General features: G+C 46.5%; 4 protein-coding genes across 5 annotated transcripts; all 4 read left to right on the top strand.

Annotated features, from left to right (window-relative positions):
* Positions 1–20,431: 20,431 nt before the first annotated feature.
* IFNLR1 (interferon lambda receptor 1) lies at positions 20,432–25,912 on the top strand. Its single transcript, XM_051807291.1, has 7 exons — positions 20,432–20,715; positions 21,176–21,299; positions 21,539–21,720; positions 22,060–22,202; positions 22,690–22,846; positions 23,343–23,461; positions 23,657–25,912. Exons 1-7 carry the CDS (start codon positions 20,619–20,621, stop codon positions 24,584–24,586), a joined length of 1,752 nt encoding a protein of 583 aa, XP_051663251.1. The 5' UTR covers positions 20,432–20,618; the 3' UTR covers positions 24,587–25,912.
* Positions 25,913–28,194: 2,282 nt separating this feature from the next.
* On the top strand, positions 28,195–35,471 carry IL22RA1 (interleukin 22 receptor subunit alpha 1). Of its 2 annotated transcripts, XM_051807288.1 has the most exons (8): positions 28,216–28,350; positions 29,014–29,144; positions 30,689–30,821; positions 31,147–31,328; positions 32,530–32,714; positions 33,162–33,297; positions 33,500–33,621; positions 33,953–35,471. In XM_051807288.1, exons 2-8 carry the CDS (start codon positions 29,039–29,041, stop codon positions 34,928–34,930), a joined length of 1,842 nt encoding a protein of 613 aa, XP_051663248.1. In that variant the 5' UTR covers positions 28,216–28,350; positions 29,014–29,038; the 3' UTR covers positions 34,931–35,471. The 2 variants fall into 2 exon arrangements, with proteins under 2 accessions (XP_051663249.1, XP_051663248.1); XM_051807289.1 differs by lacking the exon at positions 29,014–29,144 and having other exon boundaries at positions 28,195–28,350; positions 33,953–35,466.
* Positions 35,472–39,305: 3,834 nt separating this feature from the next.
* MYOM3 (myomesin 3) lies at positions 39,306–65,784 on the top strand. The gene is made up of 37 exons (XM_051807264.1): positions 39,306–39,408; positions 41,527–41,661; positions 41,802–41,876; positions 42,511–42,670; positions 42,915–43,072; positions 44,056–44,151; positions 44,802–44,890; positions 47,282–47,326; positions 47,540–47,680; positions 48,245–48,406; positions 48,668–48,809; positions 48,902–49,101; positions 49,391–49,444; positions 49,753–49,880; positions 50,451–50,634; positions 51,343–51,517; positions 52,117–52,238; positions 52,878–53,065; positions 53,213–53,339; positions 53,879–54,057; positions 54,134–54,248; positions 54,533–54,689; positions 55,028–55,137; positions 55,630–55,674; positions 55,794–55,930; positions 57,385–57,529; positions 58,649–58,708; positions 59,444–59,511; positions 59,798–59,908; positions 60,637–60,724; positions 61,369–61,407; positions 61,857–61,962; positions 62,714–62,877; positions 63,212–63,248; positions 63,361–63,383; positions 63,474–63,529; positions 64,242–65,784. Exons 2-37 carry the CDS (start codon positions 41,555–41,557, stop codon positions 64,536–64,538), a joined length of 4,290 nt encoding a protein of 1,429 aa, XP_051663224.1. The 5' UTR covers positions 39,306–39,408; positions 41,527–41,554; the 3' UTR covers positions 64,539–65,784.
* A 110-nt stretch (positions 65,785–65,894) lies between these two features.
* On the top strand, positions 65,895–68,703 carry LOC127479857 (fatty acid-binding protein, liver). Its single transcript, XM_051807330.1, has 4 exons — positions 65,895–66,025; positions 67,108–67,280; positions 67,544–67,633; positions 68,593–68,703. Exons 1-4 carry the CDS (start codon positions 65,959–65,961, stop codon positions 68,641–68,643), a joined length of 381 nt encoding a protein of 126 aa, XP_051663290.1. The 5' UTR covers positions 65,895–65,958; the 3' UTR covers positions 68,644–68,703.
* Positions 68,704–69,079: the final 376 nt, after the last annotated feature.

Here is a 69,079-nt window from a genome sequence, read left to right as displayed (position 1 = left end):
AGCTGGGTCTGGGATGTGGAAAGGTGTGTAAGACAAAGAGAAAAGCGTTAAGGATGGCAAGATGGATGTGTAGGAGACGGAATTACAGACACAGAATTACAGACACTCCTAATAAGGGAGAGGAGAGTTTGAACTTCCTGTGAAAAATTAAAACCACAAACAGACCTGGGAGATTCTCAGGGCCACGGAGAAAGGAGTAGGGAGAGGAGAGGCGGGGTAAAACTGCGTCGAGTAGGAAACTGCCACAGAGAACTCTGAGCTTTCAAAGCCTTCCCTTTTATCTGGAGGGCTTTGGGGTAAGAATGGAGCAAGAGGGAGTAATAAGCATAGGTGCTAATTGCATGGAGCATCTCCACGGAGCTTTAGATTAAAGACTCCAGCACCTCGGGGGGTGAGGGAATCTGTTGATCTTGGAGACAGTATGTGGGGCAGGCAGCTGCACCCTTTGTTACCGACCTGCCTCCCTTCCCCATCTGATCATGTAAATGAGAGCTACAAATGCGGGAGTTTACAGCAACATCTGAGCTGGGATCTCCGGGGAGACGGCGATGGATTTATTTACATGTTCTGGGTTATCTCTGCAAACGATCTAACAGGGGCCCCTTCACTTCTGTAGAGTCCTGATGAAAGTAAAAACACTGTGCCCAGGGATTTCTGTTTGTGCTCGTGGCGCTGAGGATGGAAAGGTCGGATCCTCTGCCTGCTTCACACCTCCCTCAGCACCAGCACTCGGCTGCTCTGCTCCTAAAGCCCCGTCCCTGATGATGAATTTGTGTTTCCAGGGGAAGAACCAGGGCCAGATTTAGATTGATTTGCTTCAGCTTGGCTTTAGATCGTCCCCAGGTGCCAGCCCAGCGTGGCTCATGATCCCAACTGCCCTACAAAGCTGCAGCAGCTTCCCAGAGAGGGATGTCCCTGCCCTGGGATGGTGGGACATCCAAGCAGGGGAAAAGCACCCACAGCCCTCAGGTGCAGCAACTGTTGGGCTCTGCCTACCCTGAAAAGCTTTAGTACCTTCTCTTGCTGCAGGATGGTGATAGCCCAGGGCTGCTGAATTCACCATTGTTCCCCTGCTTCCATGTCTTCTACACCTGCACCCCTGGCAGGGTTTGTTTGGAAAAGCAGTAGGTTTACAGGACATTCCATGTGGTGAGGAAGCAGCTTGTGCTTCTCGTTTTTACTAGAGCAGCCACTCCTGGGCATCTTTGTAGATGATCCTGCTTTCTATAGTATTTTTGCTTTGAAACAGGAAGATTTCATATGCTTTTATGCAGCCCCAGAGAAGGGAAGGGAAGGGAAGGGAAGGGAAGGGAAGGGAAGGGAAGGGAAGGGAAGGGAAGGGAAGGGAAGGGAAGGGAAGGGAAGGGAAGGGAAGGGAAGGGAAGGGAAGGGAAGGGAAGGGAAGGGAAGGGAAGGGAAGGGAAGGGAAGGGAAGGGAAAAGGGAAAGGTTCTCATCCTTATTTATTGGAAAAAAAACATGAGGTCTAGAACCAAAGAACAAGTAAAACTAACTGAGCTCCACAGTCCCTACAGTATTTCCTGCCTTTGGAACACAGAAGCCTCATTTAAAGAGCAACTGAGCTGGGTGGGGAGACCATCAAATTTCCTTGGCCTGTGCTCTGAAAGGATGATTCAGAGAGGCCTCAGTGCTTCTGGGGGCACAGCAAAAATCCTTGTTTGCTGTCAGGACCGTGGTGTGAGCCAAGCACAGCTCCCTCAGGTTATTTTCCCCAAACCCTCCCTGTGCATCTCTCTTTGAAGTAACTCCCAGGCCCATCCTGCAGCTCCATCCTGCGGGGTGCTGAGCACCCTCAGCCAGAGCCTGAGGGGAAAAGCAGGCTCTGAGTGCAATGAAAGGGCTCCCAGAGGGAAAGAGCTGTGTCCAGGGCACAGGAATTCGCAGCCGCGGGAAGGCGGCCGAGACAAAGGACGGGCTTCAAACTCGAGCTGGAAAATTTTACAGCTGCAAATAGCACTGCCAGTCACATAACCCAAGGGAAAAAAACAGGGGTAATGAAGCCTCCTGCTCCAGGGCATGAGCTGGTGGCCTCTGGGACAAGGGAGGAATTTTTCCTCCCATTCACAGCATTGCTCAGGTAGCTGGGTGCATTCTGCAGGAGTTTCACCATCCATGGAAATACCAGGTAAAAAAAGACAAAGATACTGCACTGGACGAGCCACTGGCTGGATTTGGTGAGGGCATCCAACAGAGGAGGCAGGCAGCAGCACTACCATGAAGTAAAAGGAACATTGGGTGAGAAGCCAGCCATGGGGTCCTGAGGGATCAGCAGGGATGCTCTCCAAGGACTGGAGATAAACACACCAGGCACAAAGGGAAATGCAGGCCAAACATGGTATTTGGACTCTGAGCTGGAGCAGAATTCCCAGTACTGCTCTGCTGGCCAGCCAGAGAGTATGTCTGTGGAACTGATTTCAAATTCCCACCTTTGGTGGCTGAAGACTGGGCAGTTGGATCTGTGGCTCTGTCTGGGCTCTTCCTCCCAAACACTCCCTGTCTACTGACACAGGGAGTTTGCTGGATATCTCCAAATGTGTTATCTCTGTGGGCAAAAGTGTCTCTCATTGTCAGTCTAAATTCACTTTAAATTCACTGATTGTTATGTCAGTATTGTCCTTCCTCTGAAAATTTCTTTTCCTCCTGCCCAGTGCCCACAGCTCACAGATCTGCTGTGATGCACACTCAGGCCCTTCCCTTCTTTTGTTACCTCCAAATTAAACATTCCCTGTTTGTAGCTGTTAGTTTTTAATCCCTGAATACATCGATTTGCATTTTGTACTTTGAATGTCTTGCGTTCTACACTTTGAATGTCATCTTTCTTCTACTGCTGTGATCCTAAAAGTGACACAGCTCTTTCTGTAGAACGCCCTGACCCTCCTCTGCTCTTGATGATAAAGTCCAGATGAGAGCCAGCAGATTTCATGACTCCACATTGAAGAAAATGGATAAATTCGAGCCCAAAAATTATTCTGGAAAAACTCTAGTAACCAACCTCCTTCCTGCCTAGTGCTGTCAACATTTCCCTCTGGGGTAAGTCCTTCTGCCTCAGTTCTCCTTTCTGCTTGGAGTGAATTATCATGTCCCTCATTTTCACAAGGTCTCAGGCACAGCTACCCCCACACACAGCAAATAAGTACCTTAAAACCCCAGATGTTGGGACTCAAGAGCCCAGCAAATGGGCACAACAGCCTCTCCTGCCCTGTAACACTGTCAGCAGCTCCAAAGGCACTCAGGCCCAAAGGGATTAGGTGGTTTATGGGACCAAAGCTGGCAGATTTCCCCCCAGGGCCCCCCCAGCCCTTTGCTCTGTCGCTCATCATTCCTGTCAGGCGGGTTCAGAGCGTCCCTGCTTTTGCTCCCAGTGGATTAAGGGGTGGCTGAGCAGTTTTTTTCTCCTGCTTTGTTGCTTGGAGTCGAGGCTGCAGAGGGGAATGAATTACATCAGACAAACACACTGAACTGTCACTCTTGGAATTAACTGGGAGCCCCCCTGGTCCCTCCAGGAAAACGGCACAAAATGCAAGAGAAGAGGAGAGACACGGGAGGAATCTCCGCTCTCGTTCGCGTGGATGGATCGACACGGTCATGACTTTTCTCCCCAGTAATTAATTTCAGTGTGTTATTAATTGTAATAACCATCAATTTCTAATGAACACGCTGGGCCTCATCAAAATCCTGGAGCACAGTTGTCACAATTAAAGTAACTGTAGCATTCCCTGAGCAACGGGCTCTGTTCTTCCACCTCCTCCCGCTCGGATCAGGGCTCAAAGCACCCCATGGGCAGGGGGAAAGCCAGGGGATTGCAGCATTATCCCAGAATCCAGGGTCTCTGCTGCGGGTTTTATACAGGGCTTTGAGGAAAACTCTCTTTCCCTCCATTTTGTGCCGTGGTTACCATCAGTCCTGTGCTGCACTCGTTTGTTTGGAGGGAGGTTGTGAGAAAGGCAGGGATGATTCAGGTATAAATCAAACAGGATCCTCGAGGGACCGTCTGCTGAGGGGAAAACAGCCTGAGGAATCCTACTAAAAACATCTCTGAATGAAAGATCCAAGTCTTTTTGAGGTGCTGAGGTGGTTTAACCCAACTTAGAATCCCAGAATCCCTGAGGTTGGAAAAGCCCTCCCAGCCCATGGATCCCCCTGTGCCCGATGCCCACCTTGTCCCCCAGCCCAGAGCACTGAGTGCCACAGCCAGTCCTTCCCTGGACACCTCCAGGGCTCCAAACCTCCCTGGGCAGCCCCTTCCAATGCCTGACCAGCCTTTCCATGGAGAAATTCCTCCTGATGTCCAGCTTGAACATCCCCTGGCACAGCTTGAGGCCGTTCCCTCTCCTCCTGTCCCTTGTTCCCTGGGAGAAGAGCCCGACATCCCCCCAGCTCCTCCCTCTCCTCAGGGAGCTGTGGAGATGTCAGGAGACAATTACACTGCTGAGAGCTTGTTCCAGACTCCCAAAGTGACAGCAACAGAGGGTTTGTCACTTCCTCTGCACAACTTCACCGACCAGAACCAAAACAACGGATTGCTCCACGTGCCATTAACCTTCTCCCTCTCACCCCACACACACTGTAATCAAATACAGAGAAACAAGTAGTAATTACTGCATCAATGTCTTAGTCACCCATCCTGATCAAAACAAAACTCAGGAATTTTATCATTCAGTGCTCAAAATGAGAAGCAGGAAAGCTACAGGAACATATTGCTGACACATCCCATCACAGCTGTGCTGTTTTTTGGGACAGGGACTTTTGTTCTGAGCTGGCCCAGCTCTAGCACAGGGGTCCTGGGGCACTACTACAACAGCAATTAAGTTTCCCATTAAGACACACGTACCTTATTATCAGAGGTGATAGTTACAATTATTATGGCAAAATTGGCAAATCTATCAATTAATTGTTTTCTTCCATGTGTCCATATTCCTTCAAAGAAAACATCCTGAGAATGGCATCAAGGCTGCAAGAGCCAAAATAGATCAATATTTTCAATATTCAGTATTAAAAAGATCAATAACTTTTAGGTCAGGATTAAGGACATGATGTGATGTTGAAGCACACAGCACAAATCCTGACTCTGTGGAGCCACAGTCCTGCCTATATCAAGATTTCCCAGTGTTAAGTCAAGGCAGGATTTGCAGAGAGGGGGCATTATCCCTTTCCAGGATTTCACAGTGCATTTGAGGAAGGCAAAGATTTGTGGTGAGGAGTGTTATCTTTTATAAACCAGCTGCTAGAGCTAAAAAAACAGAGATGCTTTTGGGCACTCAAACACACATCCAGATCTGACTGGAAGCACCAAATTTCCATCTGCATTTCAGCCAAGAAAATTGTTCTTGAGTTGAATGAAATTATGGTGAACATCTTGGACAAACCAGAGAGAAAAAGGGGTGGATATTTGTGCCAAGTTTTCACTTGTCAGCACAAGCTCCTGGGATGTTAATGAGGCCAATGGACTTCCAGGTTGAAAGAATTGCAGTTTTTGTTGGCTCAGGGTATGGACAGGGGAGGTTCACGATTCCCTGTGCCTGTGCAGGTGAGGTTCAGGATCTCCTGTGCCTGTCCAGGTGAGGTCCAGGATCCCCTGTGCCTGTCCAGGTGAGGTTCAGGATCCCCTGTGCCTGCCCATGGCCTGAGCTGGGCAGCCAGTGACTGGTTTGAGCTGTGGGCAGTGATTTCCTTACTCATTTCCGTGCTCTGACACAGTTGTAATTTACAGGCCCTGTAAGTAGGTACAATGTTATCACCTCCCAATGTTTTTTTTAATGAAATTTTTTTGGTTCTGGACTATGACCCAACCAAATGGTTTAGAACAACAGGTGAATCTCAGGATCTCTGGCTGTTGTAACCTCCCTCCTCCCCTCTGAGTCTCCTCCCCTTTGTTTACTGCAATCCTTCCTTTGCCCTTAGATTTTTGGGATCTTGAGAGCTGGACCATGTCCTGCCTTTGTGCTGCCTGGGATACATAAACACCCATTTGCATCCAGTGGGAGACTTTCCTGACCCCAGGACTCACTCAGAGTGGTGGGATGAAGGTGAAATGTATTTACATACATGTAAATTTTTGCCATTTGCTGTGCAAAAATATCCTGTCTCTGAGATACGGGAAGACACGGTTCTGACTCAGAATTGATGCTATCGTTCCTGTCAAGATTAGAGTCTAAATTGTGCAATCCAGCTTAACTCACAGTATCACTTGCTATGCAAAAGACAGTGTTTCATGCAGAGGTGTGGCCTTTCCAGAGATTGCAACAAATACAGACCACAGCTGGCTTGTCATTTAGATCCAATACAATTGGAAAGCACAGCCAATACTTCAGGTTTGATCCCAAAGGGAGCTCATCGTTCCTCATAAGCTGGGGGCTGACCTTAAATCATGGGGAAATTAATGGGATTGAGAGCTTTCCAACACCTGTCATGAAACTGCCCCTAAATTAAAAACAAAAAAAAAACACCAAAAAAAAAAAAGACAACAGAAAAGGTGAAAGCACTTAAAAGAAAAAGAAGAAAAAAACCTCCTTTTTTCCCACAGGAAACTTCCATCACTGTTGTATTTTCCCTAAGGACATTTCTGTATCTGTCACTAAAAATTACTGCTGTCAGTGGTAATGCATCAGCCCAAACCAGAGGGCTGGGCTTTGGTGGGCTGAAAAGGGATGTAAACCACAGTTGCTTTTAACCACCAGCTCATCTTAGCTATAAGAGAACATATTGTTTGGGCAATAAATCCTATTTTGTCTCGGGGAAAAACGATGTTGGAAGGAAAAACTGCCTGTTGGTGTTGTTTTCACGAGCGCATGACTGATGCCTAATCAAGGCTGAGGGAGGCATTTCACTCACACAGGGCTGAGCAAGGGCCAAAACAGAGGGAGGAGAAAGGTATTTGACAGGGAAACAACTGCAGGTGAACGACAAAACCCCTTCAGCCCCCTGAAACAGCAAAACTCTCTCCCACCAGAGCCCCTAAACAAGGGGCCTTACGATTTCAGTGGCTGCAGGAACGAGCCTAAATTAACAGATTTCCTCCACAAAGTGAAATAACGCCCTGGAAAATTACCCTACAATAAAAAGCTAATGAAAAGGTGCAGTTTTGCCCTACAGATAACTTGTCCCTCCCGATCTTAATGAATTCCCTTGCAATTTTGACAAGCTTTTATTACAGTGGCACTCAACGCCCTGGAAAGGTGCTGTTCAAAGAGATGGTCTTTGTCCCAAAGAACATGATGTAACCCTGAAAAAGGCAATGATAGAGGCTGCTAATTATGCATTGTTTGCACAGGGAATAAAAAAAGGTTTATATGGAACTAACGTATGGGTAAGTGTAAGTATCATTAGGAGTAATTATAGTAACTGCCTCTATGATCCTCCTCTGTTATATTTGAGGCAGGCTTCGTTTCATAACTACAGGTTTGGCTGCTGAAAATCCTCTTTCACAACAGACAGCCCATTGCAAGCCCATGGCTTCCATGTGTCCTGTCACTCTGCCCTTCCAGCTCCTCTGGGCTGGGGCTAGAGGAAAGCTGCAGCAATCAGTGCTGGGTTTCTCTTCTCTAATGTGATTATTGAGGGCTTTGCACGGGGAGATTCGATGCCAGAAACGTGGGCTGTCACATCACCCGGGGAAAGGGACAGTGGAAAGCCCCTGAGCCTCTACACCTGACTTCAGGCCCCGCTCAGCTCAGCAGGGAGGTGAGGGAGGGTGTCCTCTGCCTGCAGGGTTGTTGCTGGGTAAGGGCAGAATGAAATGGGATGAGGAGGGCGTGGACTGGAGATAGGGAACGGGATCTCTGTGATGCAAGAGCCTGGTGGTCGGGGCATGGCCCAGGCCGGAGCTCCCTGCCCGTGGCCATGTCCACTCTGGCCAAGGTTCCCCATCACCCCCTGGCCCAGAGGGGCACAGGATCCCTCTCGGTGCCCACAGGGAGCCACGGGGGGATGGATCTGGGTGCCTGTCGGTGACTGCAGTGGCAGGAGGGTGACTGCAGTGGCAGGAGGGTGACTGCAGTGGCAGGAGGGTGACAGCAGTGGCAGGAGGGTGACTGCAGTGGCAGGAGGCCTCAGCTCAGCCCGGCGAGCCCACGCAGGCACCCAGGGCGGGTCTGTTTGTCCTTCAGGGCCACAGAAACCAACAAACAGCAGCGGGAAGGAGGAACCTCGGCCGTGGCCTCATCACGCCCACGCGCCCACGGCTGCCCTTCCTTCTGCCTAATGAACTGGGGATTAATTAGGGGAGGCGATGGGCTTCTGCAGGACTGTTGCTGTTTGTTGATCCGGTGAGGCATTTTGTAATCCCTCGCCCTGTTTTGCAGCGGGTGCAGGTAAAAAAAAAAACAACCCACTGAGCTTTACCAAGGGAAAAAGAGAGTTTTATCAGATTTATCAAAGCCAAGGCACCTGTGAAGACCCTGTGGAAATGATGGCTGATGCTGTATAAAACTGAGCAACAGCAAATATACAATCAGTGTTCCCCATTCATCCCTAGAAGAAAATATAGTATGGGAACATATACAGAGCATACAGTATGGGAAACAACAAAAAAATCAGTTTTCCATCTTTGTTCAAAAAGGAGGGGGAAAATTAAAGGGGATTTGACATTTATTTATTTTAAATGAACAAAAAAAATTATTTTCCCTTAAAATGTTCTTATTGGCACACCGTTTATATAATGGGGGATATACTGCTCAGGCAGTGGTGACTTGCCCCAAAAAACAGGCTGAGGGGGAAAACCCAGTGTTTTTCCTTTTGTCATTGACCCATGCAGAACACAGGACACCCCAGAGCCTGAATTTTCCTTGTCTTTGCCTCATCCAAGCTCTTGTACCCATAAAAATACAGTGTTTAGCAGCACTAGCTTTTAATAGTCAGCATCCACACTGCCTTTTGTGGCAATGCCTCAGAGCAAGGCATTCCCAAGCCCCTGCTGTTCCCATGCTTTCCGTACAATTCTGCTCTGGGCTGGGCTGTAAACTAATCCTGAAAAGGGTCTTTCAAAGTTTTCCCAGCAGAACCACTTGGCAAAGGACAAAGTTACTCTCCTGGGGCTGAAATAACTCTTATCTCCCTGGCCAGCCCACCTGGATGTTAACAGTCACTCTCCTGTCATGTAACTCAGTCTGGAGAGTGTGAACAAACATTAGCAGGTTTTAACTGCCACATTTCTGCATTTGGGCTCAGCAGAGCTCAGGGCAGAGATCCAATGTTGTCTTTGCCTGTACAAACCCACCACAAAAAAATAATTAAAGCGCCGAGACTTGACTTTTCCCCTTGGTTCCTTTTGAGAAAGGTTGGAGCTTCACCCAGGCACTGAAAACTTGAGGCCCCTTTAAAAACTCCCCCCCCCCCCGGGATTATATTTGCCTCCTCAGCAGGACAGATGTCACGTTGGATTTCATTTCGTTTTCTCAGGACGTGACATTTTTGTTGGCTCCTGCAAGGGGCAGGTATCTCATGCCTTTCTGAAGATCTTCACATGCATGAACACACCAGAGAGCAGGCAAAGCCTTTGCCCTTCCCAGGAGAGAGATTTCGGAGAGGGATGTACTGTGAGGGGGGGGACAAGGCTTCCTAAGCAGGGTCCACCATGAGGAGAGCAATCCCCGTGGAAAGGGCAGAGGGTCTGGCCCATTTGCTGTGAGATTCCACGGATCCTGTCAAAAATGAAGAGCAGGGTGTGAGTAGCTGTATCCTGTCCTGCAGGAACAGCCTCTGCAGGCTGGAGTGCCAGGATTTCGGGTGGGAATGTCCAGGAGAAGACTGACTTTCCTCAGTTTTCCTACCTTTACCCCACACCTGGGTGGTTCCAGGGAATACATGCAGGTTTAAAACAACCTGCCACGGCTTTGGGGACCAGACACAGCTGGTGGCAGCAGTCCCAGCCTGCTGACATTCCGCTTCCCACAGCACCTGAGTCACCTGGGACACGGGCTGTTCCTAAAGGACTGCTCCAGGAAATCCCTGCCTGCCCCATGGAACCTGGAAGAGTGACTTCCACTCGTGAGGGATGCAGCAACAGCTCCAGCATGCCTTCAAACAGGCTGGGCAAGGCTCTGCTGAGCTGTTGCTCCACTCTGTTGGCCACAGGGGCCAGAGGAACTGTCCCTTTCCTTTCCTGGTGAAGGAAGACTTGCTGTTTTGAGGTATTTCCTAATGGTCATGCCAATGTCCTCCCCCACTCCTCGCTTCCTCCCTCCTCCACCAAGTAGCTGAAGGCTATGAAAAGCTCTGGAGGTCCAGTGGAGTCATCTCAGATGATGCTGAAACTCCTTGAGCTTGGCTACGTGGGAAAAATTTAGGGAAATAATTTGAGTGCCTGAATGGTAATAACTTAAAATAGGTCAGTAAAATGGCAGTGAAGTCCAGGCAGATGCTCCAGTTCAGAATCGGGTAGTCTTAATCAAGCATTTTTAATCTGAAATCACTTTCAATTAAATTACAGCAAATACAAAGAATTCTAACAGAATTATTTAATTCTAACTGAGTCTATATAGACCACTCCAATTCCAGTTGAATTTAAGGGGAGTTAGGTAGCTCAATTCACATTCACACTTTTAAAGACACTGACAAAATAAAGCTTGAAAACACAATGGGACAAAATGCTCTTCAACAGGGGGACACAGAAAAGTCCTGCAAAGCCCCAGAATCCCAGAATGGTTCAGATTGGAAGGGACCACAGTGGTCCATCCTCCCTGCCCAGGCAGGGTCATCCCAGAGCGCACAGCACAGGGTTGTGTCCAGCTGGTTGTGGAACATCCCCAGTGAGGGAGATGGAATTTGATGCCTGTACTGGTTGTCCTCAAGCCTGGTTACAAAGATTCCACGTTCCCACACCTGCCTCCCCTGGAAGTTAAACACTGGGCACGGCCTGCACCATCCTGCACAGAAAAATCTGTGTAAGGAACATATATTTTTAATGCAAACACATTCCCAGGAGCACAAAGGCACCCAGTGAAGGTGTTTCCTCATTGCTGGGTGCCTGTCCCCGCTGCCATCAGCACTAAAGGGAAAGAACAAGAGCCTGAGAAGACCCATCCTCTTGGGTGGAGGCTTATCATCACCACAGGAGATTTTAGGGTGATTCTCAGGGATCTACACCTCTCATTTCAAATCACTGGCATTTTACACTTCCAGATCAGCTGTGAAGTTGTAAAATCACTGAAGAAAGTGAAAATCAGGCCACATTAGTACCAAAAGGACCCAAAGTATGTGCAATTTCCCTCACAGCCTGGTGCTCTCAGTTAGCTGAACTGTTGTTTTGTCTCTGACCATTCCCAAATAGGTTTTCTTACAACATCAAAACTGATTTTCTTTCGACTTATCTGATAGAGTTAAAAGAAAACACCCTGGCAATGCCACTGCATCACAGGAGAGGCTTTGATCATCTGGAACTGCCAACACACCTTGAAGGGTGTTAAACACATCTGACTTGGCTGATGGAACCTGCCTGTTCCCATTAAGTGTCCCTGCCAGGAGCCACCTGAGGAGAAGGGGCAGCACAAGGGAGGAACAAACCAGGTTTGGGTTCCTGGATACTCCCTGAGGTTTTTTCCTGGGAGGAACTTTAGGACTTTGTGTTTAGCAGGTCACCCAGGCAGAGGTCAGGTGAAAGTGCATTTCTGCACAACCTTTTAGAAGGAACTGACCTTTCCACTGTGGTTGTGAGCAGAGAAACCTTCTAGCAGGAAAAATCCTCTTTGGGATGGGGTGCTCATATAAACTCAACAGATGAGGTTCAGCTCCTTGGGTGGCAGGTCCAGGTGGGTGATCCAGAATGCAAGGACACTGCAGTGTTGGGATTCATGAGCCTCTCTGTGTGCAAAGGCCCTCCCAGCTGAAACCAGCTCTAACATTGCCAGGGCACGGATTTTAGACTGGGATTTTAAAGACTCCAATTAGAGGAGCAGATACAGATAAATGCTGGAGTAGGAGAGACACTGCTGATGAAATGTTGATACTTCCACTCAATCTCTGTGTCTCAGAAACCTCCTTTTGAAAAAAAAAAAAAAAAAAGAAAAAGAAAAAAGAAAAAAATAATAGTCCATTTGCACCAGCCTCTTTTATTTCCTGCTAATGGTTCAAGACTTTTCCCAGTTATCCTCTGCAGCCTGAAACACCAGGGGCACCTCATCCCCTGCCCTCTGGGAATGTGATTCTTGCTCTGTAGGTTATCTGGGGTGGGGGAGGAAGCAGGGCAGAAGAACGAGGGGGTGCTGTGCAGCTGATTCTCATTAATTTTGGAAGGAGTTATAAAAAGTAAGCTTTAAAGTCTGTCCTAAATATAAGGATTCAGCTGATTGAGAGCTCATCTGCTTCTATCTCTTGGCTAATCGTGAATACACTTCTGCTGTGTCACTTCAAAGGCACTGCACAGCTGGGAGGGTTTTCATCAAAGCTTCTGCATGTCTGGGGGAGGTTTTCCCCCCCATGAATATACATCACTGGAGGCACCTTTTCCCAACTTTTCCCATGCCTCCCTCTGATTGATCCTCATTTCATTCAGATGAGCTCTTCCTCTCTGGATGGCTAAAGGGCAAGAGACAGCTCCCTCCAAAGCTTTCCCACTCGCCTGGATGCCTCTCCGAAGATTTTCCTCTCATCAGAGAGGGGGAGGGAGGGAGCTGTTCAGACAAGAGATTGAGCCTTTAAATTAAATTCTTGTCATCTGAGGGCTGGGCCTGATAGTAGCGGGGGTGGGAAGTGTATTCTCCCAGTATCTCTGGGATAACTCTGGCCTGATCCTGAGCTGGTGTAAATGTGGACTGATCTCAGCACTGGAGTCTCCACACCCCCAGTGCCAGGCAGGAGGCTGTTGGGTGAAGCAGCACCATCCCCTGCCTGGCTGCCCCGCGGGGTACGTGAGCTCCAGGGACTCAGAGCACTCTCTGGAATTGCTCAATTCCCCTCTTTTTTCGGTGGGGAAGGAGGGCCGGGCAGCCTGGTGGAATTTCAAACACTCAGCCACCCTCAGCCGGGCTGGGATTTCACAAGAGCCCAAGACCCAGCACGTGCAGAGTGCCGGTGGAAATGGGGGCCCCTCGGCGGCTCTGGGACGGGAGCTCCCCCCTCCTGGAAACTCTGGGCCCGGTGCCACTTGGTTACAGCACGTCTCCTGGCTGGTGGCCAGAGCAGAGGAGCCTCAACCTCATCCCAGCTCTCCTGCCCTCCACCCTCTAATTGCGTGTTCCCCAGGGCCAAAATGACCCCAGCACTGCCAGGTCAGGACACTGGGTGAGCACTCCCACACCCCTGGGAGGTTGGCCTGTAGGGATGGGAACGTGATGCTCTGGATGATTTTTTTTAAATGTTACAAATCTCCTATGCAGTGATCCATGTAAGAGTGACCTCCTCAGAGATTATCCAGTGAGATCTTCCTCCATTCCAGTGAGACCCCTCAACAGTCCCTCCCTGGGAGCAGGAGAACTGCAGAGCCACCGCCCTCCTGTCACCAGCCAGTTCCACACTGGTGTCCTCACAGCCTCCTGTGCATCCTCTCAGCTCAGAGTCCCATAAACCCACACCTTGGACCTTTACCAGGAAGTTCAAACCAGGTCCCCAGGGACATGTCACCCTCATGGGGACTCTCCAACGCCATAACCTCTCTTGGCACCTCTGAATCCTGTCCTCCATGCCCAGCTCCGGGCTGGAACCCTCCCCTCCACAGCCAGAGCCCCTCTGGACAGGCATTTAAGGCCAGGTCAGGTGTGATGGTGTTCTTTGTGATCAGGACCTTTCTTCCCCCCAGACAGAGATGGGATTTCCCCCACACCGATCCCTGAATAGTTAATTGGATTGTGAATGGTTTATCACTTCTTTCACTGGGGTGTGTGGCTGGATTTACTTTGACACAAGCCCCTTTCTGAATTGCAAGTTGGCAACAATAAAAGGGAGAAGTCTTTAATTAGTTATCTGGCTAATTAACTTCTACAGCACTGTACAGCTTTGGCATCCAAATACTGCAATGCAAAACATTGCAAACATTCAAAGACTTCCCACCCCACCAGGAAGCTGCTGCCACCAGTGGTTGCAGGGGAAAAGCATCTCCCAGCCTTGGCCAAGGTGCCTGGAAATCCGCCTCTCCCTGGGCTCCCTGCACACCCACCCCTGCAGATAACTCACTTTCTCATGGTGATGTTCAAACTAAGGATACAGAACATATATGGCATCCCCACCTTATAGAATCATGGAATCATTAAGGGTGGAAAAGATCTTTAAGGTCATCGTCGACCCAGCACCACCACCATGTTCACCACTAAAGCATCCACGTGTTTCCTGGACACTTCCAGGGATGGTGACTCCACCACTGCCCTGGGCAGCTTCTTCCAATGCTTAACAACCCTTTCAACGAAGAATTCCCTAATATGTAACCTAAAACTCCTCTGGCACAGCTTGAGGCTGTTTCCTCTCATCCTATCCCTTCTTCCCTGGGAGCAGAGCATGACCCCCCCGGCTCCACCCTCCTGTCAGGGAGTTGTAGAGAGTGAGGAGGTCTCCCCCAAGCATCCTTTTCTCCAGGCTGAGCCTCCCCAGCTCCCTCAGCCACTCCTGGTGCTCCAACCCCTTCCCCAGCTCCGTTCCCTTCTCCAGCCTCACTCCAGCTCCACGTCACCCTTCTCCTTCCCAGCATGTGCACTCACTTCACCACTGGTAAAATACACTCAAGATCAAGTTTATCTCCTGCTTGCAAGGGGTGTGAAGAGATCCCTGCTTCCCTGAGTTTCAGTCAGGGCCATCCCACAGTCCTGAGCCAAGAGTGAAACCTCTCTCATCAGGCAGGGTGACGTCATATCACAGTGTAAGGAACTGCTCCCCAAGGGGGGTAAGCTCAGAATCCTGTGGGATGACCCCCAAGAGCAGGGTTTGGCTCGGGGAGCACAACAGGCAGGTTGCTGGAATTCAGTCTCTCTGTTGGAACATGCAGGGTCCCCAGCACTTTTCCCACGCTGGGAGCTGGGGGTTTCGGGAGGCTCGGTGCCCCCGGGACGTTCCCGTGTTGTTGTATCTGCACCTTGTGGGCAAGCACGTGTTTTCCTCCCTGTGCACTGGAGTTTCGCCGTTGCTGCATGTCCAGGCAGCTCCCTGCCTGCTCTCAGCCTCAATGAAAAGGCACTGGGAAGGGGAGGGAAGGGGCAGGTTTCAGGGAAAGCAAGAGAAGCAGCGTAAAAAACGGGCCACCAGCTGGAGCCCACTAAGCCACACATCCCACTGCCCCACTGCTCAGGGAGGCACAGAGGGAAAGGTCTGTCTGTGGTCAGGCTGGGATCCAAACTCTGCCTGCTTTGTTGGAGTTTGGATTTCAAGTGAGATCCGTTTAACCACTGTGTTTAATTTATTAAGGGTAGAAAAGGATTTCGCTTGCTGCCAGGTCCAACACCACCACGTAAAACCAGGAGCAAGGCTTTGCCCCCTTCCTGTGCCCGTCCCTGTGGGATCTGGGGATCAGCTGAATTTCCAGCTGACAGAAGTGCTGCCTTTGCTCAAGAGGCAAGTTGTGCCTTTAGTGTTCCACAGGCAGCTGGTGGCTCCAGCACCTCAGTGCAGCAGCCCCCTGTTTGCACACCACAGACTGCACCCAAAACCCAGGTCATGGGGAAGGTAGACTGAAGTCAGTTTGGAGCTGCAGAAAGAGGATCAAGGCCCAGCATGGGCATGAGAGATTCTTCTCCTTGTTCATTTGTTCATTAGACCCCTTAGAGGGGCTGATTTCACTCCATGAGTGCAGGGTTTGCTGAGGAAATAAAAAAATCTCTGCAGATTTGCACTTGCTAAATGATCAAGCAGCAAGGGACGGGGCAGGAAGGATGGGTTGGATCACTGACACAGGGAGGAGATGAGGGGAAGGTTCTCTCTCCCTGAACCAGAGGAGGATCTAAACCTGGAAGGGACAGAGATGCCTGTATTCTCCCCCTGCAGAAGCAGACTATTAAATGTGTACACCCTCTAAATCATGCCCCTTGTATCAGGAGCTGTGTCAGCCCCAGTTGCTGTGCACAGGCAAAGCCCTGAGTTCCTTTAAGAACCCTCCCCCAGAAGAAAAAAATAAAGGAGATTAAATGATTCATAGCACTTGTATGGGGAAAACTTTATGGGCTTGTTTTTGCTTTTGCTTTTCATTTTAAGTCTTTTCAGGCTCAGTTTAAAAAACAAATCAAGCCCATTCTCTTCCCTTCCTCCTGGTGACAGGTTGCCCAGATGCCTGTCTGGGTCAAGGGGACACTGCTGCATTTTGTTTTACCATCTGGCATCTCCCAGCTCTGCGGATTTTTTTTTTAACCTCTTAATTCTCAGTAGCATTTCATTCTGTGCTGACCCAATGTTTGCTTCCCTGAACCTTCCAAAGTAATTCCCATCAACTGCACCACTCAGCAGCCTGTGTGTGTAAACCATGCCAGTGTCAGGGCTGTTTCCAGGCACAAAGAGCAGGAAATTTCCCCTTTGGAGCCACAGAAGATCAAGTGCCCCCCAGCTCCACGTCTGAGCTAAGCCTCCAACAAAAAGCTTTCCAGGGAGAGACAAGAAGGTTCCAGGTCCCCACAGTCAGGATGGTGCTGGCAGCATGTTGGCAGTGCCAGGCTGTCCCTGGGATCTCTCTCCTCCCCTCGGGGTGTCCCTGCACCCTCTGCCAACGCCACACGCGGGGCGGGGGCTGTTTCCAAACTCCTGTTCCTGGATGACATGGGTGCCTTTGCCACACAACTCGTCCCACAGACCTACATAAGCCAGGGAGAGCAAGGGAGAGCTGGGCAGAAGAGCTGCCAAGGAGGTGAAGGCAGTGTGGGGTACAGTGATCCCTGCACCTCAGGGCCAAAGTTGTCCTTTCCTTGTGAGGAACTCAGGACAGGGGAGGAAGTTTCCAAAACTAGTGACTTGTTTGGGCATTTTCTGCCCCTCCCCTAAGCATAGGTCTCCTTGTAAAACAGGATGTTCTCCCCCCCAAAAATTGCAAGTGGTTTCCACAGAAAACTTTGGAAGTGCGTAAAGTCTCACTTTCAGTTTCAAATTATGTTTTTATGTTTGGTTTGGGGCTGAGGGATATTTTCTCTTCAGACACTGCCATGCTCATTCACTTTTCCAAGTGGATGGTGAAGAAATGTTGAAGGAAAAATTATTCCCCTGCCCTCAGATTTTGCTTTGCCCAGCTCTGAAGACAGGCCCACTTGGCACACTTTTACCACCACGGTTGGCAGAGGGTGGGTTTAGACTGGATATTAGGAATTCTCCCCTGTGAGGGTGGTGAGGCCCTGGCACAGGTTGCCCAGAGAAGCTGTGGTTGCCCCTGGATCTCTGGGAGTGTCCAAGGCCAGGTTGGACAGGGTTTGGAGCAACCTGGGCTAGTAGAAGGTTCCCTGCCTGTGGCAGGGGGTGGAATGAGATGAGCTTTAACCCAAACCACCCTGTGATTCTGTGATTCATCCAACCCCCCCCACAACGTGGTGGTGATGGAAATGTAAGAGCACGCTGGAAGTGTTAATCATGCTGCACTTATGGATCTGTGGTTCCTCATGGTGCCATTTGTACCAGAAATGCCCTGTTACAATTTTTAATCTGTGGATGTTCTTTATTCCCCAGGCTCAGTCGCCCTCCCAGGCTCTCAGAACGCAGTACACACAGATCTGGGTGGGGTAAGAGCAAAAGGAAGGAGCCGGGGTGACTTGATGCTGCCTGTTGCCTCCAAAGGCTTCACAAAATCAAACCACAGCCCCAACTGTGCCTCCTCCCAAGGGTGACACTGTGTTTCCTGCAGTGCCCTTCCTCAAGATGGGCAGATACCCGTCAGTGTGACTCAGGAAAGGTCGCAGGGTTTGCCCCCGTGGGCTGAATCAGTTGTTGCTCGTGGAGAGGGAAGAGGTGGCACATGGAGAGTCCCCCAGGTATCACAGAGCATGCAAAGGTGGAGGATGAGGCTGTGGAATGACAACCCCATCCTAAAGCATTTCACAGAATCACAGAATGATTCACAGAATCACTGAATGTCCTGGGCTGGAAGGGACCCACAAGGATCATCCAGTCCAATTCCTGGCTCTGCCCAGACACCCCAACAATCCCACCCTGTCCCTGAGAGCGTTGTCCAAACCCTTCTGGAGCTCTGGCAGCCTTGGGGCTGTGCCCACTGCCCTGGGGAGCCTGGGCAGTGCCCAACCAGCCTCTGGGGGAAGGACCTTTCCTGATATTAAGGATGGAAGAGGACCACAGTGGGGCCAAACAGGGTCATCCTAAAGCACATTGCACAGGATTGGATCCAGATGGCTCTTGAATAAGGATATTTGGGTATTTATGTTCCATATGTGTAAAACAGTGGGAGGACTTGGGCACAGCTACTTATTTGCCCAAGGACAAAGAGTGTTCTCCTTCCTCTGCAGCAGCAGCTTCCCTGCCTGCATCATAAAGCCATCAGAGGCCACAGGACCCCCCAGCAGCCCCCCAGCACCGTGCAGCTGATCATCCTGCCCTTCACACAGCTTACAGTCCTGATCCCTTCCCTGCCTGGGCACCCACAGCCAGGGACAAAGGGGAGTGGGATAGGAGAGCAAAACTTTGGGTGGTCTGTTCCCTGTGTGCCCTCCGTGAGAGGATGCTGTGGGAACGCTCAGCAGGGCACGGCCCGGGCCGGGGGTGCTGAGCAGTGCGGAGGGAGTTCTAAGTGCTTTGCCAAAGTTTCAAATCGGTGTCGCTCGGAGGAAAAGCGTGTTTTGTTTGATGGGCAGCGACACCTCGTGGCATTGGCCACCCCCTGTGCCAGCAGCGCTCCGGGATTCCCTGGGACAGGCGTGCTAAAATCAGGGGGAGTTTTGCCACAGAGGCCGGTGGAGCCCAGATTTCAGGGCAGAAGTTTCACAGGAAATGATGATGATGATGGTGATGATGATGGTGATGATGATGATAAGATTCACCTCTTGCAAACGCTGACTAAAAATGGCACCTCATCTTTGGGAGAAGCTGCCTGAGGGCTCTTAGCAAGATCTTAATGACTGGTCCTGGAACTGCTTCCGAGTCTGCCCAGGCTGGTACAGGAAGCACAAGATCCATGTGTTGGTCCTGGCTCTGATGTTTGGATGCTGAAGGGGAATAGACCCTTCAGATACTTTGCTTTGGGTTTTTCCTTATAAAGGATTATAGTTCTTTTTTGCAGAAGAAAGAGAAACTTCATAAAAACTAAATGAAATTAAACAGAGGTAGCAAAACAGCCAAGGACAAGTTCCAGGAACAGAAGCCCATGGTGAGAAGAAATGGAGATTTTTGGAGTAAATTGTGACTGAAGAAACTCGTAACTTTGCCTCCTCCTATGGCTTGAATCATACCATGGTCATGGAAATGTGAGACACTTGATGCATTCCTGGTAAAAACACAGGCTTTGACCAGTACAGACCCAGCTCCATCAGCTCTTCTCCCACTTAGTACCCAGACCCTGACACTCACAGGAGCAGCAACGGGCTGTCTGTTGGGCTGGGTGAGTTTTCCAACCGGGGAAGAGCCAGGAAAACCCCTTTTCCCTAAGCTGTAACTTCATTGACTCATTCCCTTTCCTCATGGCACAGGCCTGGAGGTGACTGTGATGGGAAAGCAGGAGAGCAGATGTGCCAAACAGCAGCACAATCGATCCAGGGATTTCCCCCTTCTCTCCCTGTGCACAGGATGCAGTGGCACAGCCATTCCAAGCACATCCCCCTGGGCATTGCACTTGTAACGTGGCTGAGCCGGGATATTTCCTGATTTTCTGAAACACACAGAACAAAACTGCTGCTCCTTGGCTTTGCTTCAGGAAGAACTGTGAGGGTGTGGGACACAGCAGCAACTTAGGAACCAGGCTGTGCCCCAGGAGAGCTCTGGAGTTGAAAGGAACCGTGTTGTGAGGACACAAACACCTTGAGAGTCTTGTGGCTGCAAATTCCAAGGCCAACAGCCAGTGTGCCCATGGATCTGGGAGCACAGGGGCCAAGCATGACCCATGTGCTGGCTCAGCCCTGGCAGCTGGCCCTGATCCTCAGGGAGCTTTTTGGTCTCCTGACAAATAACTGGTAACCAAGGTATAGGGAAGTTGCAGCACTCGCATTCAGGAAACACACAGGATTTGGCAGATGGATCCACGTCCTTTCACCTGCCCACAGTGGGAAGGGGCAGATCCCTGTCCCACCTCTGCACCTCACCCCTGCTTCTGGAAAGTGGAGTGATTCCCTGACTCCTGAAAAACGTGATGGTGACAGAAATAAAGAGAAAATCCTCGATCTCCTGTGAACAGCAGGCTATCAGAGCACCCCACCCTTCCGGTTTTTATTGGTGGTGGTTATAAATAGATTCCTCCAGCAGTGAAACCTCAGTTGATTTCTATTAATATTTCACAGCCACGCAGGTACATTCCAAAGGTCTGATTTTTAACGAGGTTGGGCTGGGCTTCCTCTGCACTCCACAGCCTGCGCCGAGGTGCACTGGAGGGCGTAGTACTGCAACCTTTCACGCCTCCTTTCCCCAAAATTCCTCTCCCACGGGCTCCTTGCCCGGTCCAACGTGCAGGGCTGTGCTTGGCTGCACCGGGAAGGGAGGGTGTGCGCCTGGGTGCGGGGCATTAACTCCAGCATCCCCTGGATTCATACAGCTTCAGCCAAGGAAAACAGAGCCATGAAAAGGTGTCAAGGGAAGGAAGAGGTGACCAGCGGGATGTTCTCCTGGAGGGTCAGAGTCCTGATGGCTCTGTGCTTCCTGCACCGGGCTGGAGGTACCTCTTTGTTACTTTTCCTTTCACAACGTGGCTTTGCTTGTAGGAGGAGAGGGAGACACGGGTCAATTTTAAGCAGTTTGAATGGGAATGATTCACACAAAGTGAGTTATTCCACGGCAAAGGCAATTTAAAATCTGTCTGTAGAAGGGGTCTTGTTGAGGGCTAGTGATGGACGTACTGGTCTACCAGGAAAAATAGGTGCCAGGAAAGCCCATGTGGCAGAGCTGGATGCTGCACCTCGCTGCATTCCCGGCAGGATCTGCCTGGTAGCATGTTTTATAAGAAATGAGGGAAAAAAAATTACTATATCACACCTGCTTCCATAGCCAATTTCCAGTTTTAAATGAACTGAGCTGCTCTGCCTTGAATTTTGACACCACCTCAATCAAAACCAAGTGATATTTCCTATCCCCAAAGATATTTTTAAATAATCCACATGATTTTCCCTTTTGATCAGGTCATGTTCGACTTCTCCCTCCTCAGAATGTTACACTACTGTCAAAGGATTTTGAAATGATTGTGACATGGGCTCCAGGAGAAGGGTCTCCCCAAGATGTGACATATACTGTGAGTTATGAAAGGTAATTCTGATTGAAGGTGTGGCACAGGGCAAACAACTGTGCAACTCTATTAATCAATGTCATAATGATCAGTGACCTTTCAGCAAAAACCAAACGTTATCCACGTTGAAAGTGCTCCAAACCCCGAGCAAGATTTGGGACCCATCCTCCAAAACACTCCCTTCTCTTGCTGCACAAGTTATAGCAAAACAACACGTTTAATATTATGGCAATTATGGTGTGGTTGTTTCTTCTTTCAGCAAGGATCACGAGGGCAAATGGCTGGAGGTTCCTCATTGCAGCAACATTCCCACAACCTCTTGCATTCTGACTTGTGAGCCTTCAAACATCTACGCCGAGGTCCGGGCTCGAGTGAGGGCTGTTTCAGGCCGACTCCAGTCACGCTGGGTGAAATCCCGGTTCAAGGATTACTATTCAGCAGGTGAGTCTGTCAGGTTCCAGCCTGGATGGAGGGACATCCCAGCAACAGTGTTGCCTGAGCAAATGAGCAGCTCACACACCACAGAAACAGAAATCAGGAGCTCTGTGGAGCACAAACTGCAACGAGCCCTGATGGGTTGAAAATTAAATCTGCGGCAAGAGTTGTCAGAAGTTGTTCATCGGAGCTCCAGGTGAACAAACTGGCTTCAAGCTTTCCATATACCAGCAGGGGGATGTGGGGTAAAAAAGGTGTTCCTTTGCCTCCCTCCCAGTGTGGATCAGTCACAGAAAGGTAAGACCCAGGCAAACACCATTCTCATGTCTGGTTGCTCCGTTGCAGTGGAACTGGCTCCCCCCGTGCTCATCCTGAAGGTCAAGGAGAATTTAATCCATGTGAGTGCCTCCTTCCCTTTGCCCACCTGTGTGGAGAAGCTCACCTGGAAGTACGAACTGAACTACTGGAAAGCTGGATCTGAAGACAAGGTCAGTAAAAGTGGCTCTTCTTGGGGGGAAAGGAGGAACAATGGCCAGCTTGAGCTGAAACAGCTTCAAATTTCTGCATCCAGGGCCTGGGGAAAAGGGACTGGCCAAACCAGAGTTAAACCAAAGCCAGAGGAAAAAAGTAGATGTGAGTGTGTTGTGTGTGTTGTGTGTGTGTGCCTCCTTATTTTATTGTCAGTGCCCCATTTTTATCAGGAAGGGGATGCTACACTACAGTCAATATCTGAGGTTTAAAACAACCAGGTCAGCATTCCCTGGCAGAACAGAGCACAGCACAGCACAGCTGGAAATCCCACCCTGGGATCCATAGCCCTGGGAGAGATCCTTGCTTGGAGTGTCTCTCCATGCACCTCCCAACCCCTGAAGCCACACAACGTAACAAAGGGAATCATGGGCTGAAATGGTAGAGAAACACCACCCAAATAGTGAAAGAACCATCTCTCCAATCCTCTGTTTTGTTTCCAAACAGAAGAAATACGAAGATAAATTCAGGAGGGACACAGTGACTATTAACACCACTGCACTCAGAGGCAACTACTGCTTTAGTGCCAGATCTATCTACGAAAGCTACCCCACAAAATACAGCGAATTCTCCCCACCAGTGTGTGTGCCATTAAACCACAAAGGTATGTGGACCTTTTTCTGGTCCTTCCCAGAAAAGGATGTGGTGGGACATCGAGTGGGATTAGGCCAAGTCAAAGATTTCCACCAAAACTAGCTCTTCAAAAACAACAACAATGGGCTTCCTGTTAAAGGGTTGGATTTTCTAGTGAACTGTTCCTGCTTTCTGGAGAAACATTTTCACTTAAAAAAGCCAACCCTGAAATGTTTGCTGAACGTCCTGAATATTGTTGTGCTCTTGAGGGAAATTTGGGGAAAAATATGTGAATAAAGCTTCATGTTTTCCCCGATCCAAGTAAAGCATTGGCTGGTATGAACATTCCTTTGTGGCCATGACTTAGAGTCTGATCTTAGGCAGGTCTGTTCTCCTTCCTCTGCATTTGCAAAACACAGATCTTGAGCCCACCATTTTTTGAGATTTCTGAAAGAACAGCTGAATATAAAGCCCACAATTGCTACAAAACCAGCACTGACAGGAGATTATTTTTTCTTCTTCACCAGTGAAGTTCCCACTTCCTGCCACGATCCCTGTGTTTGTCCTCCCCATCTTCCTGATTGGTGCCTTCATCCTCTGCTTTTTGAAACAAGATGCCAAGCAAAGGAAGATGCCTCAGGCTCTGGTATGGCCCAGATTCTGGGGTCCCCTCCTGACTCAAAGTCTTGCTGGTTTTCAGAGGGGAACTGGGGAGGAGTGGGGGGGTTCTGCATGTCTCAGTTTTATGTTTATAAGTCCCATTTTAAGTAGGCTTTCCTGTATCCAAACTTTTATTTTAAAAGCATCACTAACTGACTGTCTCCCTCCTTTTCCCTGGCAGGATTTCCGTCGCTTCCAAGCTGCTGGAGCAGCCTTTCCCTCCGAGCTCAGTGAGAAGGAATTCTGCAGTGATGATCTGACCTGCACAGAGAAGCCAAGGGCACAAAGGAAGACAGGCAGAGCCTTAGCAAGGAACAACCTACCACAGGTGGCTTCTTTCCTATCACCATCACCATCATCATCATCAGATGAGGAGGAGGAGGAGGAGGAGGAGGAGGAGGAAGAAGACAGCGGTACTTTCATCCCATACAACCAAGTGACTCGCTTTCCAAAGAGACATCTCAACTGCCAACTACCCCAAGCAGTTCAGGGGAAAACAAGCTTGGATTCAGGAACTGGAGGTCTCTCTGTGGACAGTGAATCTCTGCTTGACCTCAATACCTCGGGTTTCTCCTCCTTCCCAGAGAGAAAGGACGGGGTGGACCCCTCGGGATCCCAAGCAAATGAGGAGGCATCCCTTTCTCACAGTTCCTCTTTGAGGACAATATCCCTCACTGAGGTGAGATTCCCAGGCTTCAGTGAACAGCACGAGGCAGACAGGGGTGAGAGCCTGGGAATGACCCTCCCTCATCCACTGAAGGAGGGGGTTTGTGCCCAAGGCCCTCCCGGTGAGCACCACCCGCAGCAGGAGGGTCATCCCTTCACCAGGGATCACCAGAAATCAATCACTGATCTGCACGGCCAGATCCACGGGATATCCCAGCTCGGGAAGGATCCCAACATCCAGCTGCTCATCCCCTTACACACTCTGCAGGTGGCAGCAGATGAAGGGATCTCGAGTGACTGTGACAGTGACAGTTCTACCGAGGGGACACCTCCCACATCCACGGTGCTGAGTGACACCTTTGGACCTTCAAACACGGGGGACAAATATGATCCAAAGTTTCAATTCAAAGGCTACAGCCATGCACATTACTTGGGAAGGACCTAGAGCACCCAGAGTGCCTGGAAAATGCTGGAGAGCTCCAGATATCCAGGCAAGGAGACCTGAACAAGGACAAATATCTTGAGAGTGACGCTGGTTTTTTATTTATTCACTTCGAGTTTTCTCTGCTGATGTCTGGCCTATCAAGGCATATGACTTTAGGGACACAGAAGGTGTAATTAATTTCCCAGTAACCTCTGTACACTGTCCCAATGTACTGTGATAAGGTGCTCAGGCTCTGATTAGAGCCAGGGGTGAGTCAGGCAGAGGTATCTCGGGAGGTTTCACACAGCAAACAGGCACTGCCTCCTGTTCACCCAAAACTTCAGAGCAAGGGAGCTGCTACATGTGAGTTATGAAAGGCAAAACCACAACCTAGACTCGTGTGGAACCATCAGCTGGGCCCTGAAAACACAGTGTTGTGCCTGCACGTTGATTTGGAGGAGATTTTAAACTGTTTACGTCACATTTGCTCCTCCCCAGCTGCAGAACTGCACCTCTGCTGGGCTGGGAGCACCTTACAGAGACAGTCAGCAACATCTGGTTTTTGTGGGATGGAAAGTTCTCTACCTCAGCCTAAAAAGATCACCTTCTGTGTTCCAACAGAGGGAGAAATATGCAGCATGTTTGTTTATTTATTTTTTTTATATGAATATACTTACAGAAGCTGAAACTCCTCCTGCTGTGCAGAGTGTCTGAGAGCAATAATATTTTGATATTTTTATATATAACTCCATGTGTGTGTGTTTTTGTGTCCCAGAGCTACAAAGGGTGACTGCAGCTTATCCTGAAAAATATTACATTTTAAGACAGGACCCCACCTGGGCCTTCCTAATGCTTTGGTTGGAGTAGAATCCTATGAGACTTCCCAGACAGGCCATCCTGGGAACTGAAAAACCAGGACTGTGACCCTCTCTCTGAACAAGGAATCACGGAGTGGTTTGGTTTGGATTGGAAGTGACCTGAAAGCTCATTTCATTCCAGTCCCCTGCCATGGGCAGGGACACCTTCCACTAGCCCAGGTTGCTCCAACCTGGCCTTGGACACTCCCAGGGATGGGGCAGCCACAGCTTCTCTGGGCAACCTGTGCCAGGGCCTCCCCACCCTCACAGGGAACAATTTCTTCCTTATATCTAATCTAGATCTCCCCTCTGTCAGTTTAAAGCCATTATCCTTTGTCCTGTCACTATGTGCCCTTGTAAAAAGTCTTTTTACACTGAAGTATAAAGAGAGAGCCTTTGTGTGGAGGACACACTGAAAAGCAAAGCCTTAAAAGAAAGAGGGAAACACCCCCCAGCCATTTTCTGCATTCAGGAAGAGTTGTCTCAGATGAGGGAAGGGTGTTGATGGAGGGTATTAAAGCTGAAATCTTTAGAGAATCAGGAGAACAATATTTGAAAGGGGGAGGGGGTGATAGGAGGGTTTGGGAAGGGTTTTGAAGCAAGATGTGCTAATTAAGGGTCTGAATTAAAGTGGGAGGTTGGAGAAAGGACCCATCAACTAGAATTATCCTTTTTTTTCTTGCCTGTCCTCTGCAAAGTGTCCTTTGGTACATCCTGCATTGTAATCCCTCCAGTTCATTTAGAAAGATACAGGTGATACAAAGTAATCACCACCCAATTTCTTGTGCAATCAAGGAAAAACCCCCAGGCTTTGAGTTACAGGAAGCTCTGGAGTTGTGTAACCTCTACAAAATTATTTTGACATGTCACAGCTCTGCAAACAGGGCCTGGGATCAGTTCTTTGTCTTTCCAGGGAGCTGAGGGACAGGCTGCAGGGCCAGGTGAGCTGCACGGGGGGAGGTAGCATCCCACTCCTCCACGTTTTCTTTCAGCAGGGCCTGAGACCTGTTTTCCACTGCAAAAGGGTCAGTCACAGCCAGAGAACATGTAGCAGTCACCAGGTTTGCTGCAGCCCCCCCCCCCGACTGTGAGGGAGCTGAAAGTTTGAGGAGGTTTGGAAGTTCGAAGCCAAGTGCTTAATTTCAAACTTGAAAGTAGAGATTTGGAAACCTTCAGGCACCTAAAGATTCAGGGAGGTGCTTCCTGGGCTGTTCAGAAGGTGGCATCTCGCTAGAAATAAGGGCAGGAATGAAGCTGGAAGTTATATTCTCAAAACTAAAGTCTCAGGTACAATCCAAGGTCCCTCATCCCTGCCCTGTCACACAGCAGAGGCACAAGGTAGTGACGTGAGTGAAGGAAAAAAGTGGAAATACTTTAGCAGGTCATTCAGGGAACACCCTAAGGAAGAGTTATACTTAACTAGATGTGGGCCACGCTGGTGGATAGGTGTGTCTTGTTTAACACACCTGTGAGGCTTCTGCCTTTGTCCAGGTGAGGTGAGAAAGACAAAATGCCCAGTGGTGCATCATGGCATGGTTGGAGCCCTGGTAACACCCCAGCAGAGCAGGGAACAGAAAGAGCTTCAGCAACAGACAATCTACGAGGTAAAGAGGGAAGCAGAGGGGGTAGTTGGGATTTGTGGAACTTTGGTGAAACTTGACCTTTATTCAGTGGTCCAGTTAGTCCTGGGCAAAGCTGAGGGCTGAGGACAGGACCCCCAGCTGTGAAGAGGGGATAAGATAAAGCAGAGGAATGAGCCACAGAGGTTATCCAGTTTTTGAAAAAGGAATAGCTACGCTATAAACAGTCAAAAGCAGTGGCTCAGGGAGTGTCCTAAGCCTCAAATACAGGCTGCATGTGTGAAGCCTTCTCCTCTTGGGATATCTTGGGTAAAATAAGCAGCATGCAGAGGTACCAGTTCTCAAGTGTTCTATGCACCTGGTGGTTCTAAACCTGCATCTCCTGGAGATTTCAGTTTTGATGGAAGAAGGAAATGTCTCTCCCTCTTCTGAGAAAAACCTGAACATGTAATTTAATAACACCTTAAATAACTGAGCAGGCTATGGAAAAGGAACTATATCTCACAAACTCCCAGTTCTTACCACCAGGCATTCAGGATATCCCGAAAAGAGCCCTAAATTGTAAACAGACACAAAAATAAACTGTAGGTCTGCAGTGGCCCCTGCACAAAGCATGTGCTCCTCCCGTGGAAAGGCCACCTCCTTTCTACCTCCTTCCTATGTCAGGTGAGAGAACTTCTGCACCCACTTGGCAGGGCAGAGCAGGGCAGAGCTGAGGAGCTGCCAAGGCTGCAGCAGGGCACGTGCTGGTCATTTGGTTCCCATCCAAGGTCAGCGTGAAGAGTGTAAAAACAAAGTGATCTGGCTGACTTTCACTTTGAGAAAGTATTCAAGGGTTTTTCTTGAGGAAATAGGTGTATTACTTGCAGCAGGCATTAAAGCCAACCAGGTGCACCAGCACTAAGTTTTAATTTCTAGAGTTTCAACAAGCCCAAGTCGCCCGACCAGAAAAGCCAGGCTCAAACCCCAGAAACCTCAGGGAGGGCTTTCGGGCAGGAAGCTCTCAGCAAAAAGGTATTTGGCTCTTTTTCAAGATTTGAGGGACTTTCTGAGCCTCTGGCTCGTGCACCTTTGTACAGTCAGGTGGGGAGAGGTGCTCCCGTCGTGGCTCCCGCGCTCCCTCACACATGCGCACGGCTCCGGGAGCTCAGATCCCAGGGGAGGCGGGATAGGAGCTCTGCAGCCTGTTACTGAGCAACAAATCCAGCCTGGCCTCACAAGAAAGAATTCACCTCTCATGAAAGGTGATTCACCTGCACGCAGGATCAGCCGCCTGCCCTCCCAGCCCAGCCTGCCCAGGGATTCATGAAGCGATTCCTGCTCGTCCTGGCTGGACTTTCAGTGGTCGGTAAGTCCTGACTTCTCCTTTCCTGTCACTAATTGGGGTGTTTCTGTTTGATCCTGTAGTATGGGACATACTTCTATCATGTTTACTGAATTAACACCTAGAGAGTGAGCTGTTGTCTGAGGTTGCATAAAACTTGTTTTCCATGTTGTTCTCTCCTTTTTATAATTCCCATGTGAGTTGAGGTGCTCAGTGCTTGAAGGATTAGTAGGGAGGCAAAAAGATTCTTTCACTTCAAAGCATTTGCCACTGGTGTGTTGCAACCCAAATCCTACAGGAGTAAAGGATATTCCTTGATTTCAGTGGGCTTTGGATCAGTCTCCTTGTGTCTCAAGCAGAGACACAAATGAACAAATAACCCTGGTTTTAAAAGAGGTACAAACAAATAATGTAATCTGAAAATCATAGAATCATCACACAGTGGTTTGGGTACAAAGGGATATTGAAGAACATCCAATTCCACCCCCTGCCATGGACAGGGACACCTTCCACTAGCCCAGGTTGCTCAGAGCTCCATCCAACCTGGCCTTGGACACTTCCAGGGATGGGGCAGCCACAGCTTCTCTGGGCAACCTGTGCCAGGGCCTCCCTACCCTCACAGGGAAGGATTTCTCACTTATATCTAATTTAAATCTACCCTCTAAAAGCCATTTAATCCTACTCCAGATATGGCAAACTCACTCCTGGGATAATGAAGGATAAACTTGCTGTTTCCAAACTCCAGCTTGTCATTATCTGCTCCTGTCTGTGCTCCTACATCGCAGGGAAGGCGCCTTCAGAAACTCCTAGAACAGAAGGTCTGTCACCGTGAAATATCCTGGTTTTCCCCTGCCCACACTTGACTGTGCTTGTGTTACACTGCTTTGCATAACTGTTTTAGTGTGGATAAATGTGGGAAGACAGAGATTTCCTACTCCTGATATGATCAGGGTATTGGTGACTCAGTTTTCAATGTTCTCAGACAGGGAAACCCACCCACCCACCCCCTTCCTACAGCAGGACAGGGGTGCTGAGCCTTGAGGGAGCAGAGGCAGGTGTTGAAATCTGGGCAAAAGCTGGACTAGATTTCAGTCCATTCCTGTGTCATTTCCCTGCCCAAATGCCACACACAGCCCTGAGGATGGATCTGTGCCTTTCTGCCTGGCTGTCCTCCCCTGCAGCCAGCTGGTTTAGCTGCTGGCACTCAGCTCTGCTCCAGGGAGGCAGCAGGAGGGAAAGCTTGGAGCAGGATCTGGATGTGACTTAGCCTCTGCTCCTCCACAGCTGCTCAATGGGATCTTGTCCAAGTCACCCTCATCCTGTCCTCAGTTTTCCCTCCCTACTTTCACTTGCTCACCCCCTTTTCTAACGAGGGATCTCATTCATTTTGAGCACCATGGTGGGACTGATCACTCTCAGCAAGCACAGGCTGAAGCCCACCCATGTTCCAGGTGTTTATCAACACCACAAACTGCATTGAGTAATGTATAAATGATCTCCCTTTGAGGATCTGTCTATAAATTGAATTTACGGAGCTTACAAGTCCTGAAGGTTGCCCTGCAATTTAGAACCCTGTGACTCAGCCTTGGGAAATTTTGCAGTGTTTATTCTCACAGCAGGAGACAAAAGTCTGTAGGACATTTCTGCAGCACCTGCTCAGAGGGACTATGGTTGTGTCCTGCTCTACAGGGCCACATTTGTCAGGGACAGGTGACATCCCTGCTCACCAGAGCCAGAGCCCACCCTCTGTGGGGCAGAGGAGCTTGGGGAGCAGGGAGCTGGGTGAGTTGTTTGCTTTCAGCCTGGCACACCCAGATCAGAGTCCAGACATCGGGTCCCTGCGTGTCACTCCACAGATAGACCCAATAAAACACGGAGCAGGAGAGGTCAACGGCAGCCACATCTTCAGGGATGTGAAACTGAGCTCTGCAGGCCACTTCCCTGAGTAGGGGCAGAAAGCAGAGGCACTCATAGACATGATTCTGGGCTTGAAAACAGATTATTATTCTTATTTTACCGTTATTCTTATTTTAGCGGTTTTGTTTTAACTGCTTTAAAAGAAACTTGACAAGAAATTCAAGGATTCTCTCTCTGGCTTGAGTTTTTGAGGCCTTTCTGTGTAACTTCCTGCCTTACATTTCTTTGGAATGAGTCAACAATCTGCAAGGTTGTGTGCAGGTGATGTGTGCAGGGTTTGAAGTCTTGTTCTGCTCAAGCTTCTGCTTTGCAGCCCAGCTCTAGCAAAATATCAGGAAGTGGCATCCCTGATATTTCTGTTCACTAAACAGCACCAGACCCACGTTCATCTGAGGGCTGAGATGCCAGAATATGCTTTTTAATACCAGTTTCTTTGCTCCTCCAGGTATTGTGAGTACAGGGAGATCACCATGTCTGAAACGTGCAATGTTTTCTTCCACAAACTTTGAGAACATCCTGACCTGGGAAACAGAAGCAGATATCCCCCCTGGCACTGTATTTGAGGTCCAGTACAAACAGTATGTGAAGTTTGCTTCTTTTGGGGAGCTGTGCTGTTCTTAGGGAGAGAGAGAAGGGCCAGCAAACAAAAGCTGGTTTTGCTGTTTTACTGTTACGGAAATGGCTCTGCTTGGAGAAGAGCTCAGTGAAGGACAGGATTATTCAAAGTGGTACATGATGCTCAGTTAGGCAAATATTTTACAGCTTGGGTTGCCAACTTCACTCAATAACTGAGCTATTCTTTGCCTTCAGCAACTTCCTCCTCTATTCCTCCGGTCGTGTCCTACCAAACAAACTAAAAGCTTCTTGGTTTGTTTGTTTGGTTTTTTTTTTAAAAAAACTCAGGTATGGAGAAAAATCCTGGCTCCCCAAGGCCGAGTGCCAGAGTATCACCCAGCACTTCTGCAACCTCACTGGTGAGACAGAGAACTTCACAGAGCATTACTACGCCCGGGTGAGGGCGACGGGCTGGAGCGGCTGCTCCTCCGGCTGGGTGCGCTCCGAGAGGTTCGAGCCCAGGAAAGAGAGTAAGTACCCAGCCCAAAGCCCCCAAATCCCACTTCCTGGGGAGCCAGCCCTGCTCTCACTGTTGTTTAGGGCAGCACCTCCCCAGATTTCAGTGTTGGAGGGCTCCTGTGCTTGCTAAGGGAGGGAGAGAAGGCCTGTAGGTTTGGTGTCGGGGCAAGGAGGGAAATGAGCAAATGGGCTCATTTGATCCAACATCAAAGTGGGACTACAGGGGAAAAGGAGAAGCCAGGTGGCTCTGATTCTGTGAGTCTCTGACCCCATGACTCTGTGCCCTTGAAGGAAGAGCTGCTATTAAGGCTGATGAGAGGCAGAAGGAAATTAGTAAGACACAACCCAAGGACAGCCAGTAATAAAGTCCCAGGAGCTTTGAAATGTGAGCTCCTGAAAATTGGGATAAGCATCCAGCCCCATGGATACTTCATGTTCCCAACCCTTAAGTGAGCCCTCCTACAGACACACAGCACAGCCTTTGGAAGCATTATTGGCTCTGCAACTAAACTCTTCCCACTGCATATTCACCCAGAATAATTCAAGGTGCCAGCCAATGATTGTGAAGAGCCTTCAGATCTTTGCACCAAAAGAGCCACAGGCTGCTTTGGTCATTAAACACTCACTGTCACTGCAGTGTGGGCATCAGACACGAGGTGGTCCTGCCTCCTAGAGCTGCTCTTTGCAGCTTCATGTTTCCAAACTACATGTCCATGAAGGAATCCCACTGCTGCTCTTAGAGCTGCTGCTAGAGCTGGGGTTAAACCTCTGTTTAGTGTTGGGTGTAACGTGTGCCTGTCACAAGGGATAAGTGTAGACACAAAAGACCTGAACTACTCTAAAATCTGGCATAGGCTGGGAATAGGAGTTTTGTCTGAGTGCCCTGTGGTGGGATTTCACACCATCACACACGGGGGAGGATGTCCCTGGGAGGGACGGGGAGTGGAATCACTGAGAACAGGGTCCTAAGGAAAAGCCTGGGGCAGGAACTCCTAGGAACAAACACTGGCTGAGTGTGGCAGAACCCCACAGCACCTGTGTCTCCAGTTGCCTGACTTTTCCCATGCTCATACAGCTCAAACCCTTGTTGTGCACGAGCAGAAGGAATAATTTCAGTGAGTCTGGGGGGGGGGAGTGTGGTGTATTTAAGATGATCTGATAATTATCAGCTTTACCCTTCACAGCTGACAGTGCCTGTTGTGTCTTTCCCAGCTGTTATAGGAGCACCACAAGTGGAGTACATTCCCCATGTACGGTCCATAAAGTTTCTCATCCGGCCCCCCTACACTCCCCTGAGGGGGGAGGACAACCATCAGCTCACCGTGGAGGACATTTACAGCAAATTTGGGGCTGTTGGTTATCACCTGACAATATTCAACCAAAGGACGCACCAGCAGGTAAAGCACAACCTCAGGCACCGGCCTGTGATTCTGTAAATCACATTTTGGGTAAGATGGAGAAGGATCTCAGAGCTTACACACGATGGAGGAGATTTCTGATGGGACAGGGAAAGTCTCGGAGTCTTTGACTCTCAGCAGACAACAAGAACTTTAAGCGTTCCTCTTAAATTCTGGAAAAGAAACTGGAGTTTCTGAGGGTACTGTGACTAAAAAGATGACTTAATTAGTTCAAGTCTCGAGAAACTGAAATGCAAAATTAAAAAGAGCAACAACAGAAAGCAAAGTGATGGAAATATTTAGAATTCCATACGTACAGAATAATTATAGCACTAAAACACCTTATCAAGTAAAATAATATTTTATGCTGAATTTTGCAATCTGATTTGAAGAAAATGTAGCATTTAATCTTTCTAAAATACAGATTTTACCTTTGTTTTCAAACAGCGGACAAAGAATGAGCACAACAAAGAATTTGAAGTTTCCGACTTGGACCCAGACACGGAATATAATGGAACAGTTTATATGTATCTCCTCCAGAAAAGCAGCAAATCTCAAGTGTTTTGGGTTAAAACACTAGAAGGTGAGGCTGTTCACTCTGCTGATTGAAAAGTCCAGCTGGGATACTGGCTACACAAAATACACTGATTTTCACCAACGAACACCAACTTAAATAATTTAAAAATTAAGTGCTATGAGACGAAACCTCTAACATCATTTAGCTAATCTGGTGCAGCTTTTCTAATCCAACCCTCTTTCCACTTGTTCTCTTCCCCACTAACCAGACAAGACGTGGGTTCTCTACAGTCTGGTGGCCCTGGGATTCTGTGCTGGGCTGGTGTTTGCTGCTGCTGGTTACGTGATCTACAAATACGTCAAACAACACAGTGCCCAGCCCATGGCTCTGGTGAGTGTCCATCAGTCCCTGCAGCAGAGCTTTAAGATCATAAAATCCCACAATAGCTTGGGTTGGGAGGGACCTGAAAGATCAGGGATTCTCACTTATCCTTCACCTCCCACACTGAGTGCTGGGTCTTCACGTGAGATGAGCTTAAGGGATAATAAAGTATAATAATAAAATAAAAGGTTATTTCCACACTGTGCATAAGTTACTGGCTCTGTGTTTGTTACTGGCTCTTACTGACACTTCTCCAAGGAAAATTTTAAAGAATCAAAAGCAAACCTTCAAGTTTACAGCTTCTTGTTAATAACTCCTGCTTGTTTGTCTACTCCAACAGGACTTCAGAGGGATTTCATCGTTCCAGCCTCTCACACTGACAGTGGAGCACATCATAAAGCCCATTAGTTTATCCAAACCTTCCCTTTTCACCTCTGAAGTGCCGCTGCCTCAGATCAGCCAACAACTGGACCGAGCGCTGGAGCCAGCACAGCCTTCCTGCCCCCCCGAAAGTGGCTATCAGCAACAGGCAGAGGTGCCAACATTCCAGCTGCCCCCTCAGCTGTCCTGCAAGGAAATTGCAGCTCCAACTGGTTACGCTCCTCAAAAAGCCCAGCAAAGCATTCCCGCTGCCACATCCAGCAAAACCCTGCCCCTGACCTACGGGCTGTGTGTGGAAGGCGCAGACCACGGCTACGAGAATTTGCAGCCGGACCAAACGCTTAAGGAAACCTCTCCAGGTCGTTTTGCTGATGGGAAGCTCACGAGCCAGGTGCTGGGAGAGAGCTGCAGCCGCTGGAATTACAAAGAACAGCAGCCAAAGGTGGCGTTGTGGGGGAGCAGGGGCAGAGCAGAGCCAGTGCCCTTCCAGGGGAGCCCTGGGCAAAGGCAGCAGCTGCTGCAGAGTGACAGGGTGGAGAATCCGGAGCGTGTGCCCCAGTTGTCCCTGTCTTTGCTGAAACAAGGAGGATGCTACAGACAACAGGCAGCAGGACTGCCACTGCTCCTGCCTGCAGGGAACGCCGGCACAGACTGTGCTCCAGGGGAGGAACTGTCAGCACCCCTCCTCTCCTCCGTCCGGACTGGTAACCACTCCCCTGGAGAGGACAACACGGAGCAGTGGATGTTGCCAGATCCATTCCCACATCCTGCAAAGCAAATGCAGCTCCCAGAGACTCCAGGCATGGAAATGTTCCCGGCAGCAAAGGGGCTGAGCTGCACAGACACCCTCCCAGGCCGGGGCAGTGGCACTGCTCTCACTGTGTTCTTCAAGGATTTGGAGTTAAAACTGCAGGGGGATGAGGATGGGAACACATAACTTTGTTAGGATGACAACGATGTTAAAATCCAGGTTACGTTTTCTTGCATGAAACGGAAGCAATGCAATAAAAACAGCTAATCCTGGATGGATTGACATGGCACAGGGTTGTCAGACTGTCCCACCGTGGAGATTGGTACCTTTACTGACATAATTACTTCTGGGGTCACTGCAATATTGAGTCTTTTCACTTATTTCTTGCACATTCTTCAAACTTATTATGAGTTGGACTACTTTAAAAGCCGAGTTAAGATTCAGGTTCAAATTCCAGATTCAGTTTACTGAAAATTTAGCAAAATTTACAACAGAAACTGCCTTTGCCCTTTACCAACACCAAAGATCCAGGTCCAAGACATATCCACCCTTTGAAGAAATTCAGGGATGCAAACCTAAAAGAATGAAATGTACCATGGTACAGTAAAAGAATTAAATAGAGATTGGTGGATATATGATTCTTGGAAAACAGTAGGCTACTTCCCTGGAATGGACTTAGTCACTGAACTGGGTAACAGCTCCTGATGCAGCAGTTCTGTGAAACACATCCTTGTCCTGCTGTGCTCTTTCAAGCCTTTAGCACTTGCACAGTCACAAAAGGCAATCTAACTTCTACTTGTTCAGGGGACAGGGGAGGAAATTATTTTTCATGCAGAGGAAGGCAGAGTTCAGCCTGTTGATTTCCACTGCTGTGGTGAAAAAAATGTGTGTGATGACATCAGTTTTAGGGGAGAACTGAAACCATTTATAGGAATAAGCAAGGCTTGAATGGTATGGGGAAGTATTTGCTCAAAGAGCCAGAGGCTGACCAGAGGCAAAACTCAGCTGTTCTCACTCTAAGTGCACTTGGGTGTTTTCTCACTCCAGGGAAACTGAAGCTAAAGGCTGAACTCCTCTTGCTTTGGGGTGGTTTTGCAAATCAACCAAGGCCTTGTGAAGTAAATATTTTTCATTATTCAAGCCAGGATTAAAGGACCAGTCTTAGAAACTTTCCAGGCAAAGATTCAGCTCTGAACTGCAGCAGTAACAACTGACAAAGCACCGTGGCCATGTCGTGTGAGGCCAAAAGGTGCAGGTGTGGTGAGGAGCTGTCATGGCACAGGGTTTGAAAGGTTTAAATATGTGCAGGGTTTGGGTGGAGACCAGAGGGACATTTCCACTCCTCACCCCTCTTCATACCATTCAGTCCCAAAGGGTTTGTGGAATGTCCTTTGATCTCTGTCATGTTCTTTGTGCCCCAAAACACCAACATACAGAGAAACTCTGCAGCTACAGGAGCTGCAGCAGCCCAGCTGTGCTGATTCCAAGGAGTGTGAGACCCCAGGGGTAATATTTTTCCCTACTAGAGGCTTTTAAAGCCAGTGATGCCAATTACCTTATTCAGAGTTGCCTGTGGGCTGCATATCTTGTGTCAACAACATTCCCAGCCACGCTGCTCAGGGAATAATCAAATGCCACAATGTCAACATTTTGGCTTGTGTTGTGAAACATAACCCCCAGCACAGGATCAGTATGGGCAGCCTCGTGTGGAAGAGGGGCCTTGGGAGAGCATTTGAAGATGCTGTTAAAAAATCCATTATTTTCTATTTTAAAAGCCTTTTCAATTCCATCTGCAGACCCCCTGCCACAGGGTCTGGCCATGTCCAGACTGTAATAAATGTATCATCTTGGTGGAGGGGAGATGGAAACTGAGGTGCAGAGAGTCTAGGAATGGGTTTTTAGAATGTCTGTAGGTTCCTAAAGATGCAAAGTGTCCCAGATTTGGGACATCCATCTCTCCCTCAGGAACCTTAAACACCTTCAAGGCTACATTGCCTCTGACTGCACAGAAAGGCTGTGTATGGCAGGAATGATTCCAGCCCCATCCCATCCTGCCTGTTCCACCCTTCCCAGCAGCAGCTGGGATGGTCAGGGATCCCAGGCAGGAGGGAGGCTCTGAGCCATGTCCCAAGGAGGTGACTGACTCCAATATTCCCGATTTCCTGCTCTCATCATGGCTTAGTCAATGTTTATCTTTTAGGCCTTGATCTTCTAAGCAGAAGGACATTGGTTCTTGTCTCATGAGTCACCTCTTCAGTTTTACAGGAAGATCAACCCTTCTAAAACTGTTTCTCTCCAGAAAATCTTGGAAAGAGGTGTTGACGTTATTGAACTTTATTGGAGCTGCACAAGGAATGTGTCATCCATCCCTCATCAACCTGTGCTGACCTCACTGCCTTCAGCTTCCCTGCTGTTCAGAACCAAGCTGATGCCCTTGTTTGTGTCAAACAGCTGCTCCAGGACCTCGTTATCTCTGTCTCCTGTGTATGAACATATTCAGATTAAACCGCAGGATTTCAACACTGTTTCAAAGGTCATCCCATGCCAGCCACCTGTGCCCAGCAACACGCTGTTCCTCAGCTATCCTGGCTTTTCCAGAGAACAGTTCTGATAGCTGCAGATAACAAGCATGGGAGTGCCCTGCCACGAAGGCCGTGGGGATGGCCAGGCAGATGTCCCGCGATGACAGGGGAGCGTGGCAGTCCCAGTTGTCCCAGGGACATCAGAGTGGCAGGTGGCAGCTGCAACCCCGGAGCAAAGCACTGCTCTTTGTCTTCCCAGCTAAATCTGGGAGCTGTCAGTCTCTCCCTCCCAGGCCAGCAGCCCTGCTCAAAGCTTAGCAGGGATCCTCGCCCCGGGGATGAACGAGCTGAGGCTCCTGTTCTCCCTCCCTCCCTGTTCCTTATTTCAGTGTTGGAATGTGCCCTCCCTGCTTGAACACTATGGAAAAGTCACTGATGGTTTTATAACAAGTCCTCTGAGGAAAATCTTCACTCAAGGGACAAATGAAAGCTCCAGATTCTGGAGGCAGAATGAAGCAGAGTTTATAGAATCACAGAATATGCTGAGCTGGAAGGGACCCACAAGGATCATCCAGTCCTACCCCTGCCCTGGGGAGCCTGGGCAATGCCCAACCAGCCTCTGGGGGAAGAACCTTTTCCTGAGATCCACCCTGAGCCTGCCCTGACACAGCTCCAGCCGTTCCCTGGGTCCTGTCCCTGGTCACCAGGGACAAGGGATCAGTGCCTGCTCCTCTCTATAAATGTATCTACAAAAAATAGATTTTTTGTCCTAGTTCTGGCCTGCAAGCATTGCTGTCAGTGATGGGGCAGTGGTGCAGCAGGACTGCAGCAGCTGGATCTCAGTGCTGAGCAGTGGCCTCATACTGCAGAGCATTTAAAATGTCCATGTGTATCTTCTTTCTCCTCAGTCCGAGATAATGAGAGCTGTGAGACATGATTATTAGATGTTTTTGCAAGAAGAAGGTGAAAAAAGTGGTCAGCCTTCATATGAGGAGGGCATAAGGTTCTTCTTAAAGCACACAACAGAGGGTTGATGTGACAAAGATGAATGAAGTTATTAATATTAAGCAGAATAAACAAATAACTACCCATTACTTCTCATAATATAAAATTCAGGAAAGCACTAGAATAATCATGGAACTGTCCAAAACCAATGGAAGAATAATGTTCTTTTTCTTTGACAGCTCAGCTCATACCAAAGCACATTCAGGCCTGCCTGCCCAGTTGTTCCTGTTTATTGCTTTCTTAGGAATGTCTGAAATTCAACCACCAAATAACCTTCCCACCTGGAAGTCCCTGTAGTTCTAATGCTGATCCTGGGTTTCTTCTTTGGCTGGTGAAGCAAACAAGGTTCTTAGAAATGGATCCTACTGATCTGGGCCAGATTTGATGGGGGACTTCATTTCCATAAGGCCTCTGACACCACAAAAAAATATCTCCTGCCTCTCACCTTGCTGGGAAGGGTTTATCCTGAGTGCTGGAATTGCAAGATCATCTCAAATAAATGGGAAAAACAGCACTCTGTTCTGTGACCCCAAACTCTCAGACACCACCATGGGCAGCTGGATACCCAAACTCACCCTCCACTGGGGCACCAAGGCTTCATTTGCCTGTAAAAAGGGAAGTAAAACAGTCACAGCTGACCAAAACATAAGAGCTGCTGTAGCTCCTGGTCTAATTATACACTGACAAGATTTGCCTGGAGTTGCCATTGACTAAAGAGATGCCAAAGTCAATAATTTCACTCTCTTACACAGCAGTGGCAAGGTTAACCCCAGGGAAATCCCTGCAGGGGGTTAAAATACTCATCATTCACTTCAGGTGCTTTGTGAGCCTCTATCCTAAAAGAGCAGAGGATTTTGGAGGCACCTGCCTTCCCTTCCAGCCTTTGGCAAAGGCAATAATTGGCCTGATTTAGAGGCAGTTTGGGAGTCCTTGGCACTGCAGTGACCACGCAGGGGCTCCCCATTGTCCCGGGGAGGGCAGGGCACGAGGCTAAATTTGACTCCAGGATGGGCACTCCAACATGGGGAACATTCTTTTGGGGAGAGTCATTCTTAGTGTCATCACCAGGGAGAAGGGAAGCCTCCTTTGTCCTCTCTCTTGCCTGAGGACAGGAGCTCTCAGCAGAGTCTTCACTGGGTGAGTTTGGTTTATCTGTAAATAAGCTGCTGTTTGTTGTGAGATTTTATAAGATCTTCAGAGCAGCATCAGTTATTTTTTTTTTTCATGGCAGCTTTGTCTGACTTGCACTTCAGAAATAGGCTGTGCTTTGTCATTGTGTCTGCTTTAAAGTGTAATTGCTGTTTTTCTGTTCTGTTTTTCTGTTCTGTTTAGAAAATAATACATGCTTGAATTGAAAAGTGTAGGTTGTAGCAGATCAGAACTCTGTATCTTTGCACAAACACCAGATTATAAAGCACTGAAATTTGTCCAGGGAAAAATAAATAAAAAAAATTATATAGTAAAAATTAATCTGGATCAGTAATTATTTGTGAACATGGACACAAAGATCTGATGCCCAGGATGACAGGAGTCATTCTGCAGCTGAATCAGTCCTGAAGAGACCAGTATTTCATGCAATCACAAAGATATTTTCCCATAAAAGCCTGTTTAATTTTTTTTTCTTACCCAACATTTCTTTGTTCCTTCCAAAGTTAACATCTACTAAGGAAATATTATCATGTTAATTCCTTATTTTCATTTTCATGTTGGGATATTTTGCATTTACCAGGACAATTGTGCTTTTCCATGGGCTCTTTATAAATTTATTTACATCAACAGAAAATTGTACAAGTGAACAAAATAGGATGAAAAAATTGTCCTGGTGAAAGCTGAGGGGTCTGTATTTTTTCATAGAGCTCGGATTAGAAAGCAGTAAAGCTAAAATCCAGGAGGAAAATTTGCCAAGGGAAAATTTCAGTCATGGAACATGAGCTAGGGAAAGATTTACAAGTATGTTTGAGCAAATTTTATTCGGCAACAATTGCATTTGCAAAGCTGCTTTCACAAAGTAACCCGAGCTCTCAGAACTTGTAAATGTGCACAGTTTAAGGCTTGTGCTGTGTGGGTTTGAATTAAATGAGGGGAGAGGGAGATAAGGAGGGATAGACTTTTAAAATTTAGTTTAGTTTAATGCCCAGCCATTAGTCAGAGCCTGAAAGCAGCGAGCTGTGGGTTCCCAGGGCAGGGGCTGCGCAGAGCTGGGGATGGATGGGAGCCAAGAGTGCCAGTGTTTGCTCCAATGTTTGCTCCCAGGTTTCACCTGTTGGAGCAGGATCTCCCTGGGAAGCTCCTCTGGTCACTCTTTGGGAAAATCCTGCTGCTTGCTGAGCAAGTCCTTTCAGGCTCACATTCTGAAGGATGCTGTTTTTCCCGTGCTTTATCAACCTTTCTCTAAGGGCTAAGAAGTGATGACTGATCTCTCAGGATGCAACCAAAGGGCTGGATAAAGCATTATCCTCCCAAAGTACTGGACTGTAACTGTTCCTGTCACCAGCCTGGGAATGGGGAATTGCAGGTGGGAACAGTGCAAAGGAGTGCTCTGTCTCAGCAGCTGGAACTGGCTGAGCATCCTGGGCTAGTGGAAGGTGTCCCTGCCCATGGCAGGGGGGTGGAATGAGATGGGCTTTAAGGTCCCTTCCAGCCCAAACCATTCCATGATTCCTGCACAGCAGCCTGTGTGCTTGGCTCAGCAGCATTGCCTTATCTAATCCCTGGCACATCCAGGCAGGGGCAGGTGTGATCACAGCCTGGGGGCCACAGGCTCTTTGCCATCACAGCTACCCCTGCAATATAGTTTCCAGCCTGAAAATCTGCTTATTTCCTAAACTTTTCTTCCACATCTCACTATCTGATGTTCCATATCTTATTTTATCCCTAATCTTCCACGTCCCTCTGGTCTCCCTCTCACAGTGCTCCTCATTTGCCTGCCTGCTATATTGGGGCTCTGATCTAATGGAACTCCCTGGGGGACTATCCACCAGATTTAGAGCACAGGATCAGTCCTGGGGAAACAAATCCATCCACAAGGTGCTGCCTACTGACTGTTCTGTTACAGGACTTCATTTCTTCATCTGATTCCATTTTTCACAGAAGCACAAACCCCTCTCATAGTGTGAAAGTCAGCAAATGGTGTCACGTGAACCTTCACTCACAACCCCTGAACATCAAAGCAAAGCGAGGACTTAATTATAACTCTGGGATATTCTGTTGAGGTGCCTTATTTGAAAAACCACTTTATGTTTTATTCTATTCCAGCTAAAAAGTTCATTTCTGACTTCCCAACATGGGAACCCGAACCTTCTTCCACCACAGAGAGGAGGAGCAGAAGGAGGAGAGGAAACACAGCTTGCAAATGACCTCCACAACCAGGAAGAAAAAGTTCAAAACCAGGTGAGCCCCAGAGCTGGGGACAGGTCGAGTCAACTGGGCCCAGACAGGACTTCCTACACATTCACAGGTTTGCTGAGTTTTGAGTTTATGAACTCATGGAATCTTGTCTGGGTTCTTTTCCATGTGTCTGCCTCTGGAAGTGAGGAAGAAGAGACTTTCAGCCTTTCAGAGCTGTCGATAGCAGCTGCCCTTGCCTTGACCTCTGAACCACCAAAGTAAGTCAGGAATCATGGTAACTCAAATATAACCACTCTAAGGGTCACAGTTTCCAATTTATTTTGTTTGGAAGCAAAGCCAGCAGGTTGAATTGAAAGGTTCTTCCATTAAAAACACCAGATCTCAACTAAAATGCAGGAAATTAAATGATAGTGCCTTGGCACCTGTGATAATGAGGAATATTGCCCTGCTCTCAAGCAAAGGACTAAGAGAAACCAGATTTCAAAGGAATAAGTGGAAAATAACAGTCAGATTAATAAATTAATGGTAGCTGATGTGACTCTGAAAATCCTGGCATTGATCCCGCTGTCCATCTTTCTGTGATGGCTGAACAACCAACATCCCTTCTCCCTTCAATCCATCTCCCAGCTTCATGCCTGGCATTAAAACTGGTCAAACAGTGGGTCCCTGTCTTGTGCCATGGAAGTCTGATCTCTCATGAGAGTCCTGCTGGTTCCTGTGAGGTATAACTGCCCAACATTCATACCTACACTGCAAGCAGCCAGTGTTTCTGTCCTTAACACTTCTGGTTTAACCAAAAATATGTGCTATAAACAACAGCAAAAAAGGACCAAAACAAAACAAAAAGCATTATCCTGACTTCTGATGGCTTTTTACCACCCTGTGTTCCAGGGACCACAAGATAAGCAGGGAAGCTGACATCCTGGAGCTGGAACAGAGGGGGCAGAAGAGGATTCGGTTTGGGAATGACATGGAGCACTTTGAGGAGGAGGTGATCCGGACCTGCAGGCTGCTGCGCGTGAGGGCCGACCGGAAAGCCCTGCGGAGGAAGGTCAGCTCAGACACCTCTACTGGTAACAGAAATGCCAACAGGATTAAAATTACAGCCAATAGTAGCACCCTGGAGAGGATCCTGAACCTCAGCAGGTGTTAGGACAACCTCAGAACCGCTCAAACCAAGGACAAGGCCTTGTGCTCCTGCCCCTGTGGCATTGTCACACACTCCTTCTGTAAGAGAATTTGTGCAATGACAGAATCCCTTTCCATCGCCTTCATGTGGTGTCTCCTTGTCACAGGCTGTGGAAAAGGCACGTGTGGAGAAGGAATACATTGAGCTGCGCTCAGGGAGACCCCCCATGTTCTGGATCCCCCTCAGAGCACACGCAGTGTGGGAGAGGATGGATGTGAAGTTGGCCTGTACCGTCCTGGGCTCCCCACCACCGCAGGTCACTTGGTAGGTCAGTCCCAGCAATGACCCCTGTGGGCACAGTCTGTGCATTCCAGGGAGCAGCCAGAGGAATAACTTCCATGTCCTGCCAGAGAGAAGGAAGGGGGAGCTTCAGAGGTCACAGAAAACACTCTCAGTTCTCCAGCTCCACTGTAAGGACACTGAGTACTCCGTGGGCCTGGAAGGAGTGGACAGTCCAACAGGGCTCCTTCTGGGATTGTTATTCATGTAGATTTATTTCCCTGTTCCCTTGGTGTTGTCCTCTGTCATGCAGAAAAACTTGGGATTTAAGTCTCAGAAACCAGGATCTATCTTCAGCACTAAACCACCTCACACATACACACCTTCAAGGCCTGCCTGCCCTGGACACCATGAGAGTTTCAGCATTAAACTGCTGTTGCTTCTACACTTCGTAAAATACAACACAACTCTCACATTTACTCACTTGGCATATTTGCCATCCTCAGGGAAGGAGTGTTAAGTTCTGGGCCTGACTGCAGCACACACCGTAGCAGAGAGATGGAAATAGATGAAAGATCACCTCAGAAAATAATCTGATCAGTTTGTCAAAGCCATCGACCCTTCCTCCCCTGGAAGGTTTAAGTAGGCAAACATTTGGATTACCAATGACTTCGCAGGCAGGGAGCTCCCCATGTCCTGTGTCCTTCCAGAGGGGCCTCTTTGAATTATTCAAAGAGCAAAGAGAATATGATCCTCCCACAGATCCCCGAGGAACACAAAGCAGAGACATCTGCAAACTCCCTCCCACGACCTGCAGAGCAGGGAATGTTAAGCCAAGGCCACGCTGCCTCAGGCAGCCACCAGCATCCCTAGGGAAGGGGCAAGCAGGACTAGGGAGGGGATCTAGGTCAGCTGCAAGGCTGTTTTGAAGTGGGAGACCTGTAAAAGAGGGAATTGTATCTACTCCTCTTTTCTGCTGTGTTTGAGACAGGTAATTTCCTACTAGCACGTTGTTTGTGTTCAACTAGGTTTAAAAACGGAGTCCCCATCGATCCCCGCCTGGCCCCAGCAGGAAAATACAAGATAAAAAACAAATTTGGGATGCTGACCCTGCACATCAGCAGGTAATGTGTGTGCCCTTGGCTGAGCTGGTTTTTTTTTCAGTTGAATAAGAACTGCTCTGCCAAAACTCCCCATTTGTGTATGATAAACCATAAAAGGTAATTCTTCTGGAATCTGACCTTGCCTGACTTCAGGGCGCTGTCTTTGAGCTAAACCTGTGCCAATCTCAACAGCAGTTCATAAAACAGCAGTTCATTTAAAAAATCCTAAAACAAAAAATAAAATTTAGAGCCTTAATTTATTTCTCCTCCTCTTTTTAGGCATCACCAACATTTTCTCCTTCAGGGTAAGGCCACGCACGTGAAGCACTTCGCAAACAGACACAGCAATGTGATTTAGGATGGATCAGTGTGATCAGAAAGACATCAGTTCAACTCTGAGAATTATACATGTGATAGACACATGCATATCCTCAGTGAAATCAAGTGTTCAGTACTTGAAATGTTTTGCTTTCAGGTATCAAGAGAAAAAATTGGCCACAAAGTATCAGAAATCCTTGTAATTGAAAGGAAAAGCAGCTTCTGGAAGAAAAGCAAATATCTCCTTTTATTTTCTGGGATTAATGGGGAACCCCTTTGAATCTGTCCTGTGAAATATGAACAATAATTGAAAGCTAAAAAGGAGGGGGAATGTGTTTTGGTTTTTTTTTCAGATGCTCCATGGAAGATTCTGCTGAATACAGTGTGGAAGTAAAGAACCAGCACGGAGAGGCTTATTCATTTGCCACAGTGCTGGTCAGGAGTAAGTACAAAACACGTTCCTTTGGCTTTAAACTTTCAAATTCCGTAGAATCTTCAAAATATTTTCATATATTATATTTTCACTCTGGAAAAAAAGCACTGTTAATGGGAGAGGAGAATACCTCTCACCTGTTAGTGAGGAGAAAGCACAACTGGCTAAAATAATCTTGGCTGCCACTAATATATATGCACATGGCTGATAGAACAGCTTCTCTTTCTCAGTCACTTCTGGACTCAGCCAAAATCTTTCAGATTCCATATGGACACAGCTGTCCCTGGGTTAAAATTGAACTAAATTTAGGCATTTTTTTCTGCTATGAAACAGCCACACAGTTAAATACACAACAGGCCTAGCAAGACTCTGCTGCATTTCTGAAGACAAGCAAGAAATTGGTTACCAAGACCTGTGGCTTTCAGAGGGACCTCTCAGTGCAGTAGTGCAGAGAATACCACGTTTCTCTCTCATATCAGTAACTACCGAGAGCAAATACAAGATTTTCCTATTTGATCTGTGCTGTTCTTAAAATAACTGGCATAGGGAATAATTCAAATGGCAACAGATGAATAGGAAGGGTTTGTTTTGGATGTCTTTGGTCATGAAGAGATGGGTTTCTTCAACTGATTGAATTCCAAAGCCAACTTGAACTATTTTTTTCAGTCAGAATGGGTTTTGCTTGGTTTAGACAATATATTTATTACTAGTGCTGCAAATATATTCTTGGCTCTGTCATAGGTTATGTTAATATCAGACTTATTCTTCACATGCCATATTTTGATCACATCTGAATCCCATTTGGGATATGTATCCCTACAGAAGAATGTGACTCCAGAATTGTAACAGAAGTGTATCAGGATATCTTTCAGATCCTTTAATTGAACGGTGTCAAAATTCAACATACCTGGAAATGTGCAGCAGATATTTACCAGTTCTAAAGGGTTCTGTATAATAACCCAGAAAAGCTTCATTTGCAGCTTTCCCAGATTTCTAAATACCCTTACCCCAGCGCAGAAATACAGAAAAAGCTGCCAGGTGTGCAATGCTTCTGCATTCCCACAGTGTCCACACCTCAGGAACTGGCCTTTGCCACAAAGCAGCAGCAGCTGCCTGAGAGAAAAATTCCATGCCAATAACCACATCCTCCTCTCAATTCCTGTCAGAATCTTTAGGATCAGGGCATGATGGCAGGATAAGGGTCTAGCCCTGGATGAGCTGGCTCTCCTCACCTCTAAGTGCCTGATTAACCTGTCTCTCATCAGGCTTTCCAAACCACTTGCAGCCCCTGCTCCCCGTGGCTGTGGTGAGGGGCCCACTCTGCTCCTTCTCCCAGGATTTCTCATGCCCTCCCAGTAACATGAGTCTTCCTCTTGCTATTTGCATTTAACAGTCTGAAAATAGAGACTCCAGCAAGGCCTTAATCCTGCCTGCCCTGGAAACATTCCCCGTGGCCCGGGCAGGCCGATGGCATCTGTGCCCCCGGCCCCGCTCTGTCTGCAGCGGCCTCAATGCCAGGGGAGGGTCTCTGGGCTTTCACTTTCCCTGAAGACATCACTGAGGGTCTCCCAGGAACCTGGGATGAGGCTCTGCTTTAGCTCCCATGCTTTATATTTCTTTCCTCCTCAGCTGTTAACACCCAGCCTCGTGTTTTGCTTGTCAGCCAGCTCAGCTACTGCCAGACCTCAGTCACTGGAAGAACAGGCGTTATTTTATGGGCATTTCTGCCAACTTAAGGAAGTGTCTCAGTTTCATCATGTGTTAAGTGCATCAGTTCTTGGATTTCAGCTCCAAATAATGTCACTTTGTGATGTGGTGCCAACAGGCCAGAGCAGGTGGAGTGTGCCAGCACCCACCTGTGATGCCCCTAAGGAATCCACAATCTTGAAACAAGTGATGTGGGGACACACTTCCCTCAGCTCCAGGGATTACCTCAGTGTATCAGAAGAAATATCCTTGCTTTTGGTTAAATCTTGAAGTCCCAGTCACTGGTAGTTTTCAAGAATCCCACGTCATCCTCTGGGAATGCTGTTTCAAGCCAGGGGTTTGCTTTCACTCAAATTTTTATTCTGCTTGCTTTTAACTTGCCTAGTGCAGCTTTGAAAGGCAGAAGCCAAGCTTGAAAAACCCTCCTGAGCTATGAATAACTGAGTGCACGTGAGCATCCAGAGCAGTATTGCTCACACTGGTACAGCCATGGGAACAATCCCCTCTTCAGACACATCCCCAGTTGTTTGTGAAGGGCATCAACTGTCAAATGAATTACAGTTTCACCTCTTTGAAGGCTCACACTAAGGGCTGCTTCAAGGGAAAAACAGTTTGCTGAGCATCACTGGACGTTTTTGAGAAGATAAACACTGGCACGAGATTTGCTAAAAGTACTTCCTTCTTGTCTTACAGAATACTATGGAAAGGAGTCAGGCTTTGATTCAGAAATATACAAAAGTGAGTAAATCATTGATGTTATTGTTATTTATTTTTATAGCCTGAAGCAACTTGATTCTTTTTTTTCCTGAGCCAGAGCTTTTCCCATTAGCCTGACTGCATGTGCAACGTGCAAGCTCAGGTACCACTCTAAATGTATGACAATAAAAACACTGCAGGGAGGAAAGCTCTGGAGGCCTCTTTATCTTGTTGACATTTACTCTTACTCCACAGGATCCCTTATGGCCAGAGAGGCAGATTTTGCTTTTCCAATGAAACCCTTATTTTCAAGAGAAAAGGAGCCTTTCACCCTCTCCTGTTACTTCTCTTCTGATTTACTTGACCACCAACGAGACATCACCTGGTTCAGAGATGGTTTGTAGACAACACCTAAGTTTATATGTCTTTAAAAATGTACCATTGGAATTTGTAGCTGTGATTGAATGTTCACAGAAAAGAATCAAAATTCAGGATTCCTGAGCTGTTCTCAGCTCTCCTCAAGATACAGATGCCACTATTTTAATTCCTGTGTTTTCCCTACTTGTAAAGGCTGATACCACTAAAATGTTTCAGAGGTAAGGACATTCCTGCCCATGGGAATAATTTAAAAGCCTTAGTCCTGTCCAGAGGAAGCACCAAGTGGAAAAAACTTTTGTTATACTCAGCTGGCAATCAGGGATTTCCATCTTGGCCACACTGGTGATCTTTATCTGCTGTTAAGTTTTGGAAAGCAGGAACAATGCAGTAAAGACTTCTCTTGCCATTCCAGCAGCAAAGTTGGATCAGTCCATGACTATAACTTGGAGGCACAGCAATAACATCAGGAATGTCTTACAGACTCTCATCTTGCTCTTTTGTGGGTTTTGCTGCCTTTTTTTTATGCCACTCCTAACCAGCCACTCCAGGTGAAGTTCCTGTCCCCCTTCTCGTGCTCCACAGGTGAGTTGCTGCAGAATTCCCAACGTCAGGAGCTGAAGTACCAGGACCGGGAGGCTTCTCTGACGGTGCCGTGTGCCCACAAAGAGGACGAGGGATTCTACACCATCCGTGTCCCCTCCCTGGAGGGGCACAAAGAACAGACCACTTATGTGTTTGTTAGAGGTACATGCAGAGAACAAAACCTCCTTCCATGATACCTTGGCGGGAAGGAATTCCCAACCTCACACACAAGGAAATAGCTCCCAATTCTGTGCAGGGATGCAGTTATTGAAGTGACCAAATCTTATTTTCAGTAGTGATTTAGAAAACAAGGCTTGCATTACTGGGATGTAGGTCCTGAGACACTTAAAATTAAGCTACTGAATGAAAATTTTGGAACAGAAAGGAACAGACAGTAACCACCATCCCTTGGTGTTTCCACAGATGCTGCAGCAGAAACTCCTGGTGCTCCTGGATCCCCACTCAACGTGAAATGTCATGATGTGAACAAGGACTGCTTGATTGTCTCCTGGGTAGCACCCAGTGATGATGGAGGAAGTCCAGTCCTGGGGTACCTTATTGAAAGGTCTGTAAGTTAATCACCTTTGAGATAAAGGAGCTTGTTATATTGTTGTGGGAATACCCTGAAGGAACTCCCTGGGCTGTGTTTTGTTCCAGGTGTGTTGCTGGGTCAGAGGATTGGGTTCCCTGCAATGCCCAGCCTGTGAAAACCTGCAGGTGCCCTGTCCTGGGCCTTGCTGAGGGACAGACGTACCAGTTCCGAGTAAAGGCTGTCAATAAAGTGGGCATCAGTCACCCCTCAAAAGCCAGTGATCCAGTTACAACATATGATCCCAACAGGGACAGGAGAGTGACAGGTTTGTACAAAATCAGGAAAAATTTCTCCTCAAGGACAGAGGGAGGCTGCAGCTATAACTGAAGGCAGTTTGTCCAAATTCTCCCCATTCTCACAAACACCATTGGAACACTCTGTGCCTTCACTGAACCCACCTTGGGGCTATTCTGGGCAGAAAACCAACAAAATACCATTGTATGTGACATGAAAGGTATATAATTAGGCATACAACAAATGCCACAGTCCTGGGTTCTGCCTCTCTTCCCAGCATCTCCCCTGAGTGGATAACATTGCCCTGTTTGACATTACAGTTATTCCGTACGACGAAGGCAGGACGATAGAAATATCCAAGGATGACCTGGAAGGTAAGTTCCAATTTCCCCTGAGCCTTTTTCTAAGAGAGGAGTGATTGTTCTGCAACAAGGAGATCTGTGAAAACATAACTGGAGAAAGGATACTTTGGAAGATAACCATAATAAGCTGCACAAGGATCAGAACTATCCCAAAGAGCACAGCCTTTCATCATAATCTTGGTTTGCCTCTGTGTCCCCAGAGGGTTTGTCTCCTCCTGTATATTGATGAATCTTAATTTATAGTGGGAAAACAGCATCCATTGTAAAAGAACTTTATTTTCCTGCCACATTATCACTAAAGCCTTTCTGCCTTCCCATAGGACACATTAAAATTCCACTGCCACCCACCAATGTTCATGCAAGTGAGGTCAGAGAAGATTATGTGGCTTTGGCCTGGGATGAACCAGATCCAAGAGGCAAAGAGCCCCTGAATTATTATGTGGAAAAGGTAAGAAAATAACATCACATAGAAGGGGAACTGCAGAGCAGAACCATTCCTTCCTCAGGTGGGTTGTGGCACTGGAGAACCACAGCCTCAAAAGTGGCTGGTTCAGCCTCCCTCCAGCTCCTCAGGGCACCTCATCCTGACTCTGACACCCACTCCAGGACTAACGATTAACAGAGAATAAACAAGTAACTTTTACACTGCAGAACAGTGGCAGGATTTTAACAGGAAGGACCCTTCCTGCCCCAAAGGGTGGAAAAGCTGTGAAAAACTGCACAGTCCTTCACTGTCCTGTTCCCCACTAATCATTTTGCTGGTTAATTAGTATCTTCTCCCAGTCTCCTCTCATACACACTCATTTCTCACCTGCTGCACCACTTCTCCTGTTGCCATGGGAGAAAAGTTTGGGTATATCAACAAGAAATCTGTAATTTATGGGTTTGGTTTGTGGTTTTGGTTGGTTGGTTGGTTTTTTTCCCACTACTTTCCTACAACAATCAGCTTTGTTATCTGGGGGGGGGGTTGTGCCTGAGTTACAACCCAAGTTGTAAATCATCACCTTTTTCGTTACAGTCGATTGTGGGCAGCAACTCCTGGCAAATGGTTAATCTGGACATGCCAGTTAATTCCCCAAGATTTGCACTCTTTGATCTCGTTCAAGGCAAATGTTACCGTTTCCGTGTGCGATCCGTTAACAAGTACGGAATCAGTGAGCCATCCCTGCCCAGCCAGCCTGTGACTGCTGGAGCAAAACTGGGTAATTATTTCATTACTCTGCTCTGAAAATAACGTGGGAGTTCCCCTGCCTGCCCCTTCTTTTAAACTTCACAGTCTGTGATTACACAGCAGTTGCTTTGATATAAGGAAATCTCTCAAAGCCTTAAATCCTTGTTTAATTACTTTGCAGTTGGTCAGTGCAGTGTAAATCTAACCAAGCAGCGGGGGGGGGGGGAATTACATTTAATAAAATAGAAACAGTTGAAGCCTGTGTTTAATCCAAGTATGCTTCCAGCAGGGTGTGAGGGAGGTGACACAGACCAGTGTGGAAGCATGACCCCCTGCTTTGGGGGGCTCAGGCAGGAGGCAGAGGAAGAGGAGACGTGGCAAACCCAGACATAAAACCAGAGTCTGTAGACTGGGACAATGTCCATGGCATTTTGCTCTAATTTCATACAGTCACAAACAGGTTTAGGTTGGAAGGGACCTTAAAGCTCATCTCATTCCACCCCTTGCCATGGGCAGGGACACCTTCCACTAGCCCAGGTTACTCCAAGCCCCATCCAACCTGGCCTTGGACACTTCAGGGATGGGGCAGCCACAGCTTCTCTGGGCAACAATTTGAAAATGGTACTCTGTAAAAGGTGAATAAATCAAACAGGCCAACTCAGAATGTTTTGGTGTTTTTTTTTAAATTACAGATTTTAAACTTCCCTATTTTTCTCTGTATTTTTTTCTCTCTTTTTAGCTCCTCTGCCTCCACCATCTCAGGTTTTAGCTTTCAGAGACACCAAGACATCTGTTGTTCTGCAGTGGGATAAGCCAAAGGATGGTCTGGAGCCCCTTGGGTATTACATCTACTGCAGGGAGACTGGGACAGAGGAGTGGCAAACTGTCAATAACAAGCCTGTGACATGCAATGAGTGAGTTCAGCTCTTCTCCTCCACTGAGAGGTGACAGGGCCCAACCTGGATTCTTCTGTTTCTGGCTGGAGTCATATTTCAGATAAAAAAAGACCTTCCTTCAACTCCCCCCACACAGGCTCGCCCACACACAAACCCCACGTCCTCCTTGAGAAATCAGAATAGCTCAAAACCTCACTTTTACACCCAAAGCCAGGCTGACAGCAAAGTCTGTGTGTCCTTCTCAGACTGGGGCTGTGCAGGTACACACACCTTGGGGCACCAGTAGAACCACATTCCATTTTTTTGCTTGTTTTCCAGTAGAGTAAGTTGGCATCACTCACATGTAGAATGTAGAGTCCCTCTCTCGCTGTGGGGGTCACATAAAGTCCATTAAAAAGTCCTGTTTTTCCCCCTGACAATTCCAGCCAGCAGAGTAATTCCTGTCCACCTGTTCCATACCCACTGTCTGATTTATTGGGTGACACTTTAATATGTAATGGCAAATAATGATTTTTGTAAGAACAAAGCCCTATTAATAATGTGTTGCTGTCTGTTCTAAGCACTGTTTACTTTTACTTTGCACAGTCAAACACAAACATATTAATTTACTCTCCCAGATTTACTGTTCCTGGGCTGCAGCCTGGAAAAGAATATGTCTTTTGTGTGAAATCTGTCAGTGAGGCAGGACTGAGTGAGAGCTCCCCAGAAACAGATCCCATCGTTGTCAGGCCAGCGATCGGTGAGTGGTGACACACCCTGCACAAACACACCAAAATTAAACCCCTCAACCTCCCATCTATCATCCATATCGATTACTGAATGTAATGGTGATAATGTTTGAGAAGTAAAGCAACAGAGAATTGATTTTTCTTGTGCCCTGCAGCTTCTGCCATCAACTGCACTTGCCACGGCTGGGCAGAGTTGGTTAAGTAGCATTTTGACTTAGCAGTGTGTTACATTCCCAGTATTAACTTGGCTCTGCTACAGGTGACCATTTTAAGAGCTCAGTTATGCTGTGTCTTGAAATCAGCATTGGGAATTTCTCAGGGCAATTACAAAGTCCTACTGACCACATCAGCCAGGATCTGCCCCTCCATGTTCCTCATTTTATTGATCCCCTGCTTTCACCTCCTCTGTCACACAATCCATAGAGCAACACGGGAGAAACATCCTGAGACACAGCCCTGCCTTTCGCTGTGACTTCCAAATGAGAACCTGGTCATCTTCAAACCCTTTTACACTGCAAAAGTGGTATTTAGGGAGCCTTCACACAAACAGAATCACGTGAGATTTCCTCAGCACAGTTCCTCCCGACACTTTGACTACGCTTCTTTCCCCAACCCTGCACTGAACAATTCCCTGTTTTCTCTTTGCTCAGCTTGCCCATCGGCCCCACACGGGTTTGTCCTTCTGCACTGTGGGAAGACCACCATGACCATCGGCTGGAAAGCCCCGAAGCGCAAAGGAGGAACAAAGATCCTGGGTTATTTCCTAGACCAGCACGACAGCTCCGAGCTGGACTGGCACGGAGTGAACACCCAGCCAATTCCTCGGCGGGTTTGCACGGTACTGCTCTCAGCTGTGACCCTGTGCTGCTCCAAGCACAGCTGTACCAAGGGCTGAGCTGCCCCTAGTCCCAGCCCAGGAGTCTCCTCTGCCCCTCCCCAGAGCAGCAGGGCTGTCCTGACCATGTTTACCCTCCTGCACCCAAAGGTCAGCGGCCTGGAGGAAGGTCACCTGTACGAATTCCGTGCCTGTGCCATGAACATGGCTGGAGTTGGGGAAGTGTCTGAGCCCAGTGACCTGTTCAGGTGTGAGGAGTGGACGATGCCAGAGCCAGGTACCTCTCATGTACATCACTGTCATCACGAATGGCAGAGTATTCTGAGTTGGAAGGGACCCACAAGGATCACTGAGTCCAACTCTTAAGTGAATGGCCCCTACAAATCATCTACAAAAATGTCACTAGGTGTATTAGTTATCTCCTCACTCTTCCATGAATCCAAGGGGCTTCTGAACACTACACATCTGTGTAAAGGTTCCTGCCAGCACAGGAAAGCACACAAACATTTCCAGGGATGTCCCAGTTCAGAGTATTATTTCTGCACTACACAGATACAGCACCCAGGTATTTTTAACAATATTGCTTCCAGAGAATGAACAATCTGGATCTAAAATCCTAATTCCTTTGTCTATTACACCACAGCAAATAACATTAAAGCAGCTGGTTTATGCTTTTTTTTTTTCTAGAGTCTACCCCTAATTACCACAGAAAGCATCTCCTAGTCACTTGTTACCTTAAAGCCCTTTCTGACCCCAACCCCAAAGTGCACCCAGCTGCAGTTTTGAATGTTGGGCAGCTTTGCTTTGTGTGCACAGGCCCCCCTTACGATGTGAGGTGCAGTGAAGTGAGAGACTCATCCCTGCAGCTCCACTGGGAAGCACCACTGTACACAGGAGCAGGTCCAGTTACAGGGTATTATGTGGACATGTGTGAAGAAGGCTCAGAGGAATGGAAACGGATAAATAAACAACCCGTAGCCACAACCCACATGAAGGTCTGTACACACTCTGAGTATCCAAGTGGTGCTTCTCAGCTGGTCTCACACTAATTCCTGACAATGCTTCCTGCAGGTTTCAGACCTGGACCCAGGGAAATGCTATATTTTCCGAGTAAGAGCACTGAACAAGGCTGGCCTTGGACCCCCTTCGCTCCCCTCGGATCCTGTGGTGGCCAAAACCAAACCTGGTATGAAACTAAAAGTGATGAGATCGTGTGAGTCTGTGGGTAGAATGATGATTCCAGTGAAAAACTGCCTGATGATGCACCAGCTACTTGTTTCAGAGCAAGAAAGACCCCCAGTCAAAATAAAGATTAGCAAATCCAACTGCCCAAATTGATTTACTCAAACTGTACACTTTGTGGTTTGGGTTTTTTTGTTTGTTTGTTTTTTGTTTGTTTGTTTTTTCAGTTAGATGTGCAGAAGCTCAGCCCTGATCTGCTTTGGTAAGGAATGTTTTTTACTCATACAGGCACAAATGAAATTGAACTTGGGGTCGACGAAGAGGGTTTCATTTATATGGCTTTTGAAGCTCCTGAAAAGAATGAATCCTCTGAATTTATCTGGTCAAAGGACTACGAAGGACCACCAGATCCTGACAGAGTTGAGACTGAAGAGAAAGGCAATAGGTGAGTATGTAAAGCACACTGAGAAAACTAATTGTGGACTGTTGAATAAAGAGCACATTAAACACTAAGAAAAACATGAAGCCAAATGTTTCCCTCTCCTTTCCCTGATTCCCAGCTCTGGTGTCCATGAAATGCACTGTTCAGTGCAACCTGCAGGTCAGCAAAGGCACCAGTTGTCACATTGCCAGTGTTTCTGCCTTGCTCCTCGGTGTCATTTATAAATGCCAATTAATGCTCTATTTCATGTTCTGGGTGTATCAAATGTGTTGCATCCTGTTAGAGGAGGCATGTTTTTTTGAGGAAAATATAATTTTTATTGTTGTTCTTTTTACTTCTAGATCTAAGCTTATACTGAAAGAGCCCTCAGAAAAGGATCTGGGTGTCTATTCAGTGGAGGTCACGGATGTAGATGACGATATCTCTGCCAGCTGCACTCTAACAAAAGAAGGTAAACCCTAATAATTACCAGCAACAAATACCTAGTGTGCCCTAATTTTCTAATATTAGATGTCTAGAGGAAAGTTTCACGTAGAGGAGTAGTAAGTGATTGATGTCACTTAATGATAGTGGCATCATTAGAAAGATGCTTCCCATTCCTTGAAGGCTCAAGGGCAGTTTCTTTTACAGTGCCCTAAGGAAAGATTCCATACTTCCAACTCGACTGGAAAGTCATTTTTCCATCACAGTTCAGGTTTCACACACAGCTACACTACCACAGTGATTTAAAACTTCTTTCACATGCTCCTTGAATTGATACAACCAACATTTTATTCAGACACAACTAAGAATTATCTTCACAACCTTCTCTAGTCCTTCCCATTGTCAGGTATTTTCTTTCTTCTTGGCACAGTTCATTAACAAATTAAATTACATGGATACAATTAATTTGTTTTGGCCTAGTTGTATGTATCCAAATGACTTTTTATTCTTTGCATTTCAGATCTGGACAAGCTCCTGAAACGTAGCCATGAAATCAGGAACCCACGTAAGTCGAAGCAGTAAAACACCACAACCACATGTACAGACTGGGAAAGGGGAACCCTGGCTGAGCCAAATCCTGTGGTTTGCCTGTGATTCCCCTCCGTGGTTCTCTTTGTTTGCCAGTGATCAAGCTGATATCTGGCTGGAACATTGATGTTCTGGAGAAAGGAGAAGTGAGGCTGTGGCTGGAGGTGGAGAAGCTGTCCCCGAACGCTGAGCTGCACCTCATCTTCAATGACAAGGAGCTCAAAAGTACTCCAGTAGGTTTTATTTTTGGATTTAATTCTGACTTCTGCTGTACAGGGAGATAGAGCAGATGGGTACATTCCCAGTTTTCTAAATTCCCATCTGATATTTTGTGCCTAAACAGAAAGGCAACTGCCTGATTCTCAGGCTGTGCAGTCCCAGCTGCAAGGCTGCAGCTCTGACAGTCACAGACAGGACAATATTCCTCAGCAATATTCCTCTGACAACCTGCCACTTCCCTTTGATAAAGGACTCTTCTGACAGTAAACCTCAGCCACGTGTAATTTGTGGGATGCTCCAAATGCACCCGTGCAGGATGCAGAGCTCTGTCCTGGGGGACCACACTCGACCCATTTCAGTGGGTGCTAAAGAAATTCCATCTCTTGGAATGGGATGGGATATTTTTCTTCTGCCTTCCCAAGCCAAGCTGAAGCTTTCCACCCCATCCATTTGAACTAAATACAGACAAATCTCATGAATCCTAGAAGCAGATGGAAGTGATTTATTTGCCAGTGTGGGGCACTGGAAATAGCCCTGCCTGGTGTGTCACGGCGTGCCCCGACCTCCTGAGACACCCAGAAAAACGCTCAGGCCTCCTCCTTGTCTTCCCATATCAAGTTAATATTATAACATTTGAAAAGTATTTGGAATGACAGGACCAGAGGGGAGAACAGTTGAGAATGAAGCACAGTATAAATCAGCAGCCTGCCAGCTCAGTGCAGAGTGGCAATGCCAAGATAAGAAACAGAGCCCAGGGAACAAAGGACCAGCCCAAAGCAGTTCAGAGCTGTCAGTGCCGTGTTGGGGGGTTTAAAACAACACCTAACAAGTTTATCTAAGGCTTTGTCTCTTCTAAGAACTGTGGCTTCCCCACTGGAGGGCTGACATGTTTACAGACAATTAAAAGTGTTTGTCAGGCTCTTTGTAAGGACAATATTTGCTCGGAGCAAACAAGGCAGTGAGGCAGAATGATGATATTTATGTTGGAGCATCTGGCAGTTTCGGGGTGTATGTGGAGGAGGTTCAGCAGCACCTGCAGGAGGGTGGAAATGTTACTCATCACGGCCAAATATGCAATTACCTGTCACAGATTTTAATTAGTGCAACACTTCTATGATACTAAAAATCACAGAGGTTCTAGTGAGCTGAAAGGTGCATAATATCCAGCAAGGAGGAATGTGTTGTGTTTGTTAGGTGGTTTTAACAAAAAGTTTCTCCCTGAGGAAGGCTCTGCTGGAAGCAATTCTACTATTCCTACACATATAAATAATAGGTGAATCTCACAGGATGGAATAGCAGAGTGCAGTGGCTTCATTAGCCTGTAAGAAGAGGGAAGTTTATAAAGATACAAATACAAAATGACTGGAAAGGTATTGTAGAAGATGCTGTGCCAGGAGCTGACCTTGGAGCAGTGGAAATGATACTGTGGAAAAACTCTTCAATTTATCGTATTTTCTTCGTTCCACAGACACATAAGATAAACTTTGTCAAGGAGAAAGGTCTCGTAGAACTGATTATCCAGGATTTCTGTGCAGATGACAAAGGGATGTACACAGCCCAGCTGCAGGATGGGAAAGCCAAGAACCACTTCACCCTAGTTCTTATGGATGAATGTAAGTGGAAATTCGGGATCAAATATAGACTGCCATGCCCAGTGGAAACTTTGTGAGGCACTTGAGGCCCCAAAGTATTTCCAGCAGTTACAATGGCACACTGGGAATGGGGAGAGCAAATACTTATTTTAGCACACATTTAAAGTCCAGGGATCATTTCGGAAATTACCTGAATTTCTCTTTAACAAAAATTGAAGCTTTTGGTCTTATAAATAGAGTGGAATCTTAAAAACAGTGGAATGCTTAGTTATTTCTTTCAGATGTTTTACATATTACCTTGCTATGGCAAACTGTGCCTTGGCAGCAAACTGTGTGATGTGTTATTTAGTACATGTTTATCTCAGGACAGGATCAGGTTGAAAATTCAGTGTATTCAACAGCTGGGTGATTGCATTGTACTGAATGCAATAAAGAAACCAGTGTCAACTTCACTCCAGGACAAGGCCAGGCAGCAAAGCAACATGAAACATGAAGGGTCCTTGGAGATGCAGCACAGAGAGCCTTTTAAAATGAATTAAAAATAGAAAGTAACAAGATTGCCATTCAAATCCTTCCCCATCGAGTTCCTGTCTCTAGTTTCAGTTCTTGCATTTTGCTTTCGAGTGACCTTCTAAAGCTTCCAAAGTTTTTGAATGGAAAATGTCTCTAAAATGGCAAGTCTAGTTGACTCCTGGAGAGAAAGAGGCAGCTCCCCAGAGTGATTCAGCACATGCTACATTCAGGATACAAAATAAATTCGAGGAGTTGTGCTCTAAAAGTGCCCATTTATCTTTGCTGACAGTGAACAAGGCAGAGAAGCTGTGGTTGTCCAAGACTAGGAAAATTCTGTGCTCTCTGCCTTCTGTGGTTTCTTGCTTTTTAAACGTTATTATTTCAGGGGGGGGTTAAGTTTTTTGTAAGGTCAAGACACCTCCTTCATTTGCTAAATGCTTAATGGTCAAGTCTTCAAAGGCTCTTTTGTTTTAATGAAAGTCAATGTGAGGTTCTCAGCGACCAGCACAGTGAAAGAATGAGGTGAATGGCGCACAAACAAATATCACAGCTCTGAAAACACCTTTTGGGAGCAGAAATTTCTAAACATGGATGGGTTTGTTGATTTTGTCCATTGCTGTTCTGTAGGTTTTGCTAAAGTTGCAGAAGAGGCTGATGCAAAACGGAGAGAATGGAAGAAAAAGCAGGGTAAGATAAACCAGAGGTTCATCACTTGCCAGAAGTGTGTCAAAAGGATGGCAAAACCCAAGCAAAGTTATTTCACTGAGTGCTCTAAATATTTTTCTTTATCATCTTTTTAAACACATTATTTAAGCTGATTACCACACTAGATAACACTCCTTATTTTCAGATACTTTGCCCTGCCCTTAAAAATCAAAATAATTTATTTAAATAACTTTAGCCAAACTACCCAGAATTCTTAGTATGGATCTGCTGGATCAGTGCTGTAACATTTTTGAATTCTGAAAACTGTCCAGTCTATATGTAATAATGAATACCATGAAAAAAATGCAATTAAGATCCACTTACTTTCCCTGGAGAAAACAGGATTCTCTAAATAAGTTTATAAAGATCCGTGTGTTCCACTTTCATTTTATCCCCCAATTTATATTCATGAATAAGGAAGTTCCTAAAACAAATTCAGAGGAAAAACTACTAAATTGGAAAGATTATTCCCTTCCCGTGAGGGGCAGAAATATTCGCTTAATAACGACTGTGATAACGCATTAGACTACAGGTCCACTTTGTTGGCTTGAGTTGCTTCGTACAGGATGAAAGTGCATCTCCCAATTTCCCCTCCCTATTCCAGAGCGTTCCCTCCAGCGGCACTGCGGGAATTCAGCACTAGGGGGAAGCATTTCTGCGGGTAACACCAGAGAGCTGAGGAAACGCATCGCCCAAGACGTTTATTTTCTTTTCTAGGTCCACATTTTATAGAGAACTTGAGATGGAAGGTGACAGAGAGCTGTGAGGTGCTCCTTACCTGCAAGGTACACACAGCCCGGGGTGCAACTGCCCCGGCTGAATTCCTTCAGCACTCAATTTTAGGTGTGGATTTTAAGAGGATATGAAGTGTTCATCCAAATGCTTTGTTGCCAACCAATGAAAGTAAGGAGATGTTGTATTTTGGGCAGGAATTTTAATAAAGAAGGGGGGTTTCTAAGATTCTGGAGCAATTCTCTAACTGTAAGTGATGCTTCCTATTAGAAGGCCATCCAGGAATTGAGAATTAAAATGCATTTGGGATCCTGACCTCTAAATGTTGACTTCAAACAGGCAACAAACCTGAGGAAGGACACCAAGTTCCAGTGGTTCTTCAACCAGAAAGCACGAGCAGGTGGTGTGTTTGACCCCCAGACTGGGATAGGAACTCTACGTATTGCAAAGGTGAAAACCACAAAACAACTCAGAGGCTTTGGGGATCACATGAAAATGCAAAAAAATATGGGTTGATCTTATTAATATTCCCCGTGTTTTGGGGAGAGGAGAAAACTTCTAATGTTGTAGTTTAATGACTATGAATTTTAGTGGAAGGTGTCCCTGCCTGTGGCAGGGGTTTGGAACTAAAGGATCTTTAAGGTCCCTTCCAACCCAAATCAGTCTCTGACTTTATGATTCTAATAAGAAATAAGATGTTTTTAACAGTGAGTGGCTGTTAAAAGTTTAACACATCCTGAGAGGCTAAAAAGAACCCGAGGGCTTTTCTGATCAGCACTGGCTGCCTATTCTGGAGATGAACTTTAGTGCCATTGAAAGAAGAGTTACTGAGCTCATTACAGAATGAACTGAATGCAATTTTATGGTTTAACCTCTGGAGAAGGCCAGAGAAGCTGCCATAACCTCAGAGAAGGTGCAGCTGAACAAAGGGAGACTGGTGGTGCAGGGGGAGCTTCAGTGCAGTCTCTGTGTGGCTCCTTCCAATCTTGTTTGGGTTTGATTTTGTATTTTAATTTCAAACAGCCAAATCATCGCTAGAAAACGACAAGAAGAAAATATCAGCTTTTCCCCCCTCTTCCCAACCCTGTTTCAATGATATGGGAAATTCCTTTTGGGAGGGGTGTTGTTTGGTTTTGGGGTTTGTTTCTTTTTAAAGATATTACCCATGTATTTGGTAGGTGACCAAAGCAGATGAAGGTCAGTACAAAGCAGTTGTTTCAGACGAGCGAGGAGAGGACTGCACCCAACTGGATCTCACAAAAGGAGGTAAGAGAACCTTATATCACACAATAACACACACTGACAGCCCTGCCTAGGATTAATTTTTGGATTTAAAACCAAATTTCATCACTTTCTATGACATTGCTAATTACCACAGTACTTTTTATAGAGATTAAAACCTGCATTAAAAATTCACTGGTCGAATTTAAAGGGTTTCCTGATCTACATCATAATGTCATTTACATCTGCAGTCATTTCTCAAGTTTGGACTGCACTGTAAATTCTGTCAAGCACCATAGTTGAAAGCTCAGGAATTTTTCAGTCACTTCAACTCAGCATCAATCAGAAGATTCTGCTTCCCGAGATTAAATCCTACCCCGACATCTGGAATCCATCATTTAAACCTGACACATAAATCTCTTTTCTGGGAGGCAGTTGGTTGCACATGTTGAATGTTAAGGAAGATAGGAGCATCTAAATCTGGTAAGAAATGCCCAGCATCTAAAAATACATGAATCAGTGGCAAAAACTCCATTCCCAGTGAGCTCTGCAACAGAAGACGACGACAAATAACCAGTGGATATAAAACATCCTAAACACAGTGAAATAAATTGGTACCAATAAATTGGTAGATCAGATGTGATTTGATAAATACTCTATTTATAGACATTTAAATCTTTGTCTTCCAGCCTTTGAAGAGCTTCTCAAGGAGCTGTGCAGGATCAGTGGTATGTCATCAGTAATAACAGAAGGGGAGAAAGGGGGGGTGTCCCAGTCAGAGCAAAGTGCTCTGGAGCTGCCCCTGGGTCTGGTTCAAGTAAAACACCACCCATTCTCCTTCAGTGTGAGGAGGATGGTCAGTAAATAAATCCAGGGACTTAAAACCCCCTGCACTTACAAATTAACTCTGTGCTGGCACGTGCTCCTTGTCCCAGCACTGCTCTGGGAATTTGGCCAAGCTGTGCTACCTCTCTGACATGTGTAGCCCAGACCCATGTTCTCTACAGGAGACATGTTTTTCTCCAGCTCCTGAAAGCTCCAGGGTCTCCAAGAGGCAGAATTCCACCCTGCTCTCAGCTAGCCACCTTCTCCACAGCGAAATGTTAACATGTTCCTTGGGATTTTGTTGGTGTGACGTTTAAAATTGTGTGTTCTTGAAAGTCCTCCTCAATTTCAGCTCTTTCTGCTACACCTCTGAAAATCCAGCCCACTGAGGAAGGCATCAAAATCTACACTGATGTGAAGTATTTCACAGACTACATGAAAACAACCTGGTATCACAAGTGAGTCCCAAAAAAATATTTGCAAAGCTTCTGGAACTCTGTTTCTTGTAACTGTTTATCCAAAATTAAACAGCTGGGCCCATTTAAGGCAACTGCAGATTTGTCTGAGTAAGGGCTGAAAACCACAATTCACTCTCATCCTGAAACATGTCTTGGAATTCCAGAATGAGCAGTCCTGTGATTTTTATCTTAGCACTGCAGAAATATTTATAAGTGATTATCTTTACTAGAATAATAATGATGCCCTTACAACACTGCTCAGTTACAGCCTCCTTGGTGACAGACAGGGTTTTTTCCAAACACTTTATTTCTACTACTCTTCTCCTAAACCACTCTATTCCCCCACTCTGAATAACAAATATTCCCAAACACTATAAAATTCTTCCCAAACACTGGCTAATTTAGCCTCATAATGTCTTTATAAATAGAGAAATGGTGTTTTATTAGACACCACCTTCACACATATATAAGGAGGCCAATTTTTAATAATGTTTAAGGGCTAAATGCTTACAAATATTCAACATGTAAATGCTATTTAATCTCCTAAATAAGGTCTTTTTTAAGTTTGTAAAGCTTTGGCAAAGTGCCTAAAATCCCATGCCCCATGGGATTTCCACAAGTGACTAAGTACCAAACTCTCCCTGAAGTGAATCCTGACTCCCACACTTCCAACCAGCACAGGTCTAAAAAAAGTTACTGCTCTAATTTATCCAGCTCTACTAAATACTAATGAGGTGATGTGTTTACTTAGGGATAAACAGCTCGAAAGCCGTGACAGGATGAAAGCTGGGAGCACCATGAATCGGATCTGGCTCCACATCCTGAGCCCCACGGATGCTGATAAGGGAAAATACACCCTGGAGTTATTTGATGGGAACAAGTCCCACAAACTGTCAACAGACCTGTCTGGGCAAGGTGAGCTGAGTCAAACCATCCCAGGCATGAGAAATACCTGAGCTGCTTTCCAAGAGTCCTCCAAAGCCAGGGCAGGGATTCCTCTCTCCTTTGTCTGAGCTGGAGCTCCAAACTGTTGGAGATTTTTTTCCCCCCTCTGAACTTCTCTTTGGAAAGGTCCCACTTATTTCAACAGTATAGAAATAGAGCCATATTTCCCTAAGGCAGGCATAGACACCATCTAGATGATAATTACATTTATCTGTGTGATCCCAACACTGAGGCATTATGTTAAATTTACTGAGTCAAAAAAAAACCAAACAGCAACTTTCCCTAAAACCTTTCATTCTTGCAGCCTTTGAAGACGCCCTGGCTGAGCACAGAAGGCTAAAGTAAGTTCCTGCCTAAATGTTTTCACAGCTAAATCTATTTTGAGTGTCATACTCTAAACTGAGAATATAATGGCTAATAAATAAAACCACAATCATTTTCTCTCACTTGCAGGGAAGCAGCAATAGCAGAAAAGCGTAAGTAAATTAATTTCTTTCCTTCAGTTAAACAAAGCCAAGTGGTTTGCTGATAATAAAAACTAAAAGGTCGTATTTGTTCACTCCCAGGTCGTGCCAGAGTTGTTCAAGGTCTGCCAGATGTTGCCACCATCATGGAGGACAAGGTAATATTGAGTAACTTCGTTAATTGGCCCTTGCACAGACACAGAAGAATCACTGATGGGGAGGAAAACTGCTTGTTTTCCCCTCCTGTACATTCCCAGCAGCTTTTCTGAGCTCCTGCATTTGCCAGGGGTGGGAAGGGGGAACCCCCCCAGCTCATTTTCACAGCCAGATCCTTTCTGTTGTCTCCCCATTTCATAGGATTAGACTTTTAAGGCCTTTAAGTGCTGGACCTGATTTTCCCATCATACCAACTCCCTGTTTACATTTCTGAGTCACATTCCCCTTTACACAGGCAGAACAAAAACCCTGTGCAATAACTGCAAATTCATCATGTGCCTATTTAAGTGTGATTTTACAGCATAAGAAGCTATAAAAAGGCAGTAGCACAAATACAAGTCAGGTCCAGTGGATTCAGGCAGGTTAATCCTGATTATACCAGAAGATAGCAGAGAAAAAGAATGGCAGTCTGGGAATGTCACCTGTGGAAAATGTGAGGACTTATTTTTATTTTTCTTAATTTCTTTTTGTTATTTAAAAGCCATGTGGATGTGGCTTTTGGGGGAGTGGTTTACTGGTGGCCTTGGCAGTGCTGGGTTAAGGGTTGGACTTGATGGTCTTATTTCCAACCTAAATGATTGGGATTCTCTGAACTGAATTTCCTTGCATGTTTCTAACTTCATAATCTGTCTCTGCTCTCTTGTTTTACAACAGACCCTGTGTTTAACTTGCTGTGTTTCTGGAGATCCTTACCCAGAAATCACTTGGTTCAAAAACGAGAAGGTTATAGTGTTCAAAGACCGGTACAAGATGGATGTGAAGGGCTCAGTGGTGACAATCACCATAGAGAAAGTCTGCAATGAAGACACAGGAAAATACAGCATTTATGTCAAGAATAAATATGGGTCTGAAACAGGGCAGGTCACTATCAGTGTCTATAAACATGGAGAGATCCCAATAGGAACAGAGCAGGAAGTCCCAGCTGGGATCAAGATGAAAAAGCCTAAATGAATTAGTTAATTATGTCCCCTTGAATTTAGAAGGAATGTAACTCCTTTGGATTCCTTTCAGTGTCTCTGCCCTAAAATTCAGGCTCGTGTCTCTATGTTTATTTTAGAAATATTTCAGTGTTTTTATTTTGGTAGTTGAACTCTGCGTGGGAAATACCAGAGGATTCACATGTGAGAACCAGGCTTTTGGTGGAGGTTTTTTGTATTAAATCACTATGTGTTATGGATTTTCTTGTAGCTGACAAATGCTAATGTGTGTGTCATTAAACTTCAACCCTTGGTGACATCTCAGCACTGCTGTTGAGTATATCCATGATGAAATCAGGCAGTGTGGGGGGGGGAAGTCAGGACATACTCCACACATAAAAACAGCCTTATTCCCTAGCACTACTTCATCCTTGCTACTCAGGGATTCTATCCTGTAAATGTAACTATAAAACTGGCTCTTTGTGTGTGAATTTTCTTTAAAATTTACTAAAAGGGAGGTTGAGAATTTCTAAGAAGAAGTTCAGTGTTGGTGTTCTATTTAAATAGAAGAATTACTGACAGGTATGAACTCAGAGAGGTCACCCACCCCTGGGATACAGGCTCTGTTTGAATTAAGCAATATAACTGCAAGACACATAATCTACTGAATGCCTTCCAAAATCAACAGTCACACCTGCACAGACAGCAAGGAATATCATTTGAGGGCTGTAATGAGTGAGAATTCCTGGTGCAGCTGGTGAGAAGAAAAAATAACACATCGTGTTTACTTCCTGCATTCACTCTCCAAGCAATGTTCCATGTTTTATTTTACCTTTTGTCTTCTATGTATGCAGTGCTTGTTGAAAAACAGCAATAATAAACTGAATTTAATTCAGATTTAGATGCACATTACTGACATCTACTGGATAGAGTCATAACTGATGTCCCACTCTAACATGATTTTTCCCTGATCTCAAGCAATTGGAGACCCACAATTTTGGAAGAAATAGCTGTGGATTTTATTAATTCACTATTCACCATTTATGGTTCAAGAGAATATTGTGATAATTAGGAAGTTCCTGCAGTGCAACAGTAATTACCTCAGCCTATCGTAAATTATGGCATTTTATCTGAAGAATTCCATTCAAAACACAGTAAAATGTATAAAAGAGAGAAGCTGTGAACTTAAAAAAATACAAATGAAGCTATGCAACACTTTACAACAATCATGGCTAATTAGAAGTGGGGTCAGTGACCCACAACACCCCAAACGTCAAGGTAAGGCTTTCCACAGAGCAGAACGAACTAGAGGTTATGATCATTAAGAACAAATAAATGATTAATAATTGTCATTTCCCAGTTAATAATTAGCCATCTGACAATTTGGGCTGGCCTGTCCCCTTCCATAAATAGCACCCCAATGAGCAGGGAGAGCCCTCACCCCGTGTCACACCATGGCCTTCGCTGGGACCTGGCAGGTCTACGCTCAGGAGAACCTCGAGCCCTTTCTCAAAGCTCTGGGTAAGTGCCTGGTTCCTCCTGACATCATTTGCACCACACACTTTGCATCACAGCTTTCCGGGGTTTTTTGACTTTTTTTTCCCTAAGATAAACTCCCCCACTGCCTGGTTAAGACTGTTGTATCTAATTTGGACGTGGAAAGAAGCTGAGAATCATAAAAATTGATGTAGAAGGGCTACAGAAGGGCTAACATCAAAATTCCTATTTTGATGTTAGATGAGTTCCTCAAGAAAGAAGAGCTATGCCAGAAATGAACTTGTGTTTATTAACATATAACTTTATAAATACATTTAACTAGAAATAAGCTGTTGATGACGTGTTCAGCTTCCCAAAGTGCTACTGGTGCTCAGGCCCTTTCTGCAGTTAATCACCAGTGATTAACTTATGTGATGGCTGGTCAGGAATTGTGTGTGATTACCATGTGTGAAGCTGGTTAGTGACCTGTGAGTGATTAACATGTCAGTAATCTGTGAGGAAGCCACTCATGGTTATGATTGAAAGGTGCTACTTCAACAAAAATGCACTTACCTTCTTGACAATCCTGAAAAAACCTTCCCATTGGTGTTTTTAAGAGGATGTAGGGGATATTCAGGAGAGTAAAATTCAGTTCCAGTAGAAGAGCCCAGTCTGACAGTGTGGTGCCTGAACCAGCCCCTCTCCTGTTAACTATGACACCCTCAAATCACGCCAGGGAACCCCAACAAGGGAGTCTGAGGTACTCACACTGTTGCAGCTCTGTCTAGGCAGATCCACCTCCAATCTCCCTGGGAAAACAACAATACACACAGTTTTTGTCACTGAGAAATGTCCTCATGTAGCCAGATGTTACTGACAGAAGCAACACATATTCTGACCCACCATCAACAAACACAATGTCAAAATCTACCCAGACTAGAAGGAATGGAGCCAAATGCCCACAGGGGAGTGAAGAATCCACAACAGGATTTGTTTTTTTAACTTGGACAGCACTTTCTATGATTGGTTTGTATCTTTTGTGCCTTTCCTGGAGAAAAGAATTTGCTGTTTCCTATCAACACAACTGCTCCATAAGGGAAAAAGTCCCATTTTGCCTGTTTTTACAGGGTTGCCAGATGACATCATCAAAGTGGCCAAAGACATTAAGCCTGTCGTTGAAATACAGCAAAAGGGAAATGACTTTGTTGTGACATCAAAAACACCCAAGCAATCTGTAACTAACTCCTTCACCCTGGGCAAAGAGGCTGACATCACCACCATGGATGGCAGGAAGCTGAAGGTAATGGATTCAGGAATGGGGCACCTCTTTCTTCACCCCTGTGCTCCAGTTTCTGCCTGAGTGGAACCTGTTTGTACCATTTCTGTTAGCAAACATTTCTATCCCTTCAACCAGCAGAAATGTGTCTTCTGAAACTCCCATTCCAACGCCCTGGTCTCCTGTTTAAATCAGCAGATGTGAATAGGAAGCATCAGTATGGTTTATTTTCTATTTGCTAGTCCTGTACTGATTCTAACTGAGTCCCAAAATCTGTGTTCCAACAGTGCACTGTGAACTTGGTCAACGGGAAGCTTGTGTGCAAATCAGATAAATTCTCTCACGAGCAAGAAGTGAAAGGAAATGAAATGGTGGAGGTGAGTGTTAGAAAATAACACAATTAAGAACATCGAGGAAAATGCTGATGGAAAACAGGTTGATTAGCTCTTAGTGTAGGATCAAAATCCTGGCCCAAAATCACATTACTTGCAGAATTCCTACACATGCAAGTACAGAATTTAAATATATCAAACCAACCAGACAGTGGAAAACACTATTAGTATTCTTTATTATTCATTTTTCTTATTAAGCCCAATGCAGATGATTCTCCTTTAGATATTGCTCATATATTTAACACATCCTGCTCAACAAATCCCTTTATTAATTACTACCCTGGGGCCAACTCCAGGCACTGAAGTGTGAAGGGTTTTAGCTGCTGAGCTGCAGGAAGGCTCCTTATAAATTCCCTGGATTACCACAGCAGTGTGTCCCCCCAGTTCTGGCTCCAGCAGCACCTCTGAAAGGACATAAGGGCTGAGTCAAACCTGAACATTCACAGTGCCCTCGTTCCACCTCAGTTCTTCAGAGTTCTTCAGCTCTAAATTATTTAGTGCTGACAAAGAGCTTTGCTCTACAGTGAAGCTCATTGGGCTTCTATGAAGTGTCCCCTTGGGTAAAGATGGATCCAAGGAGCACAACTAATTCCATAAAAGTTATATGGTTTGGACACACAATTTCCTCAGGTCTTAGAGGGTATAAGGTCCAAAGGAATATAATAACATCTGAGTTAGAAAACTACTTTTCTAACATTAAGTAAGCAAGATAGCAACAGAATGGAGTTGATGAAGGCATTTATATTTAGATTTTCTGTCTTCAGGTCTGGTACTGTAAACATTTTTCCCTGGTATGAATGTTATATTTATAGGCAGGTGTTGTGAATGTATTTTCCTGTGGACTAAGATGGATTTATACATGAATTACAGAAATGTCACTTAGCTACAAATAGATTTCCTAAAGTCTAAGTAGAAAACAAATTATGTATATTTGTCTTCTACAGACTATAACATCTGGTGGAGTAACACTGGTCAGAAGAAGCAAGAAAGTTTAAAGACAGATCATCTCTTTTGTGATATCTCTACATACCTAAAATAAAGTGCACTTTCCACAAGGTGTGATCTTTGTTATCTGAAAAAACAGCACAGGAAATAATTATGATTTATGCTCTCCTTTCACACCTGCATCACTTCCCATTATTATAGGACTGTTTTCCCTGAGTGCTCTCACAGATCCTTTCTGTACTCAGGGTGACAGAAGTTTGCCTCCCAGACAACCAAACCTGGACAAAAAAATCATGGTGTTCCAGTTAATCACAATAATAGTTGGGAGCAGACAAAAGCTATATAAATGCTTCTTGATTTCTTACATACTCACCAAACATATTCAGCTTTAGTTCCTGTGTCTAATAAAGTTTAATCTTCTACCAAACCACTTTCTCTATAACCTGGCCAGCAAAGAACAAGCAGACATTTGTGGAGCTGATCTGC

This window comes from Manacus candei, unplaced genomic scaffold (genome assembly GCF_025592945.1).
Source record: "Manacus candei isolate 608988 ecotype Guabito, Panama unplaced genomic scaffold, ASM2559294v1 h1tg000070l, whole genome shotgun sequence".
In the NCBI taxonomy this organism is placed as follows: Eukaryota; Metazoa; Chordata; class Aves; order Passeriformes; family Pipridae; genus Manacus; species Manacus candei.
Note: the sequence above shows the minus strand (reverse complement) of the source record. Positions and strands in the feature narration are given on the sequence as shown.

Excerpts from the sequence above, each read along its gene's own strand:
- IL22RA1 (XM_051807288.1), top strand. The coding sequence starts at position 29,039 with ATGAAGGATAAACTTGCTGTTTCCAAACTCCAGCTTGTCATTATCTGC. Across the intron at positions 30,822-31,146 it reads TTTGAGGTCCAGTACAAACA|GTATGGAGAAAAATCCTGGC; the intron begins GTATGTGAAGTT and ends AAAAAAACTCAG. Across the intron at positions 33,622-33,952 it reads GTGCCCAGCCCATGGCTCTG|GACTTCAGAGGGATTTCATC; the intron begins GTGAGTGTCCAT and ends CTACTCCAACAG.
- IFNLR1 (XM_051807291.1), top strand. The coding sequence starts at position 20,619 with ATGAAAAGGTGTCAAGGGAAGGAAGAGGTGACCAGCGGGATGTTCTCC. Across the intron at positions 21,300-21,538 it reads TATACTGTGAGTTATGAAAG|CAAGGATCACGAGGGCAAAT; the intron begins GTAATTCTGATT and ends TTCTTCTTTCAG. Across the intron at positions 21,721-22,059 it reads CAAGGATTACTATTCAGCAG|TGGAACTGGCTCCCCCCGTG; the intron begins GTGAGTCTGTCA and ends GCTCCGTTGCAG.
- LOC127479857 (XM_051807330.1), top strand. The coding sequence starts at position 65,959 with ATGGCCTTCGCTGGGACCTGGCAGGTCTACGCTCAGGAGAACCTCGAG. Across the intron at positions 67,281-67,543 it reads TGGATGGCAGGAAGCTGAAG|TGCACTGTGAACTTGGTCAA; the intron begins GTAATGGATTCA and ends GTGTTCCAACAG. Across the intron at positions 67,634-68,592 it reads AAGGAAATGAAATGGTGGAG|ACTATAACATCTGGTGGAGT; the intron begins GTGAGTGTTAGA and ends TGTCTTCTACAG.
- MYOM3 (XM_051807264.1), top strand. The coding sequence starts at position 41,555 with ATGGGAACCCGAACCTTCTTCCACCACAGAGAGGAGGAGCAGAAGGAG. Across the intron at positions 43,073-44,055 it reads CCACCACCGCAGGTCACTTG|GTTTAAAAACGGAGTCCCCA; the intron begins GTAGGTCAGTCC and ends GTGTTCAACTAG. Across the intron at positions 54,249-54,532 it reads GGTGGCCAAAACCAAACCTG|GCACAAATGAAATTGAACTT; the intron begins GTATGAAACTAA and ends TTACTCATACAG.